Source organism: Lissotriton vulgaris, chromosome 7 (genome assembly GCF_964263255.1).
Source record: "Lissotriton vulgaris chromosome 7, aLisVul1.2, whole genome shotgun sequence".
Lineage (NCBI taxonomy): Eukaryota > Metazoa > Chordata > Amphibia > Caudata > Salamandridae > Lissotriton > Lissotriton vulgaris.
In genome coordinates, this window is record NC_141695.1 from 207,614,810 (window position 1) to 207,686,898 (window position 72,089).

The window sequence follows — 72,089 nt, forward strand, 5'->3', positions numbered from 1 at the left end:
TGCGCGATCACCCGCCCCTGATGGTAGTGGTAGAATCTGTCTCAGCCAACCAGAAAGTGCCAGTTCCAACAACCTCTCACTATTATTAAAATGTTTGCAGAGCTCATGACTTAAAGGTAAAGATATTTTGGTTCACATTCCAGTCTGTCGTTTTTGTTCACTATCCCACTTTAGAGAGAAGCCAGCCATATTTAAATTAGATGGGCTGTGCTCTAATAGGAACAGTCCAGCCTGGACTGCCAGGTTGCAATCCCTTGAAACTGGCAAGCAAGCAGTCCAGACCACTTTTAGCCTACTTTTAGCTCATCAGTGAGATAGCATGTAAGATTAAGGCATTGTAAAACAAACCTTCTGCATGAAAGGTGTCATCTGCAACAAGCTACAAAGTGATAGTAGAAATTCTTGAATTATTCTTATTTACCGGTCATTGCTCACACAGTCTTGGTCCTGCTCCAATAGCAGCAGTCCAATCCAAACTACCTAGCCAGGTAAATTGGTACCAAGCCAACACAAGACCGATTTCACCCTATTTAGGCGTTCTCAGTGTGCTTAAACTTTAGTTCAAAGGCACTGTGGGAACAGGACGCAAATATTGGTGGACCTGCCATGCTTGTTGTGCGGTGCAGTGAAGGGTATGTGTGATGCGGGGTAGGACACCATGGGGTATGGCAGAGGATAGTGTGTGAGGTGAGTTAGTATAGTCTGTGGTGCAGGGCAGGATCCTAAGTGACGTGAGATAGGACATTGTGCAGCATAAGGCAGGATACTGAGTGATGCGTGCTAGGATGCAGTGGGTTGTGGGGCGGGATACTGTGGTATGCACAATAGGGTATTGTGAGATACTGTGCAGGATACATAGAGATGCAGGTAAGGAGGCTTTGATGTGTGGGGCAGGATACAGTGTGGTGGAGAAATGGATGCTGGTGGATATGTGGCAGGATACTCAGTAGTGAGGGATAGGCCACTCGCCTTGACACTGTGGGAGGCGAGATGTCAGGCTGTGTGGCTCAGGGCAGGATTCCCAGTGATGCGGATTAGGCGGCGTGTGGTGATGGGAGGATAGCGAGAGACGAGAGATGGGATTCTGTGTGGTATTCGAAAGGATGCTGAGTGAGAAGGACTAGGTAGAGAATGATGTGGGTGTGTGATAGCACTATGTGTGGTACACGCACACCTCCATGCTTCACAAAGTCTGTGCCTTTGCACATGGCGCGTAACTTTCACAAACTGCTTGGGCAACACATACTATGACCTAATCATTTTGGAGCATTCAGGCATCTTTGACAGAAAAAGGTACTACAGGACATAGATGGATTCTCCGTTTCTTTTAATCAGGCATTGCAAATAAAAACTGTGCATTCTCGTCAAGCAGAGCCATGTCTTCCAGTCTTCCTTGAAATGGAATGCGCGATCTGAACATTCTGCTGTGACGCCAACTCCTAGCCTGATTTTAGGTAGTAGTAGTAGTCGTAATAACCACTGTTGTAGGAGCTGCTGCTGTAGGAGCTGCTGTACTTAGCTCTGTTTATCACCACAAAGTAAACCACAAGAGTGATCCAAGTCACGTTAATCGCAATTCCAAGACCTAATGCGATGTTGTTCAGTATGAAGGAGGTCCTTGAGTACCCCCGGGCACCAGCCGCATCGCCACGTTGATTGCAGCTCTGGGTCTGTAGGGAGACAGAAGAACCTATTGATCACTGCCGTTAGAAACTGCAAAAGTGTGATATCAAGAGCAATATAGAGACATGCCATAGTTATTAATGTAAATCTGAATGCAATATTTTATAGTATTAATAATAATAGCAACATTAACAATAGTAATAACAATAATAATAGTATTAATAACAAATAGCAATAGCAGTAAAGCGATATTAGGAATAATAACAATAACAATAGCAATAACAATAATAATCATAATAACAATAACAATAGCAATAACAATAAAAACAATATTAACCCGTTTAGCGCGTCGAACATTCCGCCCCAGTGCGGACGTTCGATTGCGCTAACGGGATTCGGACGTCCAACGGTCGTGCGCAGCACTAGCCAGGTAGTGCACGCGACGACCGTTGGACGTTCGCAGCACTAAAGGGGTTAACAATAGCAATACTATTACTACTACTACTAATAATAATAACAACAAAAGTAATAACAATAGTAATTACAATATTAATTACAATAATTATAAGTATAACAGGGATATTAATAATAATAACAACACTAATAATGACAGTAATAACAATAAATGATCATAATAATAATGACAATAACAATAATAATAACAATAATATTCTTATTGTTGTTGCTATTATCATTATAACTATATACACTGATAAAAATAATATTAATATTAATAAAGGCAGTGATATTGTCAGGACATTGCGATATTCCACGGTCAATAGAAGACACGCAAGTAACTCAGGGCTAATAGTGGCTGGCATACAACTTCTGCTCCGACATTCTGACGATTGTTTTTCTGATTCTCTCTATTTATTTTAGAGCAGCCCATCCTTTGTGAGCATAATATTATTACTGTCTAGCATCAAATTAATCTCCAGGGAACAACCTCTCATTAATGAGACCACATCTATTGTATCAGATGATTCCCTAACAATGATTGAGGAGGGTTTTCCCTTATCCCAGTGATGGTTTGCATTAAAGTAGTAATTGATCTTTCGTGTGGCATATTCTAACATTTGTGCTACCAGTAGATGACGCGTGCGCCTCAGTATGGCAACCAGCAGCATGGCTGGCACTGTGTGTGGTTGGTGCGAGAATGGGCTCAGACAGGCATTCCTTTGGTGTGCTTTGGTGTGCACAGTCACAGCAGAGTCCTTATTAAATAGCCCATTTCCTTTAGAGACTATACTGAAAACTAAAATAGTGATCAATAATGTCTCTATTGATATGACTGTCTGGCAATGCCCGTTCAAATTTAATTAGGACAATAAGAAGCACTGTAAAAACACTTAAAAGATCAGTTCCCTCTACTTTTTTTTGTCCTCATAAATGCCACCAAAAGATATCAGCTCTAGATGGGCTTTCTCCAGGCCACTATCACAGACCAGCCGATCCTTCCCTGAAGTCTGTGGATAGCCAGTGGAAATTGCCCAGAGGTAGGTTGTTTTCTAATCCAACTCCTATTCACGATGTATCTTGCCACATTAGGGAGGACAGGACCACTAACCTCTGGCTTAATCATTGGACTCTTTGTAAGTTATCTCTAAGACCATGCATTTAAGGCAGACCAGATCTTAATGGTATTTTCCCCACCACATAACATGTCTTAACGACAGATCACCATGATGTTTCTTAAGCAGTCTAAGAATCTGGGGGGTTTACGGACTTCCACTCCCTACAGATCTCCCTCCTGGCAATAACAATGACATAAAAAATGAACTGTACAGTACAATTTCTAATATCATAATCAGGGGGAAGGCCAAAAAATATCAACCTAGGGCTACATGAGATTGGGTATAGTATTACCTCTTCTAGGAACTCACACACCTCACTCCAGTAACTCGTAATTTCAGGGCAGTCAAGAAAGATTGACTAGGTTCACTCTTCCGTAGATGTTAAGGGGTAGAGTGTTCCATCTAGTCAGTTGATTCCTTACTTCCTTTACCACCTTCTGCCAACTTACTTTCGGGATGTCTTCTGAATTTTGGGTAAGGTAAATTCCCAGGTATCGGATTTTAGGTTTGGCTTCTGGTATCTGGGTTAAGCTGTTCCAAGTCATGATGTCTGTTTTATCTTTATTAATTCTATACCCAGACACTGTACCAAAATCTTCAGCCAATTTGAATAATCTGGGGATGGCCTCTACAGGATTGGACGTGTAGAGGAGGTCATCAGCATATAATGCTGTCTTGAGCACCAGATCACCCATTTTGAACGGTAAGATTACCGGATCTGATGTCAGAGATCAGACAAAGGGCTCAATATAAATATCAAAGAGAAGGGGGGACAGGGGACAACCCTGTCTCGTACCCCTAGAGATGTTAAAACATTTGGTTAGGCAACCATTAACCAAAACTTTGGCCCGGGGACCCCTATACAATGTCTCAATTCCTTTGATGAAAATATCCGGAAACCCAAACATTGCCATGGTTTTCCATAGAAATAGCCAATTAACTTGATCAAAGGCTTTTGCTGCGTCAATCGCAACGATGGCGAGCGGCAATCCCTTGTCCTTTGCCATGTCCACTGCTCCTAGAACTTGGAAAGTAAGTTCACTAAGTTGACGGCCTGGGATAAAACCCCTCTGGTCAGGATGGATTATCGATTTAATTATTTTTGTCAGCGTATATGTGAGTATGCCAGAATAAATTTTCAGGTCGGAATTGAGGAGTGAAATAGGTCTATATGCCTCTATATATTTTCAGGGTCTGTGTTGGGTTTTTGCTATTAAGGTGATGGTATCCTCTGACCAGGACGATGGAGTATTCTCCCCTTCCAAGAAAATTTTATTAAAAAGTAGCAATAATGGGGCTATAACTACATCCAAGTTGTCCTTGTACACCTCCGCTGGCAGGCCATCCGGACCAGAGGCCTTATTCCTGGACATCTTTTTTAACTGGGTCCGTATCTCCCCCTCCTTAATCTCCGTGACTAAAAGGGCTTTATCGGATTCACTCAACTGGGGTAACTCTCTCAGGGCCCACCATTTTTCCAGCTCTACCACCCCACACCTGTTTTCCTCACGGTATAAATCTTCCATGAATCCTCTAGCCTCTCTCCTGATTTCAAAATCTTCTGTTATAAGCAGCCCGGAGTCTCGTTGGAAAAGCGATATGCTCTGCCAACTATAGGCCCATATCGCTTTTACCATTTGCGATAAAAATTCTCGAGAGGTGGGTCACGAGAGCCTTGTCCAACTTCCTGGAAACAAACTTCTGTCTGGATTCAGCCCAATTTGGCTTCAGACCGGCCCACGGCACCGAGACCGCATTGGTTACCGTGTTGGACAATCTACGAACGCGCGTCGACAGGGGCAAGTCAGCATTTTTAGTGCTGCTTGACATGTCGGCCACGTTCGACCCGGTGGACCATGAGGTTCTTTTGGCCCGTCTTCAAAGCGTGGGAGTAAACCGTCTGGCTCTAAGTTGGTTAACATCTTATCTCAGCAACAGACAGCAAGCTGTGGCGTTACCACCATTTCGATCAGCCACACGACAGGTGAACCAAGGTGTCCCCCAAGGGTCAGCGGTCAGCCCGATCCTTTTCAACTTATATCTCCGACCCCTGGTAGACCTAATCAAGTCATTTGGCATATCAGTCATCAATTATGCCGATGACACTCAATTGATTTTTTCATTTGAGGGCACTGAGATAGTTTCAAGGGACACCTTTCACCGATGTATGTCGGCTACAGCAGAATGGCTGCGAGCTAACTCACTCCAATTTAATGGGTCAAAAACGGAAGTACTCAATTGTTCCCTAGACCGTCTCCCCCGCGGGTTACCTGATAACGTTTGGCCTACCTCTATCCCGGGCTCGGTGGAAGCCGCAGAATCGGCTTGCAATTTAGGAGTTCTGTTTGAACCCAATTTACAGCTCGATGCCTCTGTAAATAGGACTGCAGTGACCTGCATGGGCCTGCTTCGTGCCCTACGTAAGATCTTACCAATACTTCCCCGGGGAGCCAGAGCAGAGGTAGTGCGGTGTTCTATCCTCAGTAGGTTAGACTACTGCAACGCACTACTTCTGGGAGCTCCTAAGATCCTGATCCTAAAGTTGCAGAGGATCCAAAACATGGCTGCTAAATTGGCTCTATCTTTGCCACGATCTGCCTCTTCATCTGCAGCACTAGCCGATCTGCACTGGCTACCGGTCCAGCAGAGGATTGCCTTCAAGGCTTTATGCCTTGTATTCAGGGCTCTGCATGGACTAGGACCAATACCACTTCAAAATCTTTTTTCTTGGTATCAAGCTGCCAGACCTTTGAGATCTTCCTCGGAGTTCCTGGTGAGAACTCCCAGGATAAATACAGTGAGGATGGGCGGCTGTGCTTTTAGTTTCACGGCCGCCACACTATGGAATACTTTACCTCTGGCATTGAGGAGTAGCCAAGTTCTGCCCTCTTTCAAAAGGGATCTCAAGACCTACCTGTTCCCAAGAGCAATGTAATACACCTCGCCTGATGGTTAGACACGGTCTCAGCGCCAGGATACCCTTTCGGGTGACAGCCGCGCTTAACACTTAACGCTCGTGTAAGGAGTGAGACTGCGGACTTTGCTTGCGGCCATACCTGGGACCCCTTCATTCACGGAGCCCTCCAGTAACCCTTCACTGTGACCTGGGAGCAATCGGCTCGGTTACCAACCCCGAGGGAGAGAGACAAAGGCCACCTGCACAGGGAGCGGGACTGCGAGGACCAGAAGTGCTTGCGCCGTCCACCGCGCGCACCTGGTTCCTCTTCCCGCCCCCTCCTCCCTCTGACCTTCCTGCGGGCAGAAATACTCCTCGCGGCCCCCGCTGGCGCGGGTGCCGCTCGTGTAAGGAGTGAGACTGCGGACTTTGCTTGCGGCCATACCTGGGACCCCTTCATTCACGGAGCCCTCCAGTAACCCTTCACTGTGACCTGGGAGCAATCGGCTCGGTTACCAACCCCGAGGGAGAGAGACAAAGGCCACCTGCACAGGGAGCGGGACTGCGAGGACCAGAAGTGCTTGCGCCGTCCACCGCGCGCACCTGGTTCCTCTTCCCGCCCCCTCCTCCCTCTGACCTTCCTGCGGGCAGAAATACTCCTCGCGGCCCCCGCTGGCGCAGGTGCCGCTCGTGTAAGGAGTGAGACTGCGGACTTTGCTTGCGGCCATACCTGGGACCCCTTCATTCACGGAGCCCTCCAGTAACCCTTCACTGTGACCTGGGAGCAATCGGCTCGGTTACCAACCCCGAGGGAGAGAGACAAAGGCCACCTGCACAGGGAGCGGGACTGCGAGGACCAGAAGTGCTTGCGCCGTCCACCGCGCGCACCTGGTTCCTCTTCCCGCCCCCTCCTCCCTCTGACCTTCCTGCGGGCAGAAATACTCCTCGCGGCCCCCGCTGGCGCGGGTGCCGCTCGTGTAAGGAGTGAGACTGCGGACTTTGCTTGCGGCCATACCTGGGACCCCTTCATTCACGGAGCCCTCCAGTAACCCTTCACTGTGACCTGGGAGCAATCGGCTCGGTTACCAACCCCGAGGGAGAGAGACAAAGGCCACCTGCACAGGGAGCGGGACTGCGAGGACCAGAAGTGCTTGCACCGTCCACCGCGCGCACCTGGTTCCTCTTACCGCCCCCTCCTCTCCTCCGCTATTTCAGCTCCGCCCAGAACGCGAACGCGGGACGCGTGCGGACGAAGAAGCGGGCGAAGACCGGGCAAAGAGCGGGCCGTTCGAGGCCTGAGCGGACTGGTCTGGCCAATCCTCTTTCGCCCCGCATACCATCTCTAACCCCAACCCTGGACTACAAACTACCGCGACCCCTTCTCCCTCCCTCTCCTAGTGTTACTACTTTTCTCCATTTCCTTAAGGCATGAGCTCTAGGATGACTAGGAGCAAAGCCTCCAAAAGTGGCCACCCGATTAGTGGCCCTATGGACGACTTCATTACCCGCACTAACATCGCTATAGATCAGGAAATATCGAAACTCCAAGCCAGGGTATCCCTAGAGCTGGGTGCCGCTAGAAGGCTGTCGGAAATTATTGCCACTTCCAAAAAATCTTCCCTAGGCCCCATAGCTGCAGCTATTACCCCAGAGCGAACTACCCTTCCCAGGTGTGTTGTCACACAGGTTGAGGTCCATCCGACCCCGCCCCCTCTGACTCCTATTCCACCTCCCGCCCAACTACCTAAACTAATCGAAGTGGGTGTACCCGCCACTTCTTGCACCCAGAATGCAAGCGCTAAATTTCCATCTCCGATGACATTTAATGCCCCTGGCGCAATCTTACCTAAACGGAAACACCGTTCTCGCTCCGCTTATTCGCGGAAGAAGGCAAAGATTGCGGTGTCTCATGATTTAGCAGGATTAGATGGCGTAGTCAGCACCACTCAGGGTGTACAGGTTCCTGTGGTACAGCCCGTAATGGAGGGGGGAGGGGGGGTTAACCACCAAGTCAGCCCCTGAGCAGGTCACCCTGATTTCTGAAGATGAGGGCCCGCGGGTAGATGGTTTGGCCAACAACGATAGAGAATTCATTGATCTAGTGTGGGAAACTCTAAAAAAACTCCTCTCCCCTCTAGACCTCAGACTCTCAAGTATCGAAAATAATTTACTTGAAATGGAAAAGAGTATTATTGCTCTTGCCACTCTCGGCCTGAGAAGTCTTGAGAATAAGGTTGTTCCAGACACTATTATATCACCTCTAGTTTCAACACCACAAGCCCCTCAACCTCTCCCTATAATCCCTACCACTCGCCCGGTCCCCAAACCAAGGACAGTGCCTGTGGATCAAATTTTAACTGGTACAAACCCCAAGGCCTCTAAACGAGCCCCTTCACACCACCCTGCAAATTCCAAACCTGGAGCCATCCCCAAAAATCATTCTGGCGACAAGGGCTACCAGCCTACTCAGGATCCCCCAGTCAAGAGCAACTTTAGAGGGGGCTACATTGACCTCCCACCTGAGGCCAATGACTTTGTGGTTGTCCTAACGGGTGTTCCTCAGATTGGTAACGACCAATATGAGAATCATTGGTCTTTGAAAAATAAAATAATGCATTGGCTTAATGTCAATAGACCAATTCCCAATGGCCATAGAAGTAGAGTCTTGATGGTACGTAGAACCCCATGGGTAGGTCAAACGAGAAAGAGCAACCCTGGGGATTGTATAGTTGTAACATTTGACGACCCTCACGCAGCACAGCATATATGCTCGTGGCCCCGTAGTGAAGGATCATCTGTCATCCCCAGGCCATTGTCCTTTTTCTATCCTCCACGCCCTACATATAACCAATTAAACAACTGGTCACTTGTTAACCACCAAGCTAGGAGAAGCCGCCCTAACAATCGTGTGGATCCCTACCCAAACTGGAACGGTTTCCCCACTTCAAATAGATTTGGAGGCCTGGAGGAAGTAGATTGACTCCCCAGGGACCTGGAAGCTGAAGGCCCCCCCGTTTCTCCTTGTGGTGGTAGGGATGCCCTAGTCATCGACCTCCCTCCTGACCTGGCTAGAACACCAAGCAGCCCATCTCGGGAGGGTGGGCCGAGGACTATGAGCAAGGTCGTTCCAGTCGATCTGACCCCAGGTGACTCTTGCCCAGGTAGTAGGAAGGTCCAGTTGGTTCCCCTTCATACTTCTCCTCTGCCTCCTACACAAGCCATGCTAGCGCCAAACCATGCGTTGGAGGATACTACGACCTCTAACACCCTTCATAACGAGCCCTTAGATAGTTTTCCTGCAGAGGCTGTGGTTTCCACATTCGAACCTGCCCACTCCACTGTTTATTCTCCTATAGAGGCGCCAGTGCTAAAGATTTTAAGCTGGAATGTGGCAGGGCTTGTCCGCAACCTCGATAACCCAGAATGGAATGCGTTTCTTGAGCCTTACAACATCTGTATCCTGCAAGAAACATGGTCACAGGAACCAAAACATAGGGTAGGCTTCGCAACCTACTTTGTTCCAGCTCTTCAGCAAAGTGGATCTAAGGGCCGACCATCGGGAGGCCTTTTAATATGGGTCAGCATTGCTTTGGGCCTGAAAGTAAGTTCTAGGCCCACTAAATCTTCTGACCTACAGAGAATTTCAATCCACTGCGAAGGTGGGAGGACTTTAGAGGTTTTTAACCTCTACCTGAGAGGCGCTAGGAATGGGTCATCAAACCTACCATCGACAGGCCTAAGTAACGACCTGGCTGCTTGCAAAATTGACTCCTATGTTCTCCTTGCAGGCGATTTCAACTGCTGTTTCGAGCCATTGGCAAAGGAGGACATTTTGGAATCCTTCGACGAGGACATAAAAAGAGGAATTCCGATATTGACTCTCGATCCAATCCCAAAATGGACGCAAAGTGCGATAGACATAAATGCACTTTGCATGGAGCACAATTTGCGTTCGACGAATGGTCGTTCCAATTCGGATCCTGAAGGCGCCCATACTTACAACAGGACTGGCCACACCTCCAGAATTGATTTTATCATGTTGAACTACAATCTTTGGCCTCTCCATATTGACATGGAGGTTATTGTTTCTACCGACAGCGACCATAACCCCCTCTCTTTAACTCTTACTTCCCCGTGGCAGACAAAGAAGCAGGATAAGCCCCCCCATATCTGGAAATCATCTCATGATGTTGCTCCAACAAACTGCAGCAGGCGATTGAAGTGGGCTAAAGTCAAAGCAGACGAGGGCAGACTGTTGCAAGCTGGGGCCATTTTGTCTGGGGTGGAGTCTCAGCTCGATGTTTTATGCTCATCTAGCCTAAATGTGTTACCCTTATTTATAGAGACCATAGAAGTGCTGAGTGAACTGTTTGTTATCCCTCAACCTAAGGTCAGGTCTGCTGCTAATAGTGTCCCTAAGGCTGAAGATAAATGGTACTCTGCCAAATGTAGAGCTGCAAAGAAGGACCTTATCTATGCAGTAAAAAATAGGGACCCAGTGACCATCAGTTCCGCAAGGAAATCTTATAAAAAAGCGGTGACTGAGGCGAAGGAGATTCATGAAAATCACTTTTGGCGGGAGTTAACTGAGGCAAGCAATAGGAAGGACTCAAAGGGGTTCTGGGATCTCTTGAGAGCAAGAAACAAGCCTATTGATCAGCAGTTAACCTGCAACATTCCCGGCGATGTATGGTTTGCCCATTTTTCCAAATTATACTCAGCTACACCGGGGGAAACTCCCCCTCAAGGCTCCACGATCTGCCCAACAACTATTCCTCTTGTCATCGTCGACCCCTTCACTACCCAGGAGGTCGAAAGGGCAATTAGTGGTATTGTTTCTAACAAGGCTCCAGGCCCGGACGGGATTCCTGGTGACCTGCTAAAGTCCCACCCAGCAGTATGGGGTAGATTAATTGCCACACTCTTAAATGAGGTTCTACTGGGAGGCTCCTTTCCGGTCTCTTGGAAAGGCGCTGAAGTGGTGCCAATCTTTAAGAAAGGCAGCAGGGATGATCCAGCCAACTATCGTCCCATCAGTTTGCTGGATTCAACCCAAAAGGTGGCAGGAAAAGTGGTACTGGGCAGGATTTTGCAGTGGATCGACGAGGAAAAGATCCTGTCTGACTTTCAGGCAGGATTCAGATCAGGGACAGGCACCATCGAGCAGACATTCCGTCTCCTAATGCTTTACTGGAAAGTAGTGGTGCTGGGAGGGGGCAGTTTGTATTTAGTCTTCATTGACTTGCGTACTGCCTTCGACCTGGTCCCACGGGCACTACTTTGGAACGTCCTCGACGGTCTAGGCCTACCCCCCTACTTGCTGTCCCTGCTCAGGAAATTCCATGAGGACAATTTCGCCCAGATCAGATGGGGTGTCCAGGGAGAAAAAACATCTCGAATCCCAGTAGACAGGGGCGTCCACCAGGGATGTGTGCTCGCCCCCACTCTGTTCTCTCTTTATGTCAATGGAGTGGTGGAGCACCTGCTACAACATCCTGCAGATGCACCTACCCTGGCGGGCATAAAAGTGCCCACGCTCCTGTTTGCGGACGACACCCTTCTGATATCCAAATCTCCAGCGGGCATCCAGAAATTGCTCACTTCCTTCAAATCCTTCTGCGACTCCAAGGGACTTGCAATAAACATAGGCAAGACAAAATTCCTTGTCCTCAACCCCCCCAAGAAATCCGTTATTCCTCCTGTCTTAGACTCTATCCCTCTGGAAAGAGTCAAAGAATTCGATTACTTAGGAATAGGTCTCAGCGATACCATGACCTGGAAAGCTCACCACCAGAAGGTATTTCTGACTCACAAAAGGGCCACTGGAGCCTTGCTTAAAGAGCAGCGAGCCTCATCTTTAAAACCAATAGGGGCACTGATTGATATCTATAGAGCAAGGGTTGTGAGCGCAGCCCTGTATGGGGCTGAACTGTGGGGTTTGCAGAGAGTTGATACCCTGGCCCATCTCGAAAACAACTTTCATAAAGATCTGATGAGGCTACCTCACAGTACCCCCACAATCCCTCTCTTGTTAGATACAGGCACACGCCCAATCTGTGAGCAAGCAAAATTGCGTCCCTTGCTACTCTGGTCTCGGATATGGAATGTCCCTGAACTCAGTAGCTATGCGGATGCCCTAAGAGATCTTTTGTCGCTCCCAGGCTGTAATAAGGTACCCTGGTTGAGGGAAGTCAAACTTCTGCTCTACGAGCTGGGTTTGGGAGATGCCTGGGTCAACAAAACCGCACCCCCCAAACAGTTACTTAAGAAGGTGTATTGGCTCTGGGTAGATAATAAGCGAATGACTAACCCCAACCATTGTAAATCTGTCATCCAGTTCTTGCTAGTTAAGGAGTTACCTTATAGGGAACCCTATCTGGACCAAATTCATAACTCTGGAGACAGATCGCTGTATTTTAAGTTTAGGGTGGGTGTGCTCCCTTTAGGACTATTCACTTCCTCTTGGAACCCTCCGCACCAAACGCTTCCTTATTGCCCGTTTTGTGATACAAAGGTCGAATCTGTCGCCCATTTTTTGTTTGAGTGTGGAATTTATGCAGCGCCAAGATCGAAATGGCTGAAGCCCCTGTGTAAGACTTTGGGAACAAGGTCCCATGTTGAAGCCCTACGCATATTGCGCTCAGATGCACGCCCGTTTTTTGCATGTTGCATGGCGAAATTCTTAGGTTGGGCTTGGCGCTTAAGAACTTCAAGGTTGTTGCTGCTTCAGTAAAGTGTCCCTTGATAAAACTAATTTTCATGCTGGTGTATATATGGAAAAGGTTATTATTATCTGCACACTTGTTTTTAACGCTTTTATCCTTTGAATCTTAAAGCATTATACTGTATATTCTGTACTGTTTTTATTAATGTTGTACTGCTTTTATGATACGTACTGTATCGAAATAAAGTTACTACTACTACAGCATTAAATACATACATAAATACATACAGTGAGCTAATGTTGTTCCTGTTCCTCCCGATCCTGGCTTTCCATGCCAGGAGTGAGCCACATTTCTCTCCATATTCAAAATTACGGAGCTTACTTACTTCCCACTTATCCTTATTTTTCTTGTCAGCTTGTGCTTTAAAGCCTGTCTGTAACTGCAGGAGCTCTTTTTCAAAGGCCGGGATCCTGCTTCTATCTACCATTACTGCTAACTGTAGCTGTTTTTCCTTCTTTTTAATCAAGTCTAAATCCTTAGTATCTTGTTCTTTCCCAAGTTTTCTTTTTAGAGCCATGTGTGAACCAAGGATACCCCTCAAGTAAGACTTGAGGGTGTCCCAAACTGTCTGTTCTGAGGCAGTACCAACATTAAATGAGAAACTCCGACAGACTCCCTCTAATTTTTATTTTTATTTCATCGTCTAGAAGGATAGTTCTATATAGAGTCCACCTATATTCAGAGGGGTTAGTCTTAAAGTTTATTTTTAACTCAACAACAGAATGATCTGACAATCCTGTAGGAATATGACAATATCAGGCAGAAAAGCTCGGTCTTAGAGGAAATAGTCTAATCTGGAGTATTGTTTATACTTTTTACTATAGAATGAGTACTCCCTGAGGTTACCATGCTTGACTCTCCAAGCATCCTGTAAGGTAAAGTCCTTCATGATGTTCCTCAAGGCTAAAAGAAATTTATTTGGTGTATTATATCTGCCATTTGAAGTACGGTCTAGCTGGGGGTCCAAGATAAGGTTAAAGTCACCTTCTAATATAACTGGGGCTGAGTGCTGTATCATATGCTCCTCCAACTTTTGGAGGAAGTGCGGGTTATCACCATTAGGGCCGTAGTAGACAACACACTGGAAAATAGAACTACCAATGGAGAGGACTGCCGCCAACCATCGCCCAGATTGATCGGTTTCCCAATTACGAACCCTTATTCCCTTATTAGCACGCACAATTATGGCTACCCCTCTAGTGGAACCCCTTTGCCTAGAACATAGGATTTCCTGAACCCAAAATAGTTTCGCAAATACTTGACCACATGCCTCTGCTTCAAGGTGGGTCTCTTGTAGAAGATATACATGTGCCTCAGTATTTTTAAAAATTTGCACACTCTATGTTGTTTCTTGCGGCTTCCAATGCCATTTAAGTTCCAAGAGAGGAATTTATTGCTGGATGTCATATTAAGAGCAATTACCTAACCCAACCAAACCTACAACTAGTGGTGACCTGTGTTCGCATTCTAGTTTTACAATGTAAGAACTTATGGCATATGAGGACTTTTTTTTTACCCACTCCCCTGTGACCCCACCCATCCCTCCCCCCGAGGAACCCTCCCCTTCTATCCGGCGTGAATACGCCTTACGGGGCCCCATACCATAAAACACCACCAAAAAGCAATTACATTTTCACCCTTTTTTTTCTTTTTTCCCCCACTCAGTGCTAAAATTCAACTTATTGCTTTCTCTATATTATTTATTTTTTCTTTTGCATTTACAGTGTTCATTATTCCTTTATTGGTTTATTATCTTTTTTTTTTTTTACTTTCCTTTTCCTCTCCCTTCTCTACCCGTATCGACAAACAAATCGAACAGAAGAAAAGAAGACTATCCCAATCTATTACCCAATCAATGGTGGCATGTACTAATTAGTAATCATTTACCCTTGGATTGGCAACTGATTACATTATGGAAGAGACTATTTCTTCATTTTTAAAAGCAATTCATCCACTTCCTCTGGGTGGCTATAGTTGAACATCTTATTGTTCCACATTATCTTGAGCAAGGCAGGGAATTTCATCTGGACCTGAGCTCCCAAGGAACGAAGTTCTGGCATCCTAGAGCCCAGTTCCCATTGGCTTTGGGCAGTCTTACCCCCTATGTCTGATCTAATTTGATAGGGGTTAGCGCGATAGGGGTTGAGAGGAACGTGCAAGGCTTCTACTGAGGATAAGCTCCTTGACCGTATAGGTTTGAAAATAGGCCAAGTTTTTTCTAGGGGCCTTACGATCTGGATGCAACTTAAAGGGATCTCTATGCACCCGCTGTATCTCAGCTTCTAGGTCAATATCTAACCGATCCTGAAGTACGTCTTTTCGTAACAGCCTGCACACAAATCTCTTAATATCCTCAACTTCAGCTCCCTCCGGTATTTTGAGGATCCTAAGATTGTTCCGCCGACTTTGCATTTCCAACCTCTCCACATCCATGGTAAGAGTACGATTTTGTGCCTTAAGAGCGTCAATGTCCTTGGAGTTCCCTATTGAGATTTCAGCAAGCGTAGTGACTTTACTCTCCAGCAGGCTGGTTCGAGTTGATAATCAATCCAATCTAGCCTCTAGTGCATCAAACCTATCGTGCAATCTCCTCTGATTGCTCTCGGAGGTTTTAAACTTGTTGAATAGGTCTCCCCTTAAGGACTGGAATAAGAGACCCAATCTATCCCCCTCAACCTCAACCACTACCGGCATCCCTATGGTTTGCGGGGCAGGGTTGTGTATGACAGTAGAGGAGGTAGTGGGAATAGTTGTGAGAGGAAAGGACTGGGAAGGAGGCGCTTTCGAGACTGCAGGGGGGATTAGCGAGCTAGAATGAGTCACTAAGCACGGAGAGTCCTGATCTGCAGGTAGGTTCGGAGTCAGGCTCTCTAAAGTTGTAGGTACATTCGGAATCTGAACGTCTAATGATGGAAAGCCAAGAGTATGGATATGTCCAAGATCCAAGTGTATCATGGCCTCTACACCCTCCTCATCAAGCGGTGGCTCAAGCCCTGCAAACTTGTTCTTCAGAGGTAAAGGGGGGGGGGGGGGGGTTATTAGCTTTTGGTTTGATAAGATCTCCCTATTTCAGCATCAGCTTCTATGGCTTCTGCCTCAACCTCCTCCAACCCCTCCCCACCTTTTTCCGCAGCCTGGTCTCTTACAACTTTTACTCCAGGCATTGCGCCAGATTGGCCTCCTGTACCCTCCTTAGGTTTTACTGCTTGCTCCATTATTTTAAAGTAGCTTTTAAGTGAGGGAGTATTTTTATAGACCTGGGGGTGTTTAACTACCTTTGCTGCAGCTCCCTTCCTCACTCCCCTCTTCTTCTTTTGCTTGTAGAGAGATAAGGGTGTTGGTCCTCCTCTCTCAACAGGCTCAGCTAGGTCCCAGACTTCCTGTCTGGACCTGAGCTGATACCTGTTCCTTGTCTCTTCCACCTTTCCTTTTAACACATGGGGCTCGGATCTGTTGTGAACAGCGGTGAAAACTCCCTGATTCGGTGACTCTCCCTCCCTTCTACTATGGTCTTTTGCAACACAGGCCGGTTTCCTAACAACACTCTGGCAGGATATGGTTAGAGCTGCCCTCAACGTGTCTGCCTCCATACAGGCCTCCCCTCCAGGAACCTCCTTACCGCAGTCTTTTATAGCCTGAACTGGAAAGGGACACCAACACACCGGGCCTCTGATACGAAGGATGAGCGCTCCCCTAGAGCAATGCCAGTGGCTCTTTTGACTGTCCAAATTCTCCACAAGGCGATGTCCGATGCCCTTAGCCCCAGTATGTCCCGCTGCAGTTTCCCATGGCTCACAGCTTGGGCCGCTCAAACAGCGACTCGGCTCCCTCGTCTTCCACTTCCTGGTGATGCGCCGCTCGGGCTCGAGCATTCCGCTTGGTCCTAGCGCCCGCCGTCCTGATCCCAGAACCTCCGGACGGAGAAAAGAACACAAAGAGAAAACTTCAAAAAGTCGAAAGTAGTGTAAGCAGAATAAAGGCTTCAGGTCCTCACCGCATAAGTTTTAAGAGTCGGGTCAAAGAACGGGGAAAATCATCCAGTTGGGTGTATTGTGGCATTTCAGAGCACGGAGCCCCGCAACAGCCGTCAGCCTGCTGCCGCCATGTTCCTCCTGCCCCCCAGTTCCCTCTACTTTGAGAAAAGTAGGGGGGGTGATAGCTTTTAAAAAAATTAATATGTTGCTTTTTGCTCCTTTCTGCTGATCACTGTTCATTATATAAAGCCAGATCAGAAGAAGGAAATGCCAATTTTATGTCAAGTCCGGAGGTTAATATTGGGCAAAAGTCTTTTATTTACAACACCTCTGCAGCTATTAAAAGTAAGACACCAACAAGACTCAATACGCTAGGATTGGAACTCTTAAGCAATCCATATAATCCCAATTACATTAGATCTCTTCTTTTTTTCTTTGCTGTTCTTCAAAAGTTCAGTAGTCACTTTTTTCTTGTGCGTTTGAATGTGTGGCTTGTTTTTTTACTACATGTTTGTGTGTTTATTGGTTGAATACTTTGATTTTAAAGGGAGATGTACATTGTATGGGATATATTCCTAATGTATGGAAGTTCCTTACTTGTAGCTTAGTTTAGCTGTTTATTAGTGTTTTACATTTTCTTTAAAAAAAACTTAGTGAGATCTTTAAAGAGTAGCTCTTGACAATTGTTTGTTCTTCCTGGCAGTGGGTAAGTGGAACGTCTTGAACTTACTTTGTTTTGTTATGAGGTCTAACTTATACTGGCGCAGGCTGTGGAGAACACCAGAATTGATGTCAAATACCGCGAGTTTTATGGACGTAATAAAATCTGATAATTTTCACAAAATCAGTTGGTTACGCGGAATTAAAGATGTCCTAGCAGGCATTGGTATGAAAATGCTCTGGGAGGATCCAATACGGCTTGCTTTCCCTCAAAAAAGATCCTAAAAGAAAAGTATTGGGATATGGTCGCCTATAACACTTTGAGACTTACTGAATCATCTTCATTGTCAGGAACCTTTTTGGACTTTAAACATATCCTGGGCCTAGAACCATACTGGGACATTATAACAAAACCTCTTGATAGGAAATTGTATTTCCAGTTGAGGGTGGGTTCGCTGCCCTTAAGATCATTTACATCTAGATGGTCCAATTCATGTGATAATAAGTGTCCTACTTGCTTGTCCCATAAAGAATTGGTTGCACACATGCTATTTGTCTGCCCAGCCTACGTTGCCCCTCGTCAGGTTTGGCTGAGGCATATATGCAAATTGTTAGGTACTAGAAGGAGTGCCGAAGCTGAAAGAATTATACGCACCAGTAATTTATCTTCTATCCTTACAGCAGTTGCAAAATATCTCGGGTCAATGTGAGCAATAAGGTGGAAATTAATATCTTTATGAAATGTGTATGCCAACTGTAATCAGCTAGCTTATCGATCTAGCCTAGAGACGCAAATATTTTTATTCATTAACATTTATTTAGTCTTATGTTTAGTCCTAGGTTTAATCATCTAACATGAAGCTTCTCCCACTGTGTTCCTCTGATCGTGAAATCTGAATATGTTTTTTGTTATTTTTAAATATGAAGTTTTTCTAAAACAATGTTCCTTTTTAACGGACGTTGATATATACGTGTACTTATACCTTCTCAAACAGGCTTATTTTATAAACTATGTACGACATTTTTATATAAATATTGAATACTTTTGTAATGTGCTTTTATGAGTATATGTCGAATAAAGCTTGTTTGGATTGGATTGGCCTCATGCAACTGTTTGTGCTAGTTTTGGGGCCTGTATGGACCATGGTGCTGGTCTTACGCTTCATGGCATCTGCATGATCAGCACGTAAAGAACTGTTGTGGCAGCTCATGGCTGATCAGTTACAAATCAGGCACAGATTTACTGATGTGCCTGAAGACGTGCCGGGAGCCGTTTTGGATTGGGCAAAATGGCAGGCTCTCAGATCTACTCTGAGCCAGCACAACTCTCCCTGATCTGGGCAAAGTTCCTACTGAATCATTTCAACCCTGAAGCTCCCGAATACCCGGTATCTTTTCCGGAGCTTAAAGTGATCATCAACAATCAAGGACTGAAGGGCCGGCCCTTCCCATTGTATTCACAATCAAGCAGCTCGGGGGTAGAATCAAGAAAGACGGAGCTCCTGGCCCCAACGGTCTTCCAACTATCTTATTTAAGCAGGATTCAATCTACTGGGGCAAAGCACCCCCCGCCCCCTTTATAATAACATCCTAGAAAGTGAGCGAATCCCTGACTCCTGGAAAGGATCAATTATTTCCCCTATCCACAAAAAGGGTGTCATGTCATACCCAAAAAATTACAGGCTTATCGCCTAAATAGACATTGAAGCCAAATTCTATGCAGGGCTCTTATTAAATGAACTCACAGTTTGGGCTCTGGAAAAAAACTTAATTCCCACGAATCAAACTGGTTTCCAGGAAGGCGTGGGGACTTCAACAAATGTTCTCGCCCTTTCCCTGCTGTCTGACGCCTCCAAAAAAATGAACAAACCGCTATTCGTCTGCTTCATTGATTATAAGGCAACTTTTGATAGCATCGACAGGGGGCTACTTTGGGCAAAACTTGCGAGGTGGGGAATCCCTACAAACTTTCTAAACCAGCTAATCCTGCTTCACTCTGAAACTTGGGTCCATATTAAAATTGGAGCAGGAGATACCCTGTCTAGAAAAATTCCTACTACCAAAGGGCTGAAGCAGGGATGTGTACTGGCCCCAACTTTGTTCAACCTCTTTGTCTCTGATGTTTCCACCGACTTGGACAACTGTAACAATCATGCACCGAACTCAGGGGGCTTAACACTATCGAACCTCTTGTACGCTGATAACCTCCTAATTATTAGCCGTACTCCAATCGGTCTCCAGCATCTGATAAACATCACAAGTACCTTCACAGATAAAAATGGGCTGACCATAAATCTAGAAAAATCTAAAGTAATGGTATTAAACCAAGGTCCAAACAAACCCTACCTACGATGTTCAATGAACAATCGGCTGCTGGTCCCAGTAGAGGAGTACAAGTATTTGGGAATCATATTCGAGAGAAACGGCTCATTTTCTAAACAGAAAGCCTCCATCAAAGGCAGAGGAATTGTATTGGCAGTTGCTTTAAAAACATCAAGCAAAAAATAACTGGCCCTAGCCTTCTCCCTTTGCTAGAAGTGCTTCGAGCGCGCCTCCCTCCCTCCATCACCTACGGAAGCGAAGTAATGAGAGGTAGAGATGTAGTCACCCTGGACATTGCGGTTGCTAAGGCCCTAAGAATAATATTCAATCTTCCGCAATCTACCACACCAGCGCAAATAAGATTAGAATTTGGACTGCTAAAGCAGGAAATCTCGCGGAAAGGGGCCTACGCCAATTGCTGGTTCAAAATAAAGGGGGCCGCGCCGGGCACATTGAACTCATATCTGTGGTTGGAAATCTCAAAGAGAAATGAAAGCCCAGCGAAGACTTACCTCCAATCAGCAATCAAGCTGTTAGCTTTACAGGACCTATGGGACTCATGCCCATCCCAGAAAAGTTTTAAGGTCCTGTTAAATAAATCAGTAAAGATCGCATCTCTTGCAGAAGACAAAGCTTCCCTTAGTAGGAGAGCCCACGGCTGGTTCGTAATTCAGAGCTATGTGTCAACAAAGCCCCAACCATACCTAGGAACAGGTTTTGCAAGAACAACAAAAGAACGGTTCCTTCATTTGAGGTTGGGAATTCTACCAGCAATGCCCCATCTTCCTCCATGGAAACGCACAACATCCACCAACTGCTGCAGACTGTGTGGAAATTTAAACGAAGACACAATACATCTACTATGCATCTGCAACGGCTTGAGAGCGGAAGGGAGACAGTTCTCAAACAGCTCCTGATTGCAAGTCAGGTTCGACCCTGTATGGGAAAGCGGTAAAGGCCTGTGTTGAGGGCAGCAATATCCGTCTTTCCTGCAGCCTTGTTCGGTTTATGAGGGAAGCGAACGCTAAACTAAGTCGGGAAGACCCCCAAGTCATCGGTCTTTAGTCTATGCTAGCGTACTTATGAGTCACGGTCAACAACCATCTCTACTAAAGCTTTGATTAAGTCCTATGAATACCTCCCTGGTTGCCAAGCTCCCAGCAGTCAGTACGGCCTGGCTTTGAGCTCATTGACTCTTTCTCTCCACAAATATCATTTCTTGGTGTGGATCCGCCAACGAGAACAAGCCCTATGCTGATTTATCTTTTTTCCCAAGAAGAACTATTTTACTTATAATTTTTTACTCCTTTGTAATTTTATTGAACTACAACATATTTGTAATCTTTTTAACATCTTTTAAAGGAGAAGCTGTATCTTGTGAACTAATGATTTACTTGTTTGTAAAGGTTTTAATTAATCATGCAACAGTCATTACCTTACCTTACCCTGATGCAGAACCTTGGAGCCTCATTCACAATGATTTGGTATAGTCCTTTTGCTTTGCTGCCCTATGCCAAATCGAAAGGGCAGGAATGCACTGTATTTATGACATACAGTACATTCTTGTCCTTTCAGCCAGAGCATGCACACAATTTGGTGCCTGGTATCAATGCAGGCACCCTTTCACCTTGATGCAAGGGTGTCTGCATTGTTGGCAGTATTGTTTTTGTGCAGCATGGGACATGTGACAAGGGGCAATGTGTACGTACCTTTTTTCAGGTTGAAAATTTGACCAATTCATCGAATTTGGCCGTTTGCAACTAGAAGATAGTATTTTACTATATACCAAACCCTATTTTGCGATTCAGTAAACTATTACTGAATTGCACAATGGGTTAGCGATTTGATTTTAGGAAGGGGCGTGTTAAGGGCGTCCTTTCCTAATATCGACTCACAGTGGTATGTATGAATGTTTTGCGACTTAAAAGTGGTTGCAAAACATTCGCTTTTCACCACTAAATACAATTTAGTGGTAACCCATTCTTAAATGGGAACAGGTCCCCAAGGATTCCTTCCCATTTGTGATTATATGCATAGATATTTTTTAAGAGCAGGCAGTGGTTCCATGGACAACTGCCTACCCTTAAAAAATGAAAATGGAACATTTCATTTTTATTTTTGAAATGTATACCGTTTTCCTTTGAAGAACACTGTCTATATTTAAAAAAAAAATAAGTGAAATGATTGTCTTCTGTCCCCAACGGGCTCCTTCTCTGTGTTTTTAGCCATTCCCAATCGGGTCGCAAATTGTGACCTACCTCATGAATATATTAATTTAGGTAGGTCTATTGCGACCCAATAAGGAATCGCAAAACGTGTCACAGACAAATCAGTGCATATGTGTTTGCAATTTCCCAATAGCGAATTGCAAAAAATCGCTATTAGCAATTTACAAAATGAAACCTACGTACATGTACCCCAGGGTCATCTAATTTATGTCAGAAACCTCAAACTATGTGATACATTCTCTGGAAATAAACCTGACGTTGCTGACCTCACTTTAAGCTTATAAGTACTTGACCTTGAAAGATTTCATGCAGATGGATTAAACTTCACCAATTTATTGGCACATGAAAATATTTTTGTTCCCTCATTTGGCTTCGCCAGACCTTTATGGATATGCACGAAATGTAACATACCATCAGAAATCTGCCTGATTTCATGTGGATTCCTTAAATGCAGGTAGTTGTTGCCCTTTTGATGGATCTGCGTGATTTTTTAAAATAAAGTGTAATCCAGAATGCCACACGTTTTCCAAATTTTATGTAAATTTGTCAGAAGATGCTAAAAATGCAGCCAAGTCAATAATACATGCTTTCAAGAGCTCAGATAGGTCTGCATTAAGTCTTCCAAGCCTGGCCTACACATTTTTCAAATGCAAAAATTTTGCAGACTCCTGAAAGATTTACGCCAAGCAAGCAAAGTAAAGGCACTCCACCAAGTAAAGTTTTACTTGTATGCTATAAGTTGTTGCAAGTCATTTCAGAGGTTTTTGCTTGAGGAGAGAGCACGTTTTTACTATGAGAGCTAAAATAGGAAATACGAAAATCAGTTGATACAATGACAGTTGATTAATGACCCAGTCTGGTGCTCCAGGTCATGGCAGTAATGTTAGGTGGCCTGTGAAACTCAGTGGGGCCAGTCTCAGAGGTTGACCTTGCTAGAAGTAATTTATAATTTTATCGACCAATAAGCTTAGTTTGTAAAGAACCATAGTGCAGAAGCATACTCAAAAAGGAGCTCTATCTTAAGGGAACCACCAGTTTAGTGGCACTGCAGACAACCCTACGCTGTGCATGTCCTTTGGGTTGGCTTTACCTATGCACCATAGTGCATGGGAAGATTGTTTATGTGCAGGAAGGTGTCCTTCTTTAAATGGCCTTTTGTAACATCTACGTGTGCTGCTTAATGCAGCACACATAAAAGTTAAAAACATAATTTTTTTAAGATTGTTTATGTGCAGGAAGGGACACCTTCCTCCACATGAACAATCAATGGCATTGTGGTGTTTCCATGTGTTTTGCACAATGAAGCACACATGGAAACAGCAAAAACAAGGAAGAATTAAACCTCTCCTTGCTGCCTTCTGTTGAGACCACGTTTTCCCTGTTGTTAATTTTGGCGCAGCCCCATATTTAGGCCACCCTTGTAAATATGGGGCAGCATCAAAATCAATGGGTGGTGCAGTGAAACCCACACCACAACACCCATTGCCCTCCCCTTTCACTCTAAGTATAGTGTAAAACAAGGCTTTATTTACAAGGCAGAGCTAAGACACATTACGCAGCTTAACGCTGCCTTGTAAATAAGGTGTGACAGCAAAGTCGTGAAAAGTGACATTGTTGTGGCAGTAGGGGCTTGTAGATATGCCTGTTGGTTCTACATTAAGCTTACAAACATAAACCCTAATGGCTTTGCCAATGCTTGTTCTTTGTGAAACAGACAACCTGTCATTAAAACAGTTAAGCTGCAATGAATTGGTTCCCTTGTATGAAAGGATTTTCGTGCACTCTATGTTTAGCAACTCCAGGCACCGGTTATAGGACAGGTTCTGTGGCAGAAAGCCTCAACTTTGACACAGCATCATACTAATTAAGATGAAATTCTTTCTCATGCATATCAGTAATATTTGTATTCAGTCCCGTGCACTTGAACTGATATTCCATTGTCAAATGCACTTGTGCAGTCTTGTATACAAATCATTCGTATCAAATTTAATACCGATGTACTCTTTTACGGGACTCCTAAGTCGACCCCTCGTAGTGGTGATTCCATGAGTGTGAGGCGCCCTTTTAGTGGACAGCAGTGTACATATTGGGACCTGGAAGATTGTTTTTACCAATATTATCGTGGGCTTAAAATCCGCAGTGCACTAAGTAAGAAAAATAAAGGCACGACGGGCAGAAGGTGTTACATGATAGATTGATAGATTGGAACGGAAGAAACATGTAGCATTACAGCATTACAAGCCACTGAAATCAGATTTGGAGATAATACCACACAATTGAACAAGCATTAGCAAAGCTAATCGCCCTGGTCTATGAAACACCTTTTGCCTTTGCTAATTTTTTTTTGCCATGTTGTACACCAGCATGGATGCTGTTCAGCATGCCTAAATGCTAGTGGCATAAAAGAGAGTATCTGAAGTGTCATAGATTGGAGTCGCACGTCGTAGAGTCGAGTGAAATGTTGTGGAGTGACTTAGAGAAGAGTGGAGTGGAGACGAGTAGAGTGGAATTGAGTGAAGGAGAGTGTTGTAAATTGGTGTGGCATAGAGTCACATACAGTGGAGTAGTGTGGTATGAAGGAGTGGAATAAAGTGGAGTAATATGTTGTAAAGTAGAGTAGAGTGAAATGGCATAGAATGGAGTAAAGTTGTGTATGGTGACTTGTTCAGAGTGGAGTAGAGTGGAGAGGCATAGACCGGAGTAGAGTGGCCTAAAGTCGAGTTGCATAGAGTGGCATAAAATGGAGTAGAGTGTCATAGAGTGGAGTGTCATAGACTGATTGTCATGGCCTAGAGTGAAGTGACATAGAGTGTTGTTGAGTGGAGTGTCGTAGAATGGAATTCCGTAGAGTGAAGTTGAGTGTCACAGAGTGGAGTAGAGTGTTTTTGAGTGGAGTTGCGTAGAGTGGTACCTCACTGCAATTACAAACAACACATTTTCAATTGAAATTGCTATTACATTTGTACATACAGTCTTGCTGATACAACTATACAGTGCACAAACGAATTGTGGAAATGGCATCACCTAGTGTATGCTTCATTTGCGCTTTCCTAATTCTGATCTTTTTTTAAATATTTGCACAGTTCATTTACAGACATTTCGATTTTGTTGCATGGTAGTAAAAATAACTTATTTTTCCTGTACCCAGCAACATTTTCAAATAAATCCTCTCACATTGAAGTAAGAGAAAGAGAAGTAAACAACAAGCTTCCTCTGTAGACAGAGCCTGACATTTTACCTGTCTTTGAGTGCACAGCAAATTTGACAAGAAGAGTAGAAAATGTACAGGCTTGTTTATAGAAAGCAGGAACTAGTGGAAGAATGCAGTAAACAGTCTATGCTCTATGGGATGGACTAACTTAAGCTGGGAAGCCTGAAAGAAATAGAGCCAGAAAATAGAAAGAAAACAAATGTGAGTTACAGATCATTAAGTCAATGGTAAACAATGGGTAGATTGCATTCACCAGGAAGCATGTCTGTGCTGCGCTGTCTGGTAGGCTTTGACCAAAACACTGAATCTGTGTTAGTAGTAACTTAATTGGCCATTTTTACTTCATAGTAATAACATGGAGCTTGTATGGAAGACCATAATGCCATCTGCCTATAATAGTAGGTGACCTATATGTAAGGTGCGGGGGAGGCCGGTGGGTAGATTCTTTCATAATAATTCATCCTTCAGAGAGACAGCTTCTTTAGAGACACAGAGGATGGCCAATGCCAATAAGGTTACCTTGCAGGAGAAGATGAGAGCTGCAAGCCCCAAAGGGAAGCAGCACCAAATCATGTTGAAGATGGAGTAGCCCACATAGCTTGACACATAGTTCGGCAGAGGCATCGTCACCATGGTTGTCTGTGTGGTCACCACAGGCACAGCATCCTGAATGAACACCGTATTGTTTTGTGGGTATTGATAGGTTGGGTAGGGTGGGTACCCAGGAACCATATTCACATATTGTGGCTGCTGCATTTGCATCATTGGAGGATTGGGGCCGGAGGCTGGAGGGTTGTAGGCTGGAGGGTTGTTGGATGGAGGGTTGTAGGCTGGGAGATCCTGGTGGTTTCCTGTTGGGTTCATTCTTCTGGTCTGTATCTCTTTTCTTCTTATCCTAAGTTAATGTATAGATCTCTTGTCTGAAATTCTGCCACGAAGTCCTCTCTTCTTTTTCTCCAGTTTTCTATGTCGCCAGTTTTAAGCCCAGTCGGATGTCTGGCTTCCAGCTCTGCCTCACGTCCAACACATTCTGTCTGGTTGCCTTGACTAGAAGTCTCTTCAACAGAAACACAAGGAAGTATTCTATTTTCTGTGTTCACAACGGTTACCCGTGGTGCAAAATTCCCAGTGAAGCACCTGAAACCACTTGTCTGACAATTGTTTGACAGTATAATTGTAATCTCCAGCTTCTAAAGCTGACATTACATCTATTGTTCAATGCAGCCATGGAGACTCGTTCCTGTCTTGTTACTGTGCATGTTGCATGGATTTATTTCCTTTAAAGGATGATTTCAGACATTTGCCGTCTTATGTTCTCGAGATACAACTCAAAGGCCTCGTCTCTAGATTAGGTGGGGTGTCTACTGATGTGTACTCTCTTGACCCCTGTCCTTCTTGTACACTGCCCTCTGCATTGTAAATTTACTGTGCGTCAAGCAAGTCTGCTGCCCATACAACAAATTAATGTACTTTTCCATGTTATTGTTCTCTCGCTCGACTGCAGTGCATGGTACAGATGCCACTTATTTGTCTTGAGTCCCTAACAGCTCAACCTGGTCATGTTCAGATGTACATTTTCTTCCCATCGAGTACAATTAGAAATAGAGAGCTGAATTAATCAAAAACACATTGGGGCTCTTAACAAAGGCATTTTGGAGGAAATAAGGCAGTACTGTTGTAGGTAATGGTACCAGCCTTTGGGGCCCAAAGCATCGTGAATGGTCAAAATGCAATATTCAATTTCAAAACCCACGCCGCAGCATCAATTTCTTGGGTGGTACTATGTAGTGTAATGACCGCAGATCCTGTCAGACGAGCACATATTGTACAATTGTGTAGGCTGCGTGCACAGGACAGCTACTTGTTGGAGGGTACATTGTTTAGTTATGAGCAGCAGTAATACAGGAACAGCTGGCCCCTCGCCCCAGCAGCAGCTACCAGGACTGGTAACATGGACACTCAAATGCCTACACATTTCAACAAGCAATGCTGTCAGACGTCAGCACTAGACTAGTGGCAGTCTCTTATAGGGGTTCCAAACCTCCATTTAGCATCATTGTATTAAAGCAAATGAGCCCTTTTCTGGCCTGGCCATCCAATGCAGATCAAAGACATCTTCAGGTATGAGAAGCATTCCATCCTCAAGGTCACTCTCTGTAACTGTGAAAGGTTGAGAGCAATGCTGTGAGAGTGCACTTGATGTAGCCAGAAAATAAAAAAATAAAAATCACGAGCAACTTGGTAAATTTATTAATAGGACTCAAATAAGTCAAATACATTTCATTTCAGGGTGATATAAAATGACAACAACAGAGAGTGGTTTAACCCCACGCTGCATTTTTTGAGTGTTTAAAAAAAGGCAGCATGACCCCCAATTTGAGGTGTGCAACAATATATTTTCTTCCCAAGTTTCATGAGAGCATTATAGTTTGATTATATAAGTTCCAACAAGTTATGCAATTACAAACAAACACGTTAGGTGACCCTATCTATTTTCTCTTAATAGCATAAATCTGCATTGCAATTTAAGGGCTAATTACGAGTGCTGTGTAAGATGTTGCTGTGTGAAAATTCCCACTTACGCACATCTGGCGTCCTCCCCAGCAGGGGTATTCATGAATAAATATGCCCCACACAGAGCCTGGTCTTACACCTCTTTATTGCTGTGTGTGTAAATGTGGAACTCAACATTCTAAGCATGAACTCTATTCATCACAACCAAACGCTCAATGTCACAGTTCTACAGAGTCTTTCAGGAACCAAAAGGGTTCCATCATTATTAACTCACGAGACACTTAATCTCTCTCCTTGTTAAATACAAAAAGGTTTCTTTTCTGATATATTATATATATATATATATATATATTGCTGCAAGTTCCTGCTTCCAATTACGGGTTCGGAAAAGAATGGCTGGCACGCTGGTATCCAGATTAAAGATTTATTGACACCAAACCCCCCTCACCCCAACAGACGCGTTTCGCCTTTGCAGGCTTCGTCAAAAAAAAAATATATATATATATATATGGCCGACATCTGCACAGTTAAATAAAGAAGATTTTGAGCACCTATTTGGGTCTGTGCTCCACGATCTTTTCAAGGTGAAAAGCGCAGGCAACTGCTCGTGTGAGTGCAGTGGTGCGATATGTATATATGTATAGGGGGCGGAGCAAGATTTTGCAAACAGCAGCGTGGCAGATCAACAAACACCGCAGCATTGGCAGCAGTTGGAGAGGGGCACTGAAGAAGGCTGGTATTGCCGAAATGCATTTGCCTGGGACACTCGACCAATAAAGCGCTGCCTTGTTTCTCCCTTTGGGTCACAGCTTCTTTCTTTGGGAGGAGGAGTATCCATAAACATTTGCTACAAGCCAGTAAGCATTTCTGTGAACCCCCGCCGAGCAAGTGGTTTGGACTTTCTGGCAGGCTCCGCTGGGAGCATTTCTTCGTTGGACTGCGGTAGCAGTCAAGTCCAGCACCCACCCTGACACCTGGCTGATATTACGGGCAGGGGATATTCATGTCCCCTCTTTGGGCAACCAGGATTCCTGTGCTAGCCACCGTGAAGTATTCCGGATGTTGAGGTGACGGCGAGACAAGAAGGGGGACCCGAGGCGGCGCCGAATTGACTGATTGCCCCACCTCCCAGTGTGTTTCCTATGCTGTGTCAACCACGGACATCTACTCCGAGAATATCACCCCGAGCAGCAACTCCGATCCCACCTGCACAACACCAAGGCATTATGGGACTTGCAGTTCCACAACGCGGAGCTACAAAGGAGTGCTGGTCATCATCAAGGGGGCGGAGCAAGATTTTGCAAACAGCAGCGTGGCAGATCAACAAACACCGCAGCATTGGCAGCAGTTGGAGAGGGGCACTGAAGAATGCTGGTATTGCCGAAATGCATTTGCCTGGGACACTCGACCAATAAAGCGCTGCTTTGTTTCTCCCTTTGGGTCACAGCTTCTTTCTTTGGGAGGAGGAGTATCCATGTATATATATATATACACATTACAACTCCTCCATAAGTCGTCATGACTCACTGACTAAATGCTCAGATCGTGTCTTCTGAGGCTGTGAAGTGAGAAGAGAGGTGTCCATGACGGGCACTAGTGATGTGGGACAGATGTAGTCAGGGGGCTTTCTACCCTCTCATTTCTAACATCAGGAACTGGTGAATGATGAGGCAGGTACCTTAAGTGTAAAGAATCTCATGTAATGGACTTTCAAGAACAGTAAGTAGTCACTAGGTGTCTTATACTAGTCACAACTTTGAAGGATTCAGCATCAACTGGGGCATCAGATTTGCGATGTATTTGCTGTCGCACCAATACGCAATCTCCTGCATTCAAAGCCGTGTTCTTTACACATCAATGCATGTCAGCATATACTTTCATCTTTTGCTTGAGGCACAAGTTTGTTTGACGAAGTTCATTGTCTGTTATAGATCCTCTGTTGGTCTTATGTGATATCTTGGTCATGATGGCTCTTCCGAACATCAGGGTAGCAGGACTTTAAACGGTCATTGAGTGCGGAGCCGACAGATAAGCTCAAAGAGCAGTGTGGATCGTTAACTAGAGATCGCTGACTTCAGATTAATCATCTCAAATGTAGCAGGCTGGATAGTCTTTTTAAGTGTGCTCCAAAAGCATTTGACAGGGCCGTTTCTTTGTGGCCAAAGAAGGGTGCTTTTCTGATGGTTCACATTGAGATGATTAACCGCATCGCTGCGGCGGCTTTTCCCGCTGTGCGCGGCATTTTCAAAAATGCCGCGTTACATGACGAGCCCAGCTCGTCATCCGCCCACGGCAGGTAAAGGTGATGACGAGCTGGGCTCGTCATCCGCCTCGAAGGGGTTAAGAAAGTCTCTGAATTCTCAACTGTTAAAAGGTGGGCCACTGTCAGACTTTAGAATTGAAGGAACACCTCTCAATGACTCTTTCTGAGTACTCAATGAGAGAGCTTCTACAAATGGAAAATGGGAATATTCATCAATAAACACCATCATGTGATGTTGATTGCCAAGAGGACCAAATAATTCAACAGCAATTCTCACCCATACATGTTTTATTGAATCGGACATGTTCAAGGTATGTTGAGTGATTTAGGAGATAAGCAATTGCACAAATGACAGGCCTTCAGCTCTCTTTCAACTCTATCATCAAAATGAGGAAACCAAACTCGATCTCGGAGAGCTTGTTTAGTGGCAACAATTCCACAAAGTCCTTCATGGGCCACTTCAATTACTTGTTGTTGCAGGTTCTCCGGTATGACGTTTATCAACCCTCATAAGACAATACCTTCTTGAGTAACAGATAGTTCATTTTTCACATTTTAGAACTTCTGATATTAACTGCCATGTGTGAGAGGATGAGTGTGCTGTTTCCTGGATTGATGTGCAACATTATCTTTCAGCATCAACATGTCACTATCTTTGCTTGTTGCAGTAATAATCTGCTCCAATGAAATAGTGACAGGTGTACTGGACTTTATGATGAAGTTAATGTAGGTTGGGGGCCTGATCTAGCCGAGCAGCAAAATGTCCACTCCTTGATAGGGCTCTGCTAGCTGGGTCAATATCTGTGTATAATCCGCCTGCATCTGTAAACGTGAGAGCTGCAACTTACCAGTAAACGATTCTCAGTCCACTGGGGAGTCCATTGAACCTGGTCCGGGGGCTGTGCCAGGTGCCATCGGACTTTTACTGGCTGCTCCGTGCCATGCTCAGGTATGCGTCTGCAAGCTGCAGGCCTGGCGCACATCAGCGTGTACATTGACTCGTGACATTGGTGGAGGCCTCGGAGCTTGGTGTTCACGGCCTCCCTGTGCCTGTGAGGTAATATAGATTTTTGGTCAAGTTATGTTCCCTAGCGCGTACCCCACCGACTCCATGTACGAGGTTAAAGTGCATGTAACTTCCCTCCTGTGCCAGCTATGAAGACGCAAATACATTTGCGTCCACCGTTAACATGTCCTCTTTCAGACCCACCATGAATGGGTTGAATGGTCCGTTCCTAAGTATGCTATGCCAACGTCTTTTTGTAGTGTACTCCTATGTTTTCCCAGCCCTGGCTGAAGTAGGCCCTGAATCTCTGCTTCCGAGCCACTTTTCTGGCTTCTGACTCCGAGAATCTCTGCCCAGGCAGCCCCCGTACCCGTGAACTCTGACTTACTTCTAGCGCGGCCCTCCGTGCTCAGCTCAGCCTGCTGCCTGCCAAGATTGACTATAACCTTCGAGTTATCTGTTTTCCTCTCCGAGAATACATTCCTGCCTGCTAGCTACAGTAAACATCCTTCCCCAGCTGCAGGGCTAAAGGGCCGACCTGTCTCCACGCAACTAATTCAAGTAATTCATAGCCTCCGTTGCCATGCTTCCATGGAAGGCCCCATGCCCCACGCATCCCATGCAGACACCCAGGCGCTTATACACGCACTCACTGTTAGTATAGAATGGCTTCTGCTCTAGAGACCTTTCTGCCCAGATAGCTTAGTTCCTAAACACCAGATATCAGATATGATAGAAGCACAAGTTGATCTGACATGCCAGACTTCTGTCTCTTTCCGTCAGTGTAAATGTCAAGTCCCCTGCACCCCTCTAGTTACACGTCATGCAGCTGCGCGCGCATCCAAGCTTCCGATTTCTGCTGACATTGCAACATTTCTGCTTGGTGCCACCCATTCATGACACCCATCTGTGACGTATCTAGCACACACCTCTAGTTCACGCCTCTTGACTACGCACATGTACCACGTGCATTCTGTTATCTTGTCTTCTCTCAGCTGTTACGCCTCTTGCATTGTAACTTATGGTATGAAATAAGTATATAAGCTATGTACTGTTAATAAAATGCAGCGCGCTCTATCCCTTCTGACACCCTGTGTGGTGGTCAGAACATGATATCTTGGTCACGACCATTCCTTTTTAAGGAATAAAACCCCTTAGAACTCTAACACCACGGACTCTGTTTTTTTTCACTTCCGATTGAGTTATTATTGATTAAGTACTTACCTGCATAGAAATTAAGAGTAAATTATTTATTTACATCATTTTGGCGCCCGAATAGGGACCCCTCCCCCACCTCACGCGCCGGTTGGTGCGTTGCAACCTGTGTCCCCTGCCGTCAGTTAGCCGGAACATACGCGTATCGGCAGGATTTCCTGCATCTCCCTCTGACCCACGGAGGTGACGAAGACTGCGATCAGTGCCCAGACGAGGCGGTGAGGAGTGCGGAGGATCCCGACCAGAGCCCAGCCGAAAGAAGCAAGGTCCGAGGTGTTAAGAGCCCACCAGGTTTCCGAAGGTTTCCGAAGTTTTCCGAAGTTTTCCGAAGTTCCGAGTCGAGTCCAGTCGAGTTTTCCGAGGCCTTCTGTTTCCGTGCTTCCCGGTGAGTACCATTGCTGGGACGTATCTAGACGGGTTTGGGTACACAAGTCCGGTCTGCACTGTTTTTAGGCAGTGTATCTGTACTGTTTAGCAGTATATCTAGTATTCCGAATTTCTGATTTCTGCACTGTTACCACAGTGTATCTGTACTGTTTAGCAGTACATCTGATATAGGGGGTAGTCATCTATGTCTCAAATGTCTTTTCATGTAATTAATGTCGTGGTATGAATGTGACTGTTTTTGTGCATTATTGTGTTTTCTTGTATAACTAGTTAAATTCAGAATTGAGAATCAAGGATCGAGCATTTCAGTATCAAGTAGGCACAATGCCGTTTTTCAACAAGTTAAAGCAGATAGGAACTAGGAAAGGGATGTTAGAGGAAGAAATCCCTATCCCCCCTAGGGACACTCCAGGCAATTTTATGTATAATAAGCATGGCATAGATGCCATCCTGTATCTAGAATTATGGACCGATTATACAAAACACCTAGAGGAAAGATATCGATGGCCAGTTAACGGAACATGGGATGCCGAGTGCATCATAAAGGTAGAAGAGGCATTACGGAAAAAGAAAGCCAGACAATCTCAGAAGGACGCCATAGAATTTTGGCGTAAGGAATCACATAAACGTGCTGAAAGAGCACTCCGTAGAGAAGACAGACTTAAAGAATCAGAAAAAGCCAGAGAAAACGAACTAGTCATTGAAGGAATCCGAGTAAAATCAGAACAAATAGATCGCATCCGAAATAGTCAAGTGAACAGCATGTATCTTTTGGCCGAGGGTACACCTGACGCCATTTCAGAAATACCGAAAAATTTGCCGTCACCATTAGTTCCAACTAAAGTAATGCACAAAACTACTAAAGACATATTCCTAAATTCCTACCTAGAGGATGTAGCGCCAGCTTACACCAGTCTGCCTGTTCGTGCCCTGCCTACTGACAGGGATGGGGGTGGCACTCCACCCCCAGGTCATGTTCTGCCGGTACCGCAACAGACCTCCCCCGTTCCGCCAGCCCCGCCACTTCCTCCGCTCAAAACAGACCTACCGAAACCACTTCTATCAGATCGTACTAAAAGACAGACTCAAATACAGATTGCACACAGAGATGATGCCCAAGCTTCCGCTTCAGGAGGTGCGACCGCGGGTCTTCAGACCCCGCCCGTCACGCGCAGGTTATCCCTAGGGGACATGCGGAATCCCACCACGTACAGATCACCCCGTCTTGATGCATTCAAAGGACAACTTACAGTTTGCAGATATGATCCAGTACCCGGAAAAGAGGATAGAATGATAATGGCATCATTGCGGTTACGTGCCGCTACTGATTTTCTGTTAATGTTTTCCGGTATGAAGGAGCACCTAGACAGAATCTACCGGTTTATACAGACTGGAAAGGATCCCGAAAGTATTAAAGATGCCTTGGAGCATCAGAAAGTTGACACTCAAGCATATATATTACGTTTTTTCATAAACTGTCTAATAAGAGAGCAAGACAGGCCCGAGACAGATCAAAGTGAACTAGATGCACTCCACAAGTGGGGTCAAAATATATCGGAAGGTAAACATGATAAACAGAATTGCATAGCCAGTATGTACAAGAAAATAAGGAAAAGAATAATAGAGATACACGAGAAAAAGAAAGACAAAACCTCCTCTGAGGAGGAAGGAGAATCTGAAGAACCAGAAAGAACTGTAGGTACTATAGCCTATGTAGGTAAGGGAAATTACCTTAGGAAAGGTATCCGTCCAGAAAGCAAGAGAGTTTTCTTCTCTGCCCTAACAAACCCGAATTCTGCCGAGCATCAGTTCCAGGAAACTGATAAAAGACTCCGAGATCGAGTTGGGTACCATGTACTCAATTCTATGGATGAACAAGAACTAGCCCGATCAGCTGTATCATGGGCCGAGAATGCAGACATATATAATGATGATACCGTAGCACAGACATTTCTGAACCTCTCCCCAGACGAGCAAAAATTAGCAGGTGTATACATGATTCAGCACCTTCTCATCAAATACAGAAAGCACTATTCTGATCCAGGTCCCTTACACGAAACACTAGAAGCACTACTCATGGATAAATGGAGAGGTTTAAGCACCAAATTAATTCAAATAATTCTAGAACAGCGACACAGATATAATACTTTTGTAAGCTCTGAATATGTTCCTGCCCCGCCTCCAGAAAGGAAAATGTACCACATGCAATGCGGTAGTGGCATTGAGAGTCAGAACCCCTTACGAGAAGTACACCCAGTTATGGGTGAGGATAAAGTCTTGAAACGCGTGTATGTACACACGCCTCTGACTAAATTAGAACTGTTAGAAATGAAGAAACTAGTCCCGTGCCATGATAAAGACCCTGCAGGTTTTCACAGAGAGCTTAAAGACATGTTACTGATGGGAGATTACACGTATGATGACATCATGAAAATGTTAAAAGTACTACTGCCCACGGGCATATTCGAGAAATTAAAGGAAAAGGAATGGGAGGTGGGAGACACAAAGATTGCGTGGGCAGAAATAGAGGACGAAGAAAAGAAACGAATCCCAGGGTTAGGCCTTGGGGATAAAACTAAAGCGTTACCAGGTTTGATAGTACAGGTCCTGCCCAGATTATTGACAACTAGGAAGGAAGATTGGGACGCCATCTCGTCCTGTAAACAGAAACATGATGAAGATACTAGTGACTTCTATTCAAGATTCGAGAAATGTTTTATTATTAATAGTGGTATCAAGCCGAGTAGCGAGTCGTACCCGCATCTTTTTGTATCAAAGTTAGTCGAGAATTCTCTACCGTTAGTTAAAAATCGTGTATACAAGGTCGAGAGTACATGGCAAGCAAACACGCCATCACAGATGTTACAGATGTTACAATACCATCAGAACAGAATTAGAGAAGAACAAGATCAGGAACAGAAACGTATGAAAGACACGAAGATGAAAATGTTAGTAGCACAGACGGTCCCAGCCGATGGTCACAGAAAGGGTACGACCCAGACAAGTCACACTACAGCTCCCGTTAAAGGGACATGTAATTATTGTAAGCAGCCAGGCCACTACGTACATGAATGCTCAGTTCTGAAACATAACATAGCGACAGGTAAAACTAAAGAAAGACCGCATCCGCCTAGACAGGACCATAACCAGCATCAGCCTTCACAGAATACACAGAATACGCAGCCTATGCATGCTTCTTCACCTCCAGCACAGACAGTAGCAGTACCACAGCCACAGCCCATTGCCGCGACTCAGCAAGTCTCACAACAGATGTACCAGTATGCCCAGTCTGCTTATCCCGAATATTCCCGATATACATGAAACAGCCTAGAGAGGGAAGGTGGCTTGCCTCTTATTGAGATTCCTGTAGATCAAGAAGGTCCTTATGTACACAGTCAAGTATTGGGAAAAGACAGAAAGTTTTTAATTGACACAGGGGCAAGTCGCACTACAATCAGCCATGATGAAGTTCCAGGGGCACCCCTCTCAGGCTCACAGAATGTTTCCCTTGGTTTTTCAGGACAGCCTATTGTAAATGAGGTATCGCAACCAGTTCCCCTGGCTGTGGGTCCGTTATCACGCGTTACAGACTTGTTACTTACAAAATCATGTCCAGAAAATCTGCTAGGAATTAAAACATTGAAGGCTCTAGGAGCTATAATATGCTGTTCCCCGGAGGGAGTTAGACTCTTTCTGCGGGATTTCAAGGGTCATTATGTTTTGCGTGAATTTGATGTCAGATTGAAAAATGTACCAGATTACTTGTGGGCAAAAGGCCCAACTGATGTAGGATGTATGCACATTACACCATACCGTGTCACTCTCAAAGTAGGTGTAGTTTTACCCAGAATCAGACAATACAAGTTACCACCCGATGCTGTAGTGGCTTTACTGAAATCATTGAAGAGCTCATAGCCCAAGGAGTGGTTGTAGAAACCGACTCCAATATCTGTAATTCACCCATCATTCCGATTCTTAAACGTACAGATCCCAATGCACCGCCAGTATATCGGCTGGTGATTGATCTTCGAGAATTAAATAAATGCATTATTCCACAGTATCCTGTGGTCCCCGATATCTCCACCCTATTGACTGCCATTGATTCAGAAGCAACGTTCTTTACTGTAATTGATCTCAAGAACGCCTTCTTCAGCGTGCCTATTGATCCAGAGAGCCAATATCTCTTCGGATTCAGTTTAAATGGACGCAGCTTCAAATTTTCACGCGCACCTCAAGGATTCACAGAAAGCCCCAGCATCTATAGTCAAGCACTGAAAAGACAACTAGATTGTATCACAATGCCAGTTAACACCGCCTTACTGCAATACGTCGATGATCTGCTGATCACCGCACGAAGTGAGCCCGAATGTGAACAAGCATCACTGACAGTTTTACATTTTCTGGCCGACAAGGGACACAAGGTGTCTCCTTCGAAGCTACAATTCTGTGTTCAGCAAGTTGTGTACTTGGGTCACTTGCTGTCCAAAGTGGGGAGACAGCTCACTCCCGATCGCATTCAGTTAATCATAAATATGCCGCAACCCCAGACACAAAAGGAAGTGCGGGCCTTCATAGGCCTCACCTCGTACTGCAGACAATGGATTCCCCAGTATGCATTTCTAGCCAAACCACTCATCCAGTTAACGACACAGGAGGCAGCGACTTCGACTGCCCTCCCTTGGACTCAGGAACATACACAGGCTTTTGAAGAGTTAAAGAAAGCATTATGCCAAGCACCAGTTTTAGCGACACCATGTTACAGCAAACCGTTTACACTTTTTGTTACAGAACGTGATGGTACAGCGTTGTCTGTCCTCACCCAAGATCAAGCAGGTTCACATAAGCCTTGCGCTTATTTCTCTAGTACATTGGATTCAGTAGCCCAGGCACTCCCTGCGTGCTTAAAGTCCGTAGCAGCAACAGCGTTAGCTATCAGACAAAGTGATTCGATTGTTTTAGGTCATCAGTTGACAGTTCAAGTTCCACATTCTGTAGAGGTTTTGTTAAACAGAACCCAGACTCAACACTTAACTATAGCACGATTGACAGGTTATGAATTAACACTATTCCAGCCACACATAGAAATCAGACGCTGCAGTATCCTGAACCCAGCAACACTGTTACCTACAGTTATGACAGATCCAGCCCCACATGATTGTATAGAAATCATTAATGCAGTAACAAAGCCACGACGAGACTTGACAGATGTCCCACTGACAAACCCAGACCTGACACTTTATGTGGACGGTTCATGTATGAGAACAAGTACAGGAGAATTAGTGGCCGCGTATGCCGTGACCACTGACACTGAAGTTAAAGAAACACATCGTATTGACACACTGTCTGCTCAAGCAGCAGAGCTTATCGCTCTGACCCGAGCTTGTATTCTAGCCAAGAACAGAAATGTTAACATATACACTGATTCACGCTATGCCTTCGGAGTTGTACATGACTTCGGAGTCCTCTGGCAGGAACGAGGTTTCCTGACTTCTCATGGGGCCAAGATTCAGCACGGCCCCCTCATTCAAGCACTGTTAGAAGCAATACATTTGCCCTCGGGCATATCAGTCATGAAGTGTAAAGCACATACTAAAGTTACAGATTCTGTTTCCCAGGGTAACGACCTGGCAGACCAAACAGCAAAACATACAGCACTGACTCACACCCAGATTACTGATGTGACAAAGACAATAGTACCGACAAAGTGTATGGCAGTTAGAGATCCCACCCTAGACGTAATTGATATCCAGACACATGCTACTCCAGATGAAATAAAGAAATGGACTGAACTAGGAGGGATTCAGACAGATAAAGGTTGGATAACAAAGGAAAAATCTATATGGTTTCTCCCCGACTCAATGGTTCAAGTCATGATAAATACAGCACATAGCCCAGCCCATCTAGGAGAGAAAGCGATGTTAGACAGTTTGCAGAATCTCTGGTACAACAAACACTTACGAGCAGCAGCAAAACAGAAAGTGCGTACTTGCATGATCTGTTGTCAGTTCAATCCAGGTAAAAGCGTCCCTGTAGAGCAAGGTGGATTTCATCCTCCCGATCACCCTTTTGAAGTCCTCCAGATGGATTATATCCAGATGAACAGTTGCCGAGGATTTAAGTATGTCCTTGTAATTGTTTGTGCTCTGTCCCGTTGGACCGAAGCATACCCAGTTCCAGATTACACCGCTCCGACCACTGCCAGACAGTTGGTTCGCGAATTCTTCCCACGGTACGGTTTGCCCCGTGTCGTGTATTCAGATAACGGACAGCCATTCTCGTCCGAGTTGATGAAACAGGTTTCCCTCTTGCTAGGATATCAGTGGAGGTTCCACTGTGTCCGACACCCCGAAGCAGCAGGCCTTGTAGAAAGGCATAATCAGACACTAAAAATCCGCCTTGCCAAGATCTGTCAGGAAAAGGGGGTCGACTGGATAGTCGCCCTGCCCGTGGCACTATTCTACATGAGAATGGTCGCCCATTCAAGATCAGGGCTATCCCCGTACGAAGTGGTCTTTGGTAGACCACCGAATATGTGGGGGACGCCCATTCCCAAGAAAATCACCGATGTTGATTGCAATATGTTGACAGATTACCTTGCCTCCTTGATGTCTGCACTCCAATCATGTCGTTCACAGGTTGCCGCAGCCTTCCCTGACAACACCGATGTAAAGGCGCATGAGGTCCGTCCTGGGGACCTGGTACTCGTCCGGAACTTCGACCGGAAAAATCCGTTGGAGCCCCGCTGGAAGTCCCCGAAGACCGTCCTCCTCACCACCAGGACCGCCGTGAAGATAGAGGGGAGAAAGGGGTGGGTCCATACGAGTCACATCAAACTTTGCAATGAACTAAAGAAAGGACTAATACAGGACTCTGACTCGTCCACCCCCACCAAAGACTGTGTTAAGGAAAAAGACTGTACCGTATCCAAACGAGAAAAGACTCCCCAAGAACTATATCGAATGAAACTCCGATCTAGCAAGTCAGACAGTTTAATTGTTTAAGTCCTCCCCTAGGTGAATCGGTTAAATAGTTTTCTGACATGTATCCCCTAGATCGAGATAGAGAGAGAGAGAGAGAAGCTAAACGAATTACATACTGCAAATCACTGCGCAGTCACTGTATAGTGACGTTGTTAATAATGTTTTTTCTAAGTATTCTAATTATTGTTGCCAGTATCCTGCTACCTATTTATTGGCCTATTTTCAGGCGTGAACAATCTGCTTACAATGTCTCTGCTGAACACACTTTTAGTGAACTTCCTGCACACGAACTCTCTTACAGACTTGCGCTGCGCAACAATACATTCATTAGTATGTTACACCATTCCCATCAGACCAATAATGCTACCGACTGCTGGATATGTGGCCGACTCCCTCCCTACCAGAATTATAAGGGAGCTCTGCCCCTCTTTCCGTACCCATTCACTCATAATGGCTCCTGTGGGGCATGGTTTAAAATAATTAATTCCTTAGATCCTGATATTGCTGTTTTCGATGGGGGCTGGGTTTGGGGAAACTTGAACTTAGTCCTGCTCAACGTCTGTTACCCTGATAAAGAGGGACTTCCCACTCGAATAGGAACTGATCTAGAAAATGAAGTATATGGATTAGGTAATTACACAATTAGCCTTATGATCCTTACTGTTGAATCTGAAGCTACTCCAGTTCTGCCTCATATGTTAGTATTACCAGTCACAGGTGAACTATGTGTTAGCAAGAAAGGTTCAGTACACGTAGGTCATAGTAAATGCACTACTGTGGTCGAATTCAGTGACCATGGTAAATCGTCCTTTAAAGCTATCAGTCACTCCTATTTTGTTTGTGGTCATACCGCATACATACGTTTGCCTCCAGATTGGGATGGTACCTGTTATATTGCATTCCTTCTGCCACCTGTTTTTCTAGCTCCCCCTGATTACCATAGAAACACGAATCTAGTACAGAATAGACCCAAAAGAGATATTCCACTTGTCGACTACACAGAAACAGCATGGGAACAGTACACTGATTTCAATAAAGGATTCTTCTTCTTTTTAGGACCTGTCCAAAACAGTAAACTAATACGCAGATTAACTAGAACACTCGAAGCCGTAGTACATGAAACTGCCTCCGCCTTAGGTAACTTAACAGAGGAGCAATCTGCTATACGGGTTGTTGTCCTTCAAAATCGTCTTGTAATTGACGTCATCTTGGCAGATAGAGGTGGAGCCTGTAAGGTCATCGGGTCAAGTTGCTGTGTTTTCATTCCACAAAACGCACCATCTGTATATCAAGCTATTACCCGTCTGCATAAAATTGCAAATCAGATACATCAGAATCCAGGCACCTGGACTTGGTCCGGTTGGTTCTGGACAACGTTAACCGCTTGGGGATGGAAGATCCTATCCTTCCTAGGCATTGGCCTTGTCATAGTATTCAGTTGCTGCCTGTGCCTACAGTGTGGGCCAGCGATTTGTGGACTGTGTGCCACATCGTGCATTAAACATTCCAGTTGTCTCTCAAACAGTCAAAGAAAGAAAGATGAACATATAATGTTACAAGAACAGACTGATCGATTCATGAGGATCGATATATCATGAAGGGTCCGTAGGGAACAAGGAGGGAATGAGGTAATATAGATTTTTGGTCAAGTTATGTTCCCTAGCGCGTACCCCACCGACTCCATGTACGAGGTTAAAGTGCATGTAACTTCCCTCCTGTGCCAGCTATGAAGACGCAAATACATTTGCGTCCACCGTTAACATGTCCTCTTTCAGACCCACCATGAATGGGTTGAATGGTCCGTTCCTAAGTATGCTATGCCAACGTCTTTTTGTAGTGTACTCCTATGTTTTCCCAGCCCTGGCTGAAGTAGGCCCTGAATCTCTGCTTCCGAGCCACTTTTCTGGCTTCTGACTCCGAGAATCTCTGCCCAGGCAGCCCCCGTACCCGTGAACTCTGACTTACTTCTAGCGCGGCCCTCCGTGCTCAGCTCAGCCTGCTGCCTGCCAAGATTGACTATAACCTTCGAGTTATCTGTTTTCCTCTCCGAGAATACATTCCTGCCTGCTAGCTACAGTAAACATCCTTCCCCAGCTGCAGGGCTAAAGGGCCGACCTGTCTCCACGCAACTAATTCAAGTAATTCATAGCCTCCGTTGCCATGCTTCCATGGAAGGCCCCATGCCCCACGCATCCCATGCAGACACCCAGGCGCTTATACACGCACTCACTGTTAGTATAGAATGGCTTCTGCTCTAGAGACCTTTCTGCCCAGATAGCTTAGTTCCTAAACACCAGATATCAGATATGATAGAAGCACAAGTTGATCTGACATGCCAGACTTCTGTCTCTTTCCGTCAGTGTAAATGTCAAGTCCCCTGCACCCCTCTAGTTACACGTCATGCAGCTGCGCGCGCATCCAAGCTTCCGATTTCTGCTGACATTGCAACATTTCTGCTTGGTGCCACCCATTCATGACACCCATCTGTGACGTATCTAGCACACACCTCTAGTTCACGCCTCTTGACTACGCACATGTACCACGTGCATTCTGTTATCTTGTCTTCTCTCAGCTGTTACGCCTCTTGCATTGTAACTTATGGTATGAAATAAGTATATAAGCTATGTACTGTTAATAAAATGCAGCGCGCTCTATCCCTTCTGACACCCTGTGTGGTGGTCAGAACATGATATCTTGGTCACGACCATTCCTTTTTAAGGAATAAAACCCCTTAGAACTCTAACACCACGGACTCTGTTTTTTTTCACTTCCGATTGAGTTATTATTGATTAAGTACTTACCTGCATAGAAATTAAGAGTAAATTATTTATTTACATCACCTGGATGAGTGACGTGACATTGAGCCCTGAGACAAGACCGGGACTACGTTGCCGGCTTCTGCACATGGAGGGTGTGCCGATCTGCAGGTGAGATTTTGGGGGGTCTTGCGTGGTGACTCTGGCTACGCCAGCTGGGCTGGTGCGATCCCCGTGCTGTGAGGGGCCCTGCGAGAGAGTGCCCCCTTGCCATCAGATACTGCAATGTGGGCTCTTGTGGCAAAATCGGCTAGATTGACAGCCTCCGAGACCCGCTACACTCCATAGCTTTGGGCGTGTGCGGTGGTCCTCGCAGAGTAGAATGGGAAAGGCAGGGGCGGCTGGGAGAGTTGGAGGCCCAATCATCCATAAGGAGATCCACTGAACAAAGCCAAGGGAGTCTGCTGAGGCCACTGAATCACCACTGAACACACCACACGTGCCTCTGACTGTCAAAGTGCTGGAGTAACCACCAGTAATACACTCCTGCTTGCAAAGCAGGATCATAGGTGTATGGAATCATACACACCTCAAACCTGGGGCTGTGGTGGCTTTCTGTGCTACTGATCCCAGCTCAATTGCCGGGGGAAGGCTCCGGCTCCCCTTATTTGACATGCAAATCTGAGATGGCTCTGCAAGCGAGACACTCTGATATCCAACAGTCCCATTGCTGGGTCGCTCGGATGGAGAGGCTGGTGAGCGCGCCACGTCCAAGCAGCAAAATATTCAGCCACAGCGTGGAGCGCACCCTCAAGAACCGGTAGTGTGGCCTAACAAGGAAATGCGGAAGACAGATACTAGACAAAGCAAGCTTCCCTTCGAAAATAAAAGACATACCAGAACAGCGGAATCAGAGACTGAAACCGAAAATGAGCATGGCTTGGGCATGGCGGGGGGAAGTGGCGACATGTGCTCTATCCTTCTTGAGGTGTGTTCCGGCCTCAAACTATTGATACTAAAATTAATAGGCTCACGGATCGAATGGATCAAGTTAAGAAACAAGTGGATTTGCACTCTGGATAGATCAACTTGAGAAGTGGTTATCCGAAGCACATGTGTACCACACGGAGTCCCGAGAACTAATACTGAATACGGGGAAAGTGCCGGAAGTCATCAAGGCCAAGAATGAGGACTTAGAGCCAGATGTAGGTTACTTCCGTTTAGCGAGTCCTTAATAGCAATTATTACCAAATCGCTATTAAGGACTCGCTAAATGGAATGTAGGTAGGAATCTCTAAAATATTAGCGATACCTTAACATTTCTTAATAACGAATCGGTAATTCCTATTCGTTATTAAGGAATACCTAGCCATTCATTCCTACGGGGTAGGAGGCGCATAGGAACGAATGGGAAGAGATTCACTATTAGCGATTCGTTATTACCGTATCGTTAATAGCTGGAGGTATTTCAAGGGTGCCAGGGTGTCCAAAGGACACCCTATTGCACTCCTGAAATGTGCATGTGTGCACATGTGGCGCACATGCATGCCCTAAGGGCATGGATGTGAGCCACATGGTACATAAAAAAAATGCAAAAAACGTGATTTTTGTAAGGAAATCGCTACTTACCACCAACTTGAAGTTGGTGGTATATAGCGATTCCTTAAGGCTGAGGTGCACTGTTTTTGTGTTACCTACATTGTATTTAAGGAATCGGTATTTCCGATTCCTTAAGTGCAAGAGCAAAATAAGTAATCGCTATTTTGTGATTCCTTATTTTACATGCAGGTTTAAAGTCACCTACATCGCACATGGCTTAATACCGGTCGGTAACGCTGAAATTCTCTGAATTTCAGCGTTACCAACCGGTATTTAACAACCTACATCCGGCACTTTGAGGCTAGATTCTGCCGCATTAATGTTTGCTTAACTGGAATCCATGAGACAATAGCCATGGGCAGGGTGGAGGACTTTGTTGAAAATCTCCTTTGCGATCTTTTGCCGACTTCTCTCTCAACGATGTTCGTAGTGGAAAGGGCCCATAGATCCCAGGCCCCCAAACCACCTATGGGAGGTATGCCAAGATCAACCCTGGCCCGTATTTTGAAGTACCGGGTCAGTGACACCATCTTGCGGGTGGCTAGAGAAATGGCCCAGATCACGCACCAGGTAAACCAGATCTCCATTTTCCCAGACTTCACTCCAGCGGTACAATCGGTGAGACATGAATTCGTCCCGCCAAACATCTCCTTAGACAGGCAGGTGTCACATATGCCCTGCTATACCCGGCCAAGCTGAAAGTTAATCATGAAGGAAACCAGCATTTTTTCACAGATGCACAATCAGCTTTAAAATTTGCCAAATGCTGCGTAAAACAAACAGTAGACAAAAACCACAGAGCGCACGGAGGGAACACTTAGCGACAATGATTAACTTGAGCTCACTCTGTAATAATCTGTGTTTAATGTGCTGGGGGGAAGGAATACTTAATTTCCGCTGTACCTTATGTTAGACTCTGCTGTCTTACTAGCCTTAGTCCCCCTGGATTGGATGGAGTGTCGGAACACTACGGTCCTGTTCGTTTGAGTCACGTTCTTATGGAGACTCTAAGCTACCGGGTTTTTACCAGGGTGTTAGCTGGTGACATCTCGCCCCAAGGGAGACCTCCCATTCTTATTCAGTATATACATGTTGTTGGTTTATTTGAAGTTGGGGGGAAGGTGGGATAATGTGACTCAACATATTTGGGGGTTTGGTGTGGGTGAGGGGGTAGAGGGTAGGGCAGGGGGTTCAACAGAGCAGTGCTTGATTTTCTTATCAAACATCACATGATTTGTTGGCAATGGGAGGAATAAGACACACCCAGCATGCACTGCAATGACATAAAATGACATCCCTGAGGCTCTTAACGTCGAATATCAGAGGTCTGAATGACCACAGGAGGACTAGGTTGATACATGCATACTTGACCCGCCACAATATAGACTGTTGCTTCCTGCAGAAGACGCATCTCCTGGATGTTTCAAGTGCTAAGCTGCGGCATAGCCACCGGGGCAAGATGCACTCCATAGGCTATTCCAATTATTCACGTGGTGTAGACGTATTGACATTCAGGAGATTGAACTGGACAACAACACATACCCACATTGACATAGAAGGCAAGTTTATTGTTCTCAAGGGCTCCCTCTGTGAACTAAAGGTAGTATTTGTGGTAATTTATGGGCCAAACACAGACAGCCCTAATTTCTTTCACATGATTTGGGCCCTTATAGCTGGCTTGGACTTCGACACAGGCATTTGGGGGGGCGGGGGAGGAGGGTGATTTTAATGCTATATTGATCGACTCCTTGGACAGACTGGGTACGTCCCGCAGCTTACACTTCAGGGAAAGTGCAGCACTGAACTCAATGATCCAAACTAACAACCTAGTAGAAATATGGAGACACCGACATCTGGTTAAAATTGAAGGATCATGCGTAGCCGTACAGCATAGCACATGGTGCAGGCTAGACTTTTGGGTTGTGTCCCGAGACATTGCGGGGTGGACCTCAGATGTCTCCCTTCTCCTCTGAACTTTCTCCCCATGCTTATTACAGCTAGATCTCCCCAAAGTACTGATGGGTCCCTTCTCGTGGAGGCTGCCTAATACAGTGCTGCTAGACCAAGTATTCTGCGAGGAGATTTGACAAGATATAAGTAACTACTTCAGTGAGAATGAAGGCTCAGTTGAGACAGCGGGTGCACTGTGGGAGGCATTCAAAGTGGTTATATGGGGCAGTTATATAGGGAAACAGACCAGAGTTCTAAAATCAATTAGAGAGAGGCTCTGCATACTTTAGAGTCAACTGAAGGATAATGAGAAGAGCTTCTTTACCTCTGACAATGGGACATATATGGCTGCAGCTAGAAAACTGCTCGCTTAATTTACGGAGGAGGCTAACCAGGAGGTTACGTTTTTGGGGAAATATAGCGCAGCTAGAAGGTACGGGGAAGGCGATAGAACAGGGAAGACACCAGCAGGCATGCATAGGCCATCGAGAACCACCAACATTATCACTGAACTCCACCAGAACTGGGGGGACCCTATCAGAGTGTTGCAACAAATACTGACCAACTTAACTGATTTTTACACAAACCTTTACACGTCTATCATTCCTGATATGCAGGAGGGGCTATGCAAGTAGTTTGGCTTAGTACAGCGTATAGGGATTACTTGGATGAACCAAATACCCTGGAAGATGTAACAAAAGTAATCAACTGTCTTCCTAATGACAAGGCACACAGTCTTGACTGCCTATCTATCAGCCTCCTATTACAAAATGAATAGTGACATACTTGCCCAAAGACTCTTGGATGTCTACTAAGAATCGTTGGAAACCGGCTTCCTCCCACCCTCGTTGCGCGAAGCAGGTATACTTACATTATTGAAGCCCAATAAGGACTCTACCTACCGGGACTCCTATCGCTTGTTATCACTTATTAATCTGGATAATAAAATCATGGTTTAGCTCACAGCTCAAAGATTACAGCCACTGCTTCCATTGATAGCGAGGCCAGACCAAACAGGTTTCATACCTGGTCGGTTGACGGCACACAACTTGTGAACTATCTTTGCTCTGCTCCACTAATTACATCCCCAAACTCTGGCGGCGGCGATACTATTAGATGCTACTAAAGCATTTCACACCCTCAAATGGGCTTACATTTTTGCTGTATTGGTCAGGATGGTCCTCAGCCCCACCTTTATAGCCCAAATTTGGCTTTTGTACACAGGTCCCACAGCCAGGTTGAGAGTTAACAGCATTCTATCTGAGAGTTACCCTGTATCCAGAGGCACTAGACAGGGGTGCCCTTTGTCCCCACTCCTCTTTCCGATAGCAATGAAACCTCTGGCCGACAGGATTCGACAACATCACGCGAATAGAGGATTGGGTTTTCGTCCACGGGTCTGACCATATCACTTTACGAGGATGACATCACCCTCTATCTCACAGATCCAGTGACTAACATACACCCAGTGCTGAGGGAATTAAACTAATTCGGTGACCTATCTGGGATCCTTTGACCAATAGCACGATCCCATTCATACTGGATTATCAACTAACATGGGCAGAGGGGCCCAGTTAAGTACTTGGGGGTCTGGCTGAGTCAGGATGTGCAGGAACTCTGGATGATGAATTTCCGTCGAGCAGTAAGTTGGTTTGGAAGTAAACTTGAGACATGGGCGCGCCTTCTGACCTCACTCGCTGGTAGGATAGCAATTCCAAAGATGCTTGTGCTGCCCAAATTTTTGTATTTCTTCATCATCAATCTTCCCATTATTCTCACTAAAGCCTTTTTATATAAACTCAGATCCCTGTACATTACGCTCGTGTGGGCTGGAGGGCAGGCTTGTATTGCTTGGGAGCTTATAACTCTACCTCGATAGGGCGGCACCCGTTCCGCTGAATGTGGCAATCTTTTCTAAATTCCAGAGACCGAGAAACAAAATAGATACAACAGAGAGGCTTAGATGGGCTTGGCATCAACTGCGTTTAAGAGCTGGCAATGGTGTGTTATTCGCCCCATCTGCTCCCCTTGCATATAATCCCCTAATACCGGCAATGGCAGAGCGTGGAGAAGTGCTCAGGGCTAGAAGATTGGGCTGGTTGACCTTAGCTGATCTGTCAAAGACAAGCCCGTCTGTGCCCGTCCGGGCCCAGACGGGCCCAGGGCTTGATACTCTGCCGAAATCCACTACCATGAGGCGCGCCTATGAGCGCGATGAACTCCTGGCCCTTCGGCATGCATTGCCTCAGAGAGCTGATCCGCCTATACAATGCCACTCCCCCCTCCTAGCTGAGGGAGCTGAGAGGACTCACTCCGCTATTAAAGGGAAGAATGACCTGGTTGTAGGGCTACTGAATTGTAGATCCCTCCCACGTCATGCTATAGAAATCAACCTACTCATCCAGGATCTGGCATTAGATATCTTGTTTCTAACGGAAACATGGCTAACTCCCAGTTCCGATGCGGATATCGTGGAAGCTCTCCCACCGGGCTACCTTATCTGTCAGGTGGACAGACCAGAGGGACGAGGGGGCGGCCTCGCTATTGTATATAGGAGCCTGTTTGTTTGTAGGACGTATAGTGGCCAACTCTCGGACTGTGAGAGCTGTCACTTCGCCCTCAGGATATCCCCGACAGCATCAATATCGGGTCTGCTGATTTACCGGCCTCCGGGCGCACTGGGTAATTTTGTGAGCTCCCAGGTAGAATCAGTGACGGCCCTGGCCGCAGCGACGGCCAACTTCATGGTGTTGGGTGATCTCAATCTTCACTTCAACGAGCCCACTGACCAAATGGCGCAGGACCTCCAGAGCGACTTACAAGAGCGCGAGCTGGTCTTAATTAACGCCGGCCCCACCCACGAAAAGGGACACCTACTCGACCCGATGTTCTCTAACATTCCCCGCTTCACGGCTAGGCCGGCCCTTCCCCTCCCATGGTCAGACCATTTTCTGGTATCAGCTTTGTGGCAAATCGACCTACCACCCACAAGGACCAAACAGGCCTTCCTAGTGGACAGAGCCTGGGCCAGACTATCAGTTGATAACTGGACCTCTATACTGGAAAATTCGCCTCCCCCTCCTGAGTCGGATCCCGTTAAGGCCGATGCCAACATCAACAGCTGGTTTTCCGCCTCTTTGGACGCTCTGATCCCTAAAAAGAGAGTTCCTAAGAGGGACAAACGAGTTGGCTCGGCTCCGTGGTACTCCGGAGAACTTCGCATCCTCAGGAAGGGATGTAAAAGGTTGGAGAGGTTATGGAGGACGAACTGGGAAGTCTCTAGGAGAGAGGAATATCGGGCTGCAATTAGGGGCTATAAGTCCGCCCTGCGACGCGCGAAAGCCCTATTCTTTGATGATCGCATTAAATCTGCTTCAAGCTCTTCTAGGGAGAGTTTCAAAGTGGTCAAAGAACTGCTCAAAGTTCCGGAGCCGGATGTGGTGCATGACAAACAAAAAAGCACACAACTGGCTGAGTTCTTCCACACTAAAATTGAGAAGATCTTAATCTCTCTGCCCCAGCCAAGCAGGACGTGGGACTTCGGGCCAGAAAGAACGTTTTCCACATTGACACCTTTGGCCCAGCATCAGTGAGCGACGTTGCCAAAACTCTATCGTCGATTAAAAGTGGTTCTCCCATGGACCCGGTCCCCATGAAGTTTCTCAAACAGGTAATAGCGTCCATTGCAGCTCCCGTAACAGACCTTATGAACGCCTCTTTTGTTCAGGGTGTGGTGCCACCCACTTGGAAAATGGCTGTTGTTAAAGCTCTTTTAAAAAAGACCAATTTGGACCCCAATGATCTGGCGAACTTTAGACCTATCTCGCTCTTGCCGGGCCTCGGCAAAGTTGCGGAACGATTGGTCAACAGGCAGCTGTCAGCCTTTTTGGAGTCGAATGGACTCCTTCGACCATCACAAACTGGATTCCGCCCAGGTCAGGGCACAGAGACGGCCCTCTTGGCAGTTGTCGAGGAGGCAAGATGCATCCTGGACTCAGGAGGGTCAGTGGCGGTGATCCTCCTGGACCTCAGCGCGGCGTTTGACACTGTGAACCATCAGGTGTTGATCCGACGGCTGGCTGAGGTAGGGGTCTCCGGGGCGGCCCTGCAGTGGCTGAGATCTTTTCTCTCGAATCGTTCCTACCAGGTGTGGGATGGCCCTGAGAGATCCAAATCCATTCCCCTCCAGTGTGGAGTGCCACAGGGCTCGTCATTGAGCCCCACATTATTTAATGTATATATGGCCCCCCTGGAGGACGTAGTATCCCCTTATGACATCAAAATCGTCAGCTACGCTGACGATACGCAGCTAGTGGTTTCCTTAACACAGCTGGCCGACAATCCTGACATCCTGAACTCCTGCCTGGCAGATGTTCACACTTGGATGGGAGATTCCTCCTTTAAGTTAAACGGCTCAAAGACGGAAATACTGCTGCTGGGGAGTAAAACTACCCTTCTCCCGCCTCTTAGTTGGCCGGAATGTATGGGCGATCCCCCGGCCCCCAAAGATGCGATCAAAAGCCTTGGAGTCTGGCTAGAACCAGACTTGTCTTTCCGCACCCAAGCCAAGAAAACAGCAGGAGTATGTTATGCCCTGCTCAGGTCGGCTCGGAAAATCTTCCCTCTACTACCGGTAACATCAAGGAAGCTGCTGATTCAGGGTCTCATAACATCTAGACTCGATTATTGTAACGCCATCTTTTTGGGCGCCCCTGAATCGACCTTTAAGACTCTTCAACAGGTCCAAAATGCAGCGGCAAGGCTGCTCACGGACATTCCGAGGACGCAATCTGCGAAACCGGCATTGAAGGCACTGCATTGGCTCCCCGTGCGGGAGAGAGTGACCTTTAAAGCACTTTGTACTGCTCACAAAATTCTTGCAGGCAAAGGTCCCCTTATTTTAAAAAATCTAGTGACTCCCTACAAAGCTGGCAGAACGCTGCGGTCAGACACGAAACATCTCTTGATGGTGCCTAGAGTCAAAAAGGCCCGCACTGGTGGGAGAAGATTCTCATTTAACACGGCAAAGCTTTGGAACTCGCTTCCCCTAAAACTTCGAGCTGAGCCATGCACACTGCGTTTCCGCAAAGGTCTTAAAACCTTCCTGTTTCCGGCATAACGCCTCGATGCTGTCCCCTTTACCATCCGATGTTGTCTGGAAGCGCCGGGATGCCCAAGGGTAGCTGCGCGCTATATAAGATTTTAAATAATAATAATAATAAGTATCAAGCGGACACCTCTGCACCCCCAGATGAAGCAGAGATGAGCAAAACGCACTATTCGGACCTGCTTTTATATTATAGAACCAGGGCCACCTGCCGCAAACTGCAGGATTCCTTTCCCTCCCTCCCCACACACCCACCTTAAATGCATTGAAGCAATTGATATCGAATAGCGCCCAGCATAAGTTGATCACCCCCCTCTACACTACGATGCAGACCGACTTCCCTATAGCCAAACATACATTGTTCGAGGGCTGGAATGAGAAACTGCCCACACCCCTGACTGAGTAACAGTTTTGCTGTGGGCAGCTAGAGCTGCTCTTCCAGAACTGTAAACTATGCTTGATCCATTTCAAATTCCTACATAGGTACTATAGAATACCTGCGCAATTCATGCAAATGGGTCTCCGGGGGCATGCACGATGCTGGAGATGTAACGCTTTGCAGGCTGCCTTTCTTCACTTGACCTGGTATTGCCCCAAAATAGAGCAATTCTGGGTATCAATTTTTGCCTTCATAAATGAGGTACTTGACCTAAGACTGGAGCCATCGCCCTTGCTGGGTCTCTTGGGGTTCACGAAAGACATACCAGTGGAGCTCAGATGCCTACTGGCCTTAGTGTTACTCTTGGCGAAGAGACATGTAGCCATGTCCTGGGGGAGGGCCGGGGTCACACAAATGAAATGCTGGGTAGCAGACATCACACTCTGTCAAGAACAACTGTATACATTTTGGAAACTAATGCCGGCAGCGTCCAGACCCTGGGAAATCTGGGGCCCATTCCAAGATTCGGTTCGGGTCCGGGCCATGACAGTGGATGGTGCAGAGGTGCCCTAGGGCCTCAACACTCAGATGCGCAAATAGAGACTGGGTGGGGGATATGCTACTGTTTTGCCTATGGTAGGTAGCTGGGGGGTAGGTGCTGAGGGGTCACTGTATTGTTTTTCTTCCTATATATGCCCTCCCTTTGATAAGTGTATAGCTGACAATGAATAGGAAGCTGTGACTTTCCATTTAACCACATTGTTATATAATACATTGCTGTTGCCTGTTTAATCCCACCTAGTTGAGGTTTATTTATGTGTTTATTTATTTCTCTTGGTAAAGGCTTTTCCTTTTGATTTTATGGTAATCTTGATCTTTTTGTGTACATGCAAACCTTGATCCTATATGACCGCTTCAGTTCTATGCATAATGTTACCAGTAGATTTCCAAGGAATAATATGGGATAGGAAAATTGTTCATAACATGTTTACTAGACGATGCATTCTATGTTTTCCTGTGTATCAAAACTTCAATAAATAAATAAAAAAATGTAGGTTTCAGCCGCTTTGGAAGGCGTGCCACTACACTGTACTGAGACTCATGAGAAGTAGTCAGCAAAGTTCTGATCTTTCCCTGGTCAGTGCGCCATAGTGTGGTCATATTCCTTTAGTCACAAACCCCAATATTCAATTGTAGAAGGTATCTTGGTTTGTGGATTGCCAAAGGTGTTGAGCAATGCTTGATGATCGAGTATAAGAGTGTAGGGTTTTCCATATTAGAATATGTGGAAATATTCACAAGCCCACACCACTGCTAAATATTCTTTCTCAATTTGTGAATATGCACGTTCAGTTTGTGACAAACTTCTGCTTGTGTATGCTACAATATGCCTTTGAGCATTTTGGTGTCCACTGGGTTGGGTAAGGATCGCATCTAACCCGACCAGACATGTGCCGACAATAACCTCCCTATAAAGCTTCAGATCAAGAGGCCATTTCAGTGACGTTCCTAAATGCATGCTTGATTTTATTAAAACTTTATTAACATTGTTGTGACCACTAAAATAAAGCATTTCTTTTTGTTAAGACTCCTAAGAGAGCACTTACACTGACAAAGTCACTCATGTATCCGAGTCCCACTAAAAAGTAAAAAGTAATGAAAAGGGGGCAGGTAAGGAATACCCTGACCCCCAGATATGGTGGGGTGGGGAGGGGTCCCACAGAATCCATTTGTGAGTAAAAACTATGTTTTAAAATATAAATTCACCACTAATTTTCGGCTGGAACCACAGAAAAAAAACTATCTTTCTTTGGGTGAGACAAATCTCAGGGGCATGCAAGTTTATAATGAAGGAAGGGGACTCATTGGGCCCCCTTCCTAAGCTTTTGCTGGGGCACTGAACAATAGAAACTAAGGGGTCCCACTTGCTCCCCCACAGCCCCAGGGACTGCCACCCAGGGACATCCACCTCCTCTTTGCACCAAACAATATAACTGCAGGGTGGGGCCCGCTTGGCACCCTGCTGCCCCGGGAGCCATCACCGTCTAGGGGTAGTCAATGTAAATTATGGAAGCAGCTCCACACTGGCCCAAAGACCCCCACCTCCCTGGGGCACAAACAATATTTTAAAAAGAATATGGGGGAGGCCCTGGGGTATGCCAACTCCCTGGGGAAGAAATAATATATTTCTGGGGGAGCCCTGGGGCACATACATTATTTATTTTTTTTAAACGGAGGAGGACTTGGGGAACGCCACAGTTCCAAGGCAGAATAAACTTTTTGGGGGGTCTCTGCTGCCCCGGGGACCTCCACCTTCCCAGGGCACTAACAGAATAATTAAGGGGTCTGTTGCTGACCCTCGGAGACCAACCCTCTCTGGAACTAAATACTTGAATGAGGGGGGCTGTGGGACCCCCTCGTGGAGCTGTAGATGGTTCTGGGGATCCAGCAGCTCCCTATTTATAAAAGCATTGCCGGTTCCCACAGTAGGTGGGGAGCTAGCAGGGACCAGGGGGGCCTTTAGGCTCCCCTCACAGACCCCAATGAAAGGACCTGGGTGTGCTGGGTGGGAACAGGGCGCTCAAAATAGAGACCAGGCACCGGGAGGGTGGCCGGACGAGTTGGGGACCAGAAACCACATTTGCATGCACTGGCGGGTGCCCTGGTATCGTTAAAATATTGGGGCTTCAGGCTGTAGGCCAGGTGGGGTTCTGGCCTGATATCTACTCTGTATTTGTTGTCCATTGAGCTCTGCCTCATAAATTTACTTTGTGTCAAGCATGTCTGCTGCCCATAGAACAGATTACTTTATTTTCCGATGTTATTGTTCTCTCACTCGACTGAAGGGCATGGTGCCCATGGTACTTATATGCCTTAGGTTCCTACCAGCTCAACCAGGTCTTCTTCAGATATTCATTTTCTTCCCACCGAGTACAATTAAAAATCGAAAGCTCAATTAATGTAAAACACATTGGGGCTATTCACAAAGGGATTTTGGAGTAAATAAGGTAGTACTGTTGTAGGTAATGTTACTTGCCTTTGGGGCATAAATCATTGTAAATGGGAATAAAATGGCAATATTTCAATCAAAACTTCACTTGCAGGAATTTGTTCGCTGACACTTTGTCCAATGATGACCGCAAATCCTGTCAGATGGGCATATATAATATACAATTCTGTAGACTGCGTAAAAAGAATGCCTACCTGCAGGAGGGCATGTTGTTTAGTTATGAGCAGCAGTAATACAGCCAACCACCCAAATCACATCTACCAGAACTGGCAAGGGTGACACTCAAATGCCTACACATTCCAACAAGCGCATCAGCACTAGACTAGTTGCCGTGTCTTATGGAGAGCCCTAACCTTATTTTACCATCATTGTAGTGAAGCAAATGTCCCCTTTTCTGGTCCGACCATCCAATGCAGATCAAAGACATGTTTAAGTATGAGAAGCATTCCATTCTCAAAGTCAATCTCAGAAATTTTGAAATGTTAAGAGCAATGCTATTAGAGTGCACTTGCTTTAGCCTGAAATGTACAACAAAAATCATAACTAACTTGATAAATGTATTAATACGACTCAAGAAAGTCAAATACAATTCATTTCAGAGTTATAAAGAGTGACAGCTCTGAGGAGTGGTTTGGCCCAAAGTAGTATTTAAGTGTTATTAACAAAAGTAGCAGGATCCCCAGTTTGACTACTGCAGCAATATATTTTCTTCCCAAGTGTCATGAAAGCATTGTAGGTTGATTATATGTAGTTCAGCAAGTTATGCTATTACAAACAAACAAATAAGGTTGCCCTATCTGTTTTCCCTGAATAGGACAAACTTGCATACAAACTTAAGGGCTAATTATGAGTGGTTTGTAAAATTTTGTCCTGTGTGAAAATCTCTGCTTTCGCACTTGTGGCGTCCTCCCCAGCCAGGGTACTTGGATTTACACCTCTTTATTGCTCTGCATGTAATTGTGAACTGAACATTCTAAACATGAACTCTATTCACCACACCTGAACGCTTAACGTGAGGGTTCTGTGGAGTCCTTCAGGAACCAAAAGGATCCAATCATCGTTAACTCACAAGACACTTAGGGGGTCATTACGATGGCAGGTGGACCTGAGTCCGTGAGCCATCAGTGCGGTGTTCGGGACCGGCCACCAGACATGCGGCAGTCCCGCAGCATGAATTAGGATGCGACCGCAACCATGGTGGTTGCATTCCTCATATTACCATTGCAGCGGGTGCTGCTAGAAGCATGTTAAAATCAATGTTAAAATTGCATGTTTTGCATTTCACTGCACTACATGGAAGGCACCACACGGTGCCTGCCACTTTGTGCAGTGAAAGTGCATACAACTTGCCCCCGACACAAGGGGGGCCCGCAATGGGCCCTCAAACCCAATCCCCACTAAACAAACATCCTAATTTGGTGGGCTGTGCCTGCTAGGCACCACCACCATCCGCCAGGCAATAGGACCGACTGCCGTTGGCGGTGTAGCGGTGGACGGACTTTGCATCTACCATGGTATCCACCGCCATCCTAATTGGGCTGTGGAAAATATCCTGTGCGATGGCGGAAGGACCACCATCCTAATCGACCCCTTAATCTCTTGTCCTTGTTAAATGAAAAATTCTATCATTTCTGATATATACATATATATATATTCACTAAAAAAACCATAGGTTTTACACACGTTATAGTTAGGAAGTAGCATTTACAAAACCTATGAAATTCACTGAAAAAACCATAGGTTTGACACATGTTATAGTTAGCTGGACATTTCACTCATATAAAACCAATGAAATTCCCCCGTTATAGTTACTTCAGCTAACTATAACTAGCGCGCCCGCAAGGCACTGCTGATGATGTCACATATTACATCACTCATCACATGGTCAGTGACATCACTCTTGACATCACTGATAACATCTAATATGTCACATATGTTGTCTCCAACATATAGGAATAGTATGTCACTGATTCAGGCATGTATGCAATATGTAAACACTCTTAATGTACCATATTAACACTTAGACACTGAGACACTGAGACACTCTTGGTAATAATAAAGAAACAATAACGTATATAAATATAATGTTTCAGTGATATAGGTAGTCATCAACACATTCAGCCACTAAAATAGAAACTGATAGACAGACACAGATATTTAACAATTGTATGCTTGAATCGAGCTCAGAAGATATACAAAATCCGGATGTGTTTGGATTTACTCCTTTTCACGTTTTGAAACTTCGCTGAATTAGACCGCTACTTCAAAATAACGTACGTGACTAGATACTGTCACCACGTACACGTCCTGAGACGCGCATGTGAAGTCATGTGACTTGAAAACAACACTTCCAATTGGTTCTGAGTAGTTTCTATTCTGGAATTTACACTCCACCCACTTCCCTCACTATCTTTTCTACTCTCAAGAGAGAACAACGTCGAACATCTTTCGGAACACTTCGCTGAAATGGCTGCCGTTCCGTATTCATCTTCCGAATCTGAAGAAAATGATCGACTACCTTTAAGAAGAAAAAAAGAATCTTTTATCTGGCAATTTTTCACTTATCCTGAAGATCAAAAGAAAGTGAATGTGCCAAAAGTAACCTGCACGATATGTAACTCGGTTCTCTCAAGAGGAAATCCGACAAAAAATATTCCTTTTCCATACATACCATGGTGCGGCATGTCAAACAAGTGCACCCTGTGCATTTTGCAAAGGCATCGACAAGAGCCCAGGCCACGCTATTACCATCAGAGGTGGCCAGCACATCTTCTGATCGACGATCTGTATCTCCATCGAGTGCAGAGATGGACTTGAGACCATATTTAGCGAAGGTGCACATGAAATGCAACGACTGTGGAGAAATTCTTCTGTATGGAGGGCAGAGCCTCAATCTTACTAAACTAAAAATTGAAAGTCATAAATGCTCCGAGAAAAGATAAATGTTTTCATTTCATTTTGATCCTGTGTCACAGTTGAAAATGTCAGTGCAAGTTTAAAAAATCAAAAAACAACATAACACTTTTCAGAACTAACTCATTGTACCAAAAAGAGCTCTATTCACAAGCTGAAGTATCAACGCTTTTTTTCAGGACAATTATGCAAAAAAGCGACGATACTTCGGAATATTATGAAGGAGACGTAATACATTATCGTCGATTTCATCCACAGGGCACTGCCGATAAAACGACGATAATAACCTTCATAATATGATGTATGAATTGCAACCGAAACCTACGTTACTTGTCTTTACATCTAACATTAGATTCGATTGCAATTCATAAAGCATATTATCAACGCCGTTATCGCCACTATATCTGCAGTTTTCTGCCGATAAAAGCAGCGTTAATGTTTTACCTATCCCTGAAAATATTCTGCTGCACCTTCTTGAAAACGGCATTACATCGCCTGCCGTAAGACCACTTTGCATATGTTACGTATACTAAGAAAGTAACATGCAAAGTGGGCGTAGGTCAAAGCACATTCAAAATGTGGTTGGAGGGCAAAACACCCTATCACAAAAAGAGGCGTTGCGAGAAAAAGTTTATCGCAAAACTGTTAAAGCCTCCTCTAATCAAACATTCGACATCGTTAACAGAACAGTGTAGTAAATAAAACTAAATCCACCCCGTCCCCTAATTACAAGGCACACATTACTGTGTAAAAACAACTTTTGTTTTCACGCGATAATGTGAAATACCGAGACTGTTACAGGATTTACTATCACATATGTGTTCCCATTGATGTTAAAGCACTAACACCGTGGAAAATTCCACCGAAAGCAGCGATATTTTTAACGCTGAGCACCGGCGATTTTTATCACTTAGAGGCCTTGCTATTATGAAGGTTTATCTCCTAAGTCTCTGATTCTCAAACTGTGCAACGCGGCTCCCCTGTGTGCCGTAATGAGGTGCCAGGGGCGCCGCACACACTCTAGAGTGACTAACCGTCCATAAATTCCACGGACATCTCTACCCTGTTATCTGCAATTGTGGGCATCAAAAGGAGCTGCGCTGCTCCCCTCTGAGAGGCCTCACTCCCACTGCTGCAGCGGCCTCGCAGTCCTCCAGGAGCACAGGAACAGCCCCTCCCATCCATTGAAGTTCTGTGTCGGTCTCATTACCACTTACTAAATGAAAATAAGCACTCAAGGATATTCAAGTATGTAGTACTCCTCCTGCTACAGCATACAGAATGCATTCTGTTAGGTATAAAAAAGTGAAACACCCACGCTACAATCATATAGAACACTTCCTCTAAAGAAGCCTGTGAATAACTTTAAAAGATCAGGTTAACTTTTTTTTACTCTCTCATCATTCTTAAAGATAAGTATTTACAATAGTATATAAACAATGCCATGGTTGTTGCTTTTTAATTTTAAGAATCTTGCAATCATTCACAAAGCCAATACTCATGGCTTCTTTTTCGTGACAAAAAACTTGCAATATTACATATCTACATAGAATAACAGAAAAAACATAACACTACAAAGGCCGAACACTCTACTAAACGCAGATTTGTAACCTATGGGGCAGATTTATGTTAACTAGTTCATACCCAGATATGCACCAGTTAATGTGCACCACAGTATGCTACTGCTCCGTCACCCATGGTGTGCCACATTTATAATGTGGCGCACCATGGTACAAAAACAGCATACATGCGTAACACATCTGTGCCGAAAAAGTAATACATTGCTAGAGTTGCATCTCAAGTGTGATGCAGCTCCAGCAAGGCTCACCAGTGCACTATATTCACAATGCTGCGTCAATACCTACGCCTGCTTCAAGCACATGCACAGTTTTGAAACAGCATGGGCCTGAAAGTCACTGAGTGAAATCTCATGGATTACAGTCAGCCACTTTCAAGACGCATTCCTTCAGAGGAACACTTCCTTATGGTGCAGGGCTTTAGAATGTGACATATCCCCTAGATCCATAACATTGTAAATATGGTACATTATTTGCACTGTCATTGTATTAAATAAAGTGACGAAATTGTGGCGCAAAGAGATGCAAGCCCAACATAAATTTACCACAATGTGTTTTAAAGTGCCCTTTAAATTACAGCCAACACTCTCTTTGAAGAGACCCCCCCAGTTTTTTTTAACACCTGTTAAGTCCTTCCATGCTCATGACAGAGCCGCTCCGTCACGAGCATCGCCTAAGCTGTCCTCATGACGGACCAGTTTTGTCATGGCCTTGCCGCTGTGCTTGCGCAGCACTGATATTGCGCCTCCATGACACGTTCTATTGACTAAGTGGAGCCATGACAGAACCACTCTATCATGAACACATCTCAACCGTGGCTCGTGAAGGAGTGGCTCCATCATGAGCATACAAGTACCACTCAGGCCCCCGCCCCCCTAATGCTGAGGCAGAATTGCCACTGCAGCAAAGGACTTAAAGTCCTGGAAAGAACACCATGTAACATTTAATATAATTTACCACCAATGTTTTCATATATCAGTGTTGCTGCACTCACTCAGTGAAATGTCGCTCATTTCATTAAATCACTTTTAAAGCATGCCTTATAACAATGCACCCAATCCTATGTGGAAGTGCTTATATTAAACTTGACATTGCTATAACCAAGATAGACAAAGAAATGACACAGTGATGTAAAAGTTTCTTTATTTTTTATACTTTCCTAAAAAATAGTAAAAAAGTAAAGTAAATTTCTTTTAAAAACGTAGTATCTGTGGAAGAAAAGTAAAAATAAGATCATAATGTACATTTCATAAAAGAAAAAAAATAGGAGTCAATAAGAGAGGCAGAGAAAACTCTTGGATGTTATTAGTTGTACTTACCTTATAAATATAATATCTGTGGAAGACAGTAAAAAAATCTGTTATAATACATATTTCTAAATTCAATGTAACAAAATAACTTAAACAACATATTAAATGGTTTATTTTTGCTGTCCTCAGAATACATTGATTTTCACTATAAACAGTGATTTCAATATTTATCATCATATAACAGCGGGGAAAAAAAACCACAATCAAAATGATTGTGTTTAAAAAACCCATACAAAATCTCCATACATAATATAAATACCTGAAAAAAACATGTCTTAAATGTTTTTCTCAAATTCGCAATTTCTTGAGTAAGCACACTACCTCTTCCACAGTTACAAACTAATTAAACTATACTACCTATTTTTAAATATATCTCAACAAAGCCCCGTGCAAGTATCTTCTATAAAAATCTATCTTAAGTACACATTTTCTTCTCTCATACCTTTCCGCGTGGCCAAATTGTATAAGTTAACTCATTATCTTTTAAATACCTCTCCAAAAAACTTGCGTCCATATATGTTCTAAAATAATTATCTAAAGTTCTCATTTTCTTTTCTCATATTTTTCCACGTGGCCAAATACTATGAGTTAAGTAGTTTTTCTCTGAAATTTCCTAATCTTAGTCTTATCTATTCTTTTCTGAATCTTTACAGTTAAAATTTGTAACATGTTTTATACCATCAAACATTAAGTAAACTTGTACCTGATGTTATCACTATGCCAAACACAAATTTCATTTCTAGATTTGTACACCCTCAGTCACATGATATTTGTAAACAACAAAGTTTCATATCTTTACAGTATTAATCTTCCTACAGCAAGTCATTTTACTGAAATTTGGGTTCCAAAAATAGCAGATAGGAGTTAGTTAAGGCAAAAGGCAAACGTTTCTTAAAAGTCATGTAAGAGCAGAGAGGCGCACACAGTGAAGTCAATAGTGTAAGAAAGTCCAAAAATAATTGTAGATCTTCGGTTCTTATTTATAAAAGTATTCTTTATTTTCATGTACAGCGGCACAGCCAACGCGTTTCATTCCCATTCGTGCCTTGGGAATTTCATCAGGGCATGTACTAGACAATCTGGTCCGTGCGGTATTTCTCGAAGTCGTACTTCTTCGAAAACAGTTTAAAGGACAGTCACGGTAGGTCACAGTGTGTACCTGCCAGATGCTTTGTACTTGATTTCCAAGTGGAATGCTGATCCAAGTCCCCCCGGAATGTCTGGTCACTGTCACTAGGGCAAGTCAATAAAGATAAGAAATCCGGACCCCTGTATGTGAGATGTTGAGAGGATATATAGATGTTAGCCCTCGGGGGAACTCTGGAAGGGAAGGGGGGTCTGAACGCTCGGTAAAGTATCCGGCTTCAGTGGGGTTTTCAATAGCGTGTTAACGCAACGGTGCCTTTGATATGGCCCCTGTTCTCCGCCGCTCCTCCTCGTGGAATACTGGATGCCAGTCAATTGACTATCATTGCAAAGCGTCCAGCCGCTTGCACACTTCAAATAAGCTGTATAATGTCCTGATGATGTTGAAGGCCCTTCATGAAAAATAATGGCTACAGTTACAAATGTTCTTACAGAAATGGATACTTGAGAAGCCACAACATTTTTAATTAAAGTTGACAATTTACTCCCATCAGCTCTGCATCGTTGAAACATTAAAATTACATATTGTCCATATCTATAGATAAATAAAGTTGATAACATTTCAGACTTACATTGAGAACAGACCATGTTCTGATGTGCATCTTTAACTAGTTTATTAAAAGACACTTCTTTACAGTCTGGTAATGTTAAATATATAAATCTTTCACTGTGTATATCAGTAATACTTGAAAATGAGCAATTATCACACTTATGTTCCCATTTATAAGAAAGGCCAAAAAGACGATCAATATCTACACCTTCATCTTCCAAAACTGTAAACATATACATAATAAATTCCTGACAATCTTGCTGAATATTCTGAGAAAATTGATTTACTCCTGCACATATGTCTAAAACATTCCTTAGTTCTGAAACACTTGCTACTTCACTATCACCACTACTACATTTTTCAAATATACAATTTAATGAATAGCAAAATGTTTGCTCCTGATTTTCTACAATCTGTTCCTTAACATTTTTTAGAAAAAAAACAACATTAACTACTACATTTGCATAGCAGTTGACACCAGACCTATTTTTAAACTTAAATCCAACAATCTCTTCAATACTAACCGTTTTCTGACGCCTACCAACAACAGCTACATCTTTTTTTCGTCGTTTCTCGACTACTTCAGCACATTTCTCCTCATTTCTCCTTTTCTGACCAACCATACGCCTTTCAATTAAAGGATATTGAGGTAAACTTGGAGCATATTCTCTTCTTAACCTATTATACTCCTTCACACAATTTAAATCTGCACTAATCTTTGTCTCATCATAATCAATTAGATAAAGTCCACATAAAGTTCTAACTCGCGATAAAGCAACATACGCCATACCCTCTTTGAATACAGTGCCTCCAATATTTACCAAAGCACAATCTACACTTAAACCTTGAGATTTGTGAATAGTCACTGCATATGCCAAACAAATTGGAAATTGCTTCCGACGGACATATAAGTCTTTCACAAGCAAAAAACGAGTTGAACAGCGACTAATTTGTTGAACTTCCTCAATTCCATCAAATTTTATTCTTAAAAATTCAATCTCATCTCTATTTGTGTAATTGACAAAACCAACAACATTACCCATTGCTCCATTTACCAATCCTCTTTCTACATGTAAATTTCTCCTTAAAATTATCCGACAATTTAAACATACATACAGATTTTTCTCTAAACCAGCAGTTTTAGATATAGTTTTTTGAAGAGAATCCAATTTTAACTTCAACTTTTCAGACAAAACAATAGTACTACCTTCATGCTCTATTCTATCTTTAGCTTCCAGTTTTTTAATTTCTTGATTTTCTAAATTCAACATTTTCTCATTAAAAACTGAACATTCTTTGAGAGTTGGCATCAAGCAAATCACTGACTTATCTGCTACCTCTTTACTATATATTTTCTCAGGTACATTATCTTCATTAGGAAACAACTTGGAAAGTAATCGTGTTCGTAGAGTGTCTTTCGCATCTTCAGTTAGTGTTCCAATCCTTATATCTTGAAGAATATTTCCATATTTAGTATCCTTTGCCTGTCGCATATTTTGAATCAGTTCAGTATATTTGAAATGTGACCACATATTAACATTTCCAATACTGCCCAGGCACTTTCTGGTCTCCTCATGCGTAACAGTTTCAAATACAGGTTGTCCTTTCACAGGAGTTAGCTGCAGTAGATCTCCAAAAACTATGACATGTTTACCTCCAAATAACACATCATACTCTGTCTTAAGTATCTGTTGCATTCTTAAATGCACAAAAGCAAGCATTAAATTGGATACCATGCTTACTTCATCAATAATAAGAAGTTTCATTTTTTTAAGGACTCTAGAAACTTCAAAACAAGCTTCTCCAGATAGCTTGTGATATTGTAATTTATTTTCATGTTCAACTGGCAGCATCAGTAAACGATGTAAAGTAATACCTTTAATATTATGTGCTGCCAATCCAGTTGGAGCAGTAACAACACACGACAGTGTTGACTGAGTTCTTTGCTGTAAATATGTAGTAATTCCTTTAATTAGGAAACCTTTACCAGTTCCAGCTTCTCCACTTACATATAGTCGAATAGGTTCAAATGACATACAAGAGCAATCTTTTCTCTCATGACGAAAGCCATGCTCAATGTGCTCTGTCACTTCATCATATATCTGTCTTTGCTCAAGATTAAATTGCTTCTTTAATTCTTCTAAGTTGATTACTTCCTCTTGACCTTGCTGCATTGCTCTTTCCACCTCATCCATGGCGGTGGCTGCTTCATTTTGGATAATTGGTTGTCCCAGTGGATCTTGACTTAATGAAGCCGAACTTTGACTACCTTGTGAACTATCTCTAGCAATCTCCGCTGCAATTGTCGCTTCTTGCTCTATTTCATTATTCAACATTTGGAGATAATTACTAAAAACAGGACATTCGATACTACTTTTAGATGCGTTGAATGAATCTTCATAACTATCAAAGTCCCCAAGTAGTTCCTCTTCTCTACGCCATGGTTTAAAGAGTTGCAAAAGAGCAAAATAGTAAAATTCTCTTTTGTCAAGTGTATCGCAACTCAGTTTCCGATGATTAATCAAGTGTCCTTTTCTTTGTTTCACCAGACATCCTTCATGTCCAATTACAGCGTGTACACCTTTATCAATATTCTCTGTAACATTCCTTTTAAAAGTGTAGTTTTGAAGTATTTCATACAGACAAATGTTTTCAAGCAGAGTACTTCTATTTGGATAGTATGTATCCAACATATTTGTTTTCAGAATGTCTGTACTGTTTCGTTCTTTCTGGGCTAAATATTCAATTTCTTGCACAGGTTTCAGAACACGGTTTCGTGTTTCTGCAAGACCCAAACTCACCCAGAGAATAGTCCTTGATTTTGCATAAAGACTTTCTGATGATAACCGATCACAAAATCCATATGCTCCAATTTCTCGATGAGACAACATCTTCAAACTGTACGTATACAATTTCTTGCTTAGGCTCTTTTCATGAGAAATGTCTTCCCACATCTCCTTCAGTTCCGTCTTTTCAGATTTCGTGATGTAAGACATTACATATCGAGCCACAGCAATAGAGTTGTCTGCAACATATTGTATGTCCATGTTAGCATTCCACATGGACAAAATGACTGGGTTATAGTCATTTATATATTTGGATTCTTCACCTCTTCTTAAATTGTACGTGTTTTTAGGTGACCTTCTTCTGATATTATGTCGCAAACATGACAGCAAATTGTTGACTCTTCCTTTTGAAAGTACCGGTCGTGCAAATCCAAAACGACATTTGGTGTAGAATTTACTCTTTGATTTGAATTTTCGCCGACAATATTTTCCACAACGATGACTTTGAAAACGTAACACTTTTCCTCTTAAGTCCTTATCAGTTGTACTATTAGGTATGTCACAAGTGGCATACTGTTCAATAAAAGACAGTACAGTCTCATCCGAGTCTGTTCCAAATTTAGGAGAATCCTTGATCCATAACAGCATATGAATATGAGGAGCACCTCTTACTTGATATTCTTTTCTCCAAAAGAAATCCAGTACTTCACCAAGAGGCGGATTTTTCTTGTTTGTAATAAAAGACATCATAGCTTCAAATCTATGATTAAAATATCTGCAAACATTAACTGGATCTAACGAACACAGTTCTCCAGGTGTCTTGTAGTTTAAATTTTCTATGTTTGCATTCGCCTCCCGAAGAAATTCAAGTAAATCTTCCCAAGCATACTCTGCACAGCTTAGAGTTAAAAACCATGTTGGTGCTCCTAAGTTTCTAAGCATGCACTTCAAATCTCCATGACGACGGTACCAATACTTATTAGTACCACGCTGAAAAGCCAATAAATTAATTAGGTGTGAATCCAAAACACTATCTTTCTGTTGCACTTTATCCATAAATTCCTTTGCTGAAATATTTTGCAAATGAACTCCACTTTTTAAGATATGGTTTACTGCATAAGACAGACCAGATAAGTCACTCTCAAACAGAAGATGAAACAAATATGGAATGCATTGGCGAAACCTCGGATCTTCTGCATATAATCTTGTTGTCCGGTATTCAGATGCAGGAATCTGCATAGGTCGATCATCATATCGTGTACCTTCACCTGTAGGGAATAACTGTGGAAAACAACGACCTTCCAAAATTTCTTCCCACACACTAATAGGATTTCCTTTCACCTTTTTCATCTGAAATAATTCAATAGCATTCCCTAGTGCTTCTTTGGAATGCAGTGGATGAACACTGTAATGTTCATAAATTTCTTCACTTCTGGATACGTCAACTTTTTCAATTTGTCCAATAGACAAATCATTGTCCTCTTCTTCACTTACATCTTCTTCTTCTACGTATACATCTTTATAGTACTTATTGTTTTGGACTAAATACAACGATGCCTTTTTGACTTTTCTAACATCCACTAAATCTTGCAAGATTTTCTTACTCTTTGTAGGTACACCATTAACTAGAATAACTAGAGGTTCCTCTTCTACATTTTCAACACCAATTGTTTCCATATTTCTTTTAAAATCAAGTGGCAAATATACAACTCTACCCTTTAATCCTCTTTGTAAATCTGAAGGATTTAATTTGCCAGTCTTAGGCTTCATACGAACAATAGCCTAAAAAGGATGTGCACATTGAATCAGAATAGTCTCATAAGTATTTAAATCCATCAATTTTGATGGAATATTTATCAACTCTAGATTATTATGAACACCTCTAGCAGGCATTTTATTTTCATTTAATTTATTATAACAATATTTACAAATACGTTGCTCAAAACCCAAATCAAAATAGTTTTCCACCAACAAATAAGTTGCAAAATCTTTCCATTGACTATTACTTTCATCTTCACTTTTTAAATATAAATCAACTAACCTAGTTTGACTTTTATAATGAATGCGTCGACAACAGACACAAGAAAAATTTGGTTTCTCACCGGCAATTAACCTAAACTTTATTATTTCCTGTTCAAAATGTTCAATATTAACATTTCCAACATTTTTTAACACATTTCCTTCTATAATTATATCAGTTTCTGCATTATCTTCCTCTGGACCAAAATAACTTACCTCAATTTCTGCAATAATCTTCTTAACATCTAATTCACATCCATGCAAAAGAGCACTATTTACCTGCTTAAGTTTAAGTGCTGGACTTTTTGCATAATACAACTTTCTCACTAATTTTCTCATTTTAGTATGATGCACTGCTAACATCCTGAAGTGATGAAACACACTTTGGCATATTTTTTTAGAAAGACAAGCCAGAGAATGACCTTGCAGACCTATTTTTTCTCGTACTCTGCAATGATCTAATTCTTGCAACATTACAATTTTTTTTTAAGACTTTCTTTAGTGTACTTACGTAAGAAATTGCGAAAGAAATCAATTGAATCCTGTCGTACACTACAAATGCTAATACAATTCCAACTGTAAACGGGAACATTAGGACGTCCCTCTAAAGCTTCTCCAGCCATCACCTCTTCTACAGTTCTAACCGGAATTTTCTCTTTCTCAATTACACAACCATCCTTCACCTCATATGCTCGACCACTGGTGTCAACTGCATGCAACAAATCGTTACTTTGAAAGTAACTCTCTTCATTAAAAAATGGTTCAGAAGTTGAAGTATGCATCCACTTCCCAGAAAACACTTTACAAAAATGACACCTATTTATGTGTCTCTTCCATTTACTTTTAGCTTTTAAAACTCGCATGCCTTATTTAGTGCATTTATTCTATTAACCCTTTCGATGCTGATGACGAGCTCAGCTCGTCATGATGCACAGTTGAGCTGTGCTGATGACGAGCTGAGCTCGTCATGAATACATACTAAGAGCAATTTCCAGCACAGGGGGGGAAAACGCCTAGCAGCCAAGGTGTTAAGTACTAAAATAAATAATTTTCTTTTTGTCTCAAACGCGCTCTCAACAATACCCTCTATATGTTGTTTCTTCTTAAAAAAAGCAGATTTTCTTTTACAAACTTTCTCCTTTTTTAATAAATTCGAAACTACTCTGTTGTAAAACATACGCTTCCTGATTTGGGTAAATTGATTCGTCCGCGTTTTACTGTATAGATTTTCCTCTCTGCTGATTCCAGAAACATTTTTACCTTTGGTTCCATGTCTTCTTCTCGATACTGGTAAATCTTTATCCTTTTGGACGTTAATACTAACATTTTTCCTTTCACATATTTTTTTCAAAAAGGTTTTGGTTTCCTTACCAGGAGCACTCTTCTTTTTATCCGTCCTTTGTTCTTTTGATAATTCTTGAATTCCTTTCTTCTTCAAATTGTAAGTCCGTTTATAGAGCTTTCTTTTTTCACTTCTGGTCGGCATCTTAATTTAAGATTTTGATGAAAATGTGAATCTGTAAGACACAAACATAACAAATATTATAGTTGACTACTAGCATATAACGTACAAATTAAAACCACAGATTCATTTTCTAAGTAGAATAAAGAGAATAACAGAAAGTCTCTGAACAGAGTAGGAAATCCTGTAGTGAATGTTTGTTCTAAATTTATCACAGTCCATAGCTCTTTTAACATTATAGACGTATTTTTTAATTCTAATTTTTAAAGCATACAAACAGTAAACTTTTTTCAAGAACTATCGGTCATCGTAGATGTTTTAATCTTTTTTACTACAATGTCTTTTACACTTCATGAGAACATGTCTTATCACTCTCATAAAGCAGATCAACGACGAATAGGACAAGAAAACTGTCTTCAAGAATCCTTTACTATCAAATTTTTTTTATTTATTCAAAAGTTCATAATTTAGTAGAACTTCCAGCATTACATCATCAGGGACTTCTTCAAATCCAAAGTCCTCATCCCCTTCTACCATCTCTAAACAAGCAGAGTCTAAAGAAATGTCCATAAAATCATCATTTTGATTGTCTATTTCCTCTTGAAAGACCGCTTCTAAAATTTCCTCCATCACTTCTTTAATAATTTCTAAAGGAATTTGCTTCTCTTCTGAGCAATTCTCCATAACTAGATTCAGTTTATTCTTCTGTATCTTTTTAAAAAAATATAGAGACTAAATTATATCTTTTTTCATAAATATATAACTTAAAAGTACCTTTACTCATTTTTAAACTACATATATTTTTATAATTTCTAACTTATTAACTCTATATATTTTAAGATAGCACGTTCCTCTTGTTTTGAAAAGAAATTGGCAGTATAACCCTAAACATTAACACTGATCCTTTTTTTTGCATTAAATAATTACTGTTGTTAAAAGACATTTTACTGTAAAATTTCTTTTTAGTTTTTATAGATATCAGAAATATTGATAAACTTTAGAATTCATTTTTAGAGATCCATTTTCTGAGTTCACCAGTACAAAGTGCTATGCAAACTATATACACTCTAAAGAGAAGGCTCACATTATACAAACCGTAACATTCACTTAACAGATTACTACTTCCCACAGAGACAGTTGCTTTTATGTTTCAACAGCATACTCACCATGTAAATGTCATAGCACATACAAAATGTCATGCTAACCATGAAGAACCACATCATAATAAAGCTCTGCAAAAATATGTAAAACAGTGCCTATACATAGTATAATCACAGATATGCAGGAAAGATGCCCATCACACCAAGAACCATATCATTATACCTCTCTGTAAATAAAGGAGAAAGACTGCCAAACATAATACAACAAGATTTCAAAAATAATGAGCACTTCACAAGAAGTATTTAATGGAAACCGGAAAGAATTATACTCAAATGATCCGTAAATCTGAACTCCATTAAAAGAACACATGCACCAAGCACATTAAAAGATAATTTCAACTGTCAGTGGAGAAATATCTCAAAATACATATCTAGTATAAGCAGATACAACCCATGTGAAAAATTCAAGATAAAATCATGTTCCAAACTTAAATTTTACAAACATTTAAAAAAATCTTCTTTATTATTTTAATGTGCACCTAAATAAATTGCCTATGCAAAAATACCAACTCACCTGAAAAAAAGAATATAATTCCTCAAATTGTGTGATTCGGAAGGCAGGTTGTTGCTTTTCAGCACCAAACACTATAAAAAAGAAAATAATAAAATTGAATTAACATATTACAGACTTATTTCTTACATAACATAGAGCCATTGTAGCAAAGAACAAGCATAACAGATAAATTCCCCAAGATTCTCTATCATTAGAATAAGATACAAACCGTCTCATTTATGAAAGCATTGCGCCACAGATACGTCACTTTTTCCCATGTTAAAAGTGATGCACCAGCGACACAAGGCCTTCTTAACTAAAAGCCCATGTGACGGAGAACAAGTGCATAGACAGAAAATGCAGGGCCGGCCTTAGGCATATGCAAGCTGTACAAATGCACAGGGCCACCAAACCCCAGGGGCCACCATGCCAATATATATCCTTAATATAATAATCCTGTGAGGATGGATACATATTTGCATGGCGGCCCATGCCAGGGATTTGGCGGCCTCTGGCTCTGTTCCACTTCCAAATACCCTGACCCCCCCTCTTCACTGGGCTCCGCGCTCCGCCCTGCCCGGACCCTCTCTTACGGGGCCCTCTACCTACACTCCCTGCCCAGGGCCGCCATGAGCCTAGAGCCGCCCCTGGAAAATGTATAAGACACAGCAACAGTAAAAATCAAAGAATAGGCAACATGCAGAAAAACTGCACAGTAGATAAAGAAACATATTTTTTAGATAACCCAATTGAAAAACATGTAGTAATTTTTTTAATCTGCCATGCATCTGGCCCTCCAGGACCGCTTTGGAAACTCCTGCTTTAAACCTTTACATTTCATTTTCAAACCATACATGTTTTTTTTCAAAGCTGCATATTAAACGCCTAAACACTTTTCCCTTTTTAGAATCCGAAGTCAAAACTGCAACATGAGTAATGCACAAATTAATTAGTGTACCTTTTCCGTTTTTTTACTCTTTAAATTCTATAAATTTCTTCACATAAATGGATACCAGCGGCTCAGTACCTCCTACAGTCATAAAACTAAGTCGCTCCCTTTCACTTACAAATGCCTTTGAGACGAGAGAAAAATGTCGGGCAGATTTACAATCCCCTTACGCCACTTTAGCATCACTTTTAACATGTGACAAGTGAAGCAAAACTGCCGCACAGAGCATGTTAATCTGCCCCTAAATGTTTATACAAATGACTGTACTCAAACATGTAATTAGTCGTCCACATGCAGGCACTTTCAATTACATGACTTATTTAAGTAGAATCCCTGTAATGTTGCATATATTTTCAAAAATACACCAGTGCCTGCTATTATGACGATTTTTTTTCAGTCTTCATCAGTGATATTTTTTTTTACATATAATGAAAATTACTATGACTTTTTAAACGACAAAGCTTACGCGGTAAAAATCACTCTGCATTTGCTTCCCTTTAAGAATGTAGTTTATCTACCCCCGCATGTGAACCTTGATGTTTCCATCTGGCAGCGAATTCCGGCCTTGAATCACAAGACATGAACAACAGCCTTATTGTCACAAAAACAAGTTACCGTAGCATCTGTTCACACACATATCTTTCACTTAGCTAATATTCACAGAGAAGAGCATTCGTTATAAAATAGTGACCTTCCTTTACAATTTGCTGAGGTGACTCCCTTAATTTTTAACGCATCCTCCACTTCAGGACTGGCTATTTTTTTTATAACTACTAAGCAATGGTTTAGTGACTACTCTGCCAGAAATTATATCAATATTTACAAGAAGGGGTGGTGAGGGACAGAGTCTCTGAATTAAGCAGAAAGCTCTCACCCAGTCAAGAGATCAGGGCTAGATCCAACACCGTTTTTTAGCTCACTGCACCATCCCAGTTTCAGAACCTGGCTGTATGCAAATTAGTCTGTTCCTGTCCCAGTGCATGATGGGAACAGGACAAACCAAACTACAAAAGCCAATTCTTACACTGGGAAGGAAACAAGCTCCCGGGGACCGGTTTCTGGCATTACAGCCGTCTTCGGCCCGGTTTGCTTGAATCCTGATGGTGCAATGAGCAAGGGTCTCACATCTGAGAATACCCTTCCACGCTTAGGGTGGACAAAAATATTTACAAGAAGGGGTGGTGAGGGACAGAGTCTCTGAATTAAGCAGAAAGCTCTCACCCAGTCAAGAGATCAGGGCTAGATCCAACACCGTTTTTTAGCTCACTGCACCATCCCAGTTTCAGAACCTGGCTGTATGCAAATTAGTCTGTTCCTGTCCCAGTGCATGATGGGAACAGGACAA

At 43.6% G+C, this 72,089-nt stretch overlaps 1 long non-coding RNA gene across 1 annotated transcript; it reads right to left on the reverse strand.

Moving 5' to 3' along the window:
* Positions 1–1,312: 1,312 nt before the first annotated feature.
* On the reverse strand, positions 1,313–26,242 carry LOC147701210 (uncharacterized). Its single transcript, XR_015297165.1, has 2 exons — positions 25,733–26,242; positions 1,313–1,670 (listed from the first exon to the last, which is right to left on the reverse strand). It is a non-coding gene; the product is annotated as an uncharacterized LOC147701210 (long non-coding RNA).
* Positions 26,243–72,089: the final 45,847 nt, after the last annotated feature.